The sequence below is a fragment of the Physella acuta genome, unplaced genomic scaffold (genome assembly GCF_028476545.2).
Source record: "Physella acuta isolate Inbredline_101_S28 unplaced genomic scaffold, ASM2847654v3 ptg001205l, whole genome shotgun sequence".
In the NCBI taxonomy this organism is placed as follows: domain Eukaryota; kingdom Metazoa; phylum Mollusca; class Gastropoda; family Physidae; genus Physella; species Physella acuta.
In genome coordinates, this window is record NW_026732722.1 from 79,704 (window position 1) to 151,792 (window position 72,089).

Below are 72,089 nucleotides of genomic sequence, written 5' to 3' on the forward strand. Positions count from 1 at the left end.
GTAGCTTGGTATTCTTCTCGGTATTAATATAATAGCTGTTTGATACTAGTGTTTACTAATTATAGCAGGGGTCTCCAAACTACGGCCCGCGGGCCGGATGCGGCCCGCGAAGTCCTCTCATCCGGCCCGCGGAGACCTTTTTGTCCAAGAAAAAATCGTTTGTTGGTGATGATGAGGAACTTTGCACAGAAAAATCAAAGACATGCCAGGAAGAAACTGGCCCCCAAACTGAAATTTGATAGTTAATGCGGCCCTCGGACTGAAAAGTTTGGAGACCCCTGCTTTAGAGTCGTCCTTTTGTGCAGGGTAACGTGCTTGTTTTACTGGACCTCCAATTCTCCTAACTTGCTAGTGATTTCCGTGAACTTACCACTCCACAAATGTTTGGTTGTCAAATCCAGGAACCTCTTCATAACGTTTGAGATCGTAGGGGCTCCGGAAGACCTTCAGAACTGACCGGTCCGAATTTTCCCTACATCACATCAATCTCTCTTAAAACGGGCTATAAACAACAAACAACAACAACAACAATTTCTCTAAAATTAGCGTTTCTGTTTAAACGTAAGCACTACACATATCAGCCAATCACTAATCAATTAAGAATTAAGATTCTCAATGTTTTTGAAAACCTAAGCGAAGCTAGGCAGCAGTTCTAATAGAATAGCGAGTGTTTATTGTTTCTATTTATTATTATATCGTTCATTACCGAGTGTTGCAGAAAAGCATTTTAATGAGTTCTGAAAACAAGATAATTAATAGTATGTGTGCATGGAGCCAATGGTTGTCGATCCTGATCCATTACATTTTGCTAACAAAAAAAACAAACAAATACGCTGAAGTGAGTTTACTAGCACAAGACCCGGTCTCCAAAGAATGTGTAATTAAGCTTCTTGGTATAAATATTACAGCTGGTTGAAACTAGTTACATTTGATTATTGGATTATTATTAAAAATTACTGGTAGTTGTAATTAATATTGTGTTATAAATGACCAAATGTTTTAAAGAACTGTTTAAAATTTATTTTTCTATAATTAATACTAAAGTCAGTTTACTTGTTTTTTGTTTCAAATATTATTACTACTTTTTTTACTTCTTTTTATCTTTTAATTTTATAATTACCTCCCTTGAAAAAAAAAACGTTGTTTGTTTTCTCCCCTGACAAAAAAAGTCCCACGAGCGAGTTACTTTCCAACAAACAAAAGACGACAGCTAACCGCTGTGAACTGTGTTACACCTTGGTGCACTCTCGGGACTAACACTAATAATCTGTGGGCATTTCACCCCCACTTCACCCCACCCCCGTCTCTCCCTAATTCTTCAGCAGGTCTTAACACCACAAAAAAAACCACCAATCGCTCTCTAGAGGGCATTCGCATGGGCAAACGGATCAGCGCGGCGTGAGTACACCCCAGTAGCACGTGCATCAATCATTGACCAGCCGGGTGAGAAACACAATCAGCGCGGCGGTAACAAGGTCGGTAACCGGATCTGTTTGACTCGTGGTAAGATAGCCGGACCCGGTAGACGGAATACTTAGTCGGACCTGTTAACCGGAACACTTAGTTAGCCTGAACACTTAGTAAACCAGATCATGGAGCTAGCCGGAACGCTGAGTTAGCCGCACCACTGGTTTAGCCGGACCAATAATTTAGCCGGAACACTTAGTAAACCAGATCACTTAGTTATCTGGACCACTGAGTTAGCGGGAATACAAAAGTTAGCCGGAATACTGAATTAGCCGGACCCGTAAGCCAGATCACTGATTTTTGCCGGACCACTGATTTTTCCGGAGCACTGCGTTAGCCGGAATACAGACTTTGCCGGACCGCTAAGCTGACCGCGCCACTGATTTAACCGGACCCTTGAAAACTAGACCATAATTAGCCCACTAGTAAACCGGACCACGGAACGAAATAACTTTTCTCTTAGCAGCCGTCACGTGATACCCGTCTCGCAGCATCAATCATGCATGTGTTCATAAGCCGTGGGCGCCATGTTTCTTGTCGTGACGTCACACGTCATGGAGGTAACCTTTGATCAAAATCCTCCCCCCCCCCTCTCCCTACCCAAACAAGAGAGTAGAGATGGCTTACAGTAATGTTATATAGGGATTATGGCCGAGCCTGAGGGAATGATCTGTTTCAGCTGTCTCTTATAGCTTCTTATTGTAACATTCAATAGTTGAACTCACTAGACGAACTGCATTCGTGTATAATTGAGCAAGATTGTATTACTGTAGTAAGTAAGAAACTAATAGATACTTAGCAGAGTTTAAGATTTCAATAAAATTCAATTCCCATTCAGGAAGTATTTTTATCAACTAACCAAAGTTTCACGGCGACTAGATGAAAGGTGTAGCCATACACAAAGGGCACACACACACAGACACACACACACATAGGCAAACACACAGACACACACAAAAATCAACATACTTTCATTTTATTGTATTTAGCCGACGCGACCTGAAACCCTATTTTGCTAATTAAGTCGAGATGTCTAACCAAGTCAAATTTACCTAATTGACTAGTTACTCGACATTAGACAATTCTCGTCCCGAACCATACACTTCACTTCCGTTCGCGCATGCGCCAAGATGGTCGTCAGTCGTAGGTAGAGCTCTTGATCCAAAGTCAACAAGTTTTTGACCAGATTTTTGTCGCGCGGTGTCCTAGGTCACCTCAGTGATGACGTGTCACACAATCTGATGACGTGTCACGCAATATGATGACGTTTCTTACACGAAGCTCGTGTGCACGGAATCACGTGAGAATCTCGCGTTTGATTTGTCTGACGTCACGTAACGGAACTTATAAGGTACCGAAAGAAATTTCGCTCGTACACACACACACACAATTATTTAATCTTCATGACCGGCGAGTGTGTTTTCGATATACCTGCATATTATAGCATTTCTATTTATGCCTTGCTTGTTCAAACCTCAAATCATTGTTTTGTGTCGTATGGGTGGCATTTCCGTTTTTAAAAAAAAATCAAATGGTTTGTTTTATTTATCAGGATAAATGGACTTGTACAGCATAGTTTAAGAAGAGAAACTTGAGAAGTTTTTTTTCAATTGTTTTAAACTTTAAACATTTAAATCAGTAATAGTAATTTGATGGTTTTACACAGCATCAAAGACACGAACATCAATTGCATATATAGTAATCAAATGGAGAAAATTAAATGGAATTAGTTTTTTTTTTCTTTTTTTTTTCTTTATTTTTTTGCCTCAGACATGTAATTTACAGCGTCAGTTGTGTGTGTTCGCTTTCGTATTACAGTTTTCATCATCGGCTTGTGAGGACTGATACAGATTTACAATAGTAATATTTCATTCTTACTTGTAGCCTGCTTTCATTCATTTAAAATGGTTTACTTATACATAGATCTAATACAAAACGGGATTTTTTTCCCCTCGGCCAGAGTTTCTTCCAGGCATCTCTTCGGGGGGGGGGGGGGGGGGGGGTCGAAGTCCTTCGAAAAAAATTTACCGCCCCCCCCCCAAACGAAATTAAATTTATATAATTTATATAGAAAATATATACTTTTAATAGTGTCTACCCCCCCACCCCGAAGAAAGTCTACCGCCCCCCCCCCCCCCGAAAATTTCAAGTGCCCCCCCCCCGGAGAAAAAAGTCTGGAAGAAACACTTCCCTCGGCGTGGTGGGTGAGGGGGGGGGACGGGGTGGAATTTGGGTTTTTAAGTAGAGCTGAAATTTATTTGTGATTACAGTGAATTAAAATGAAACGAATTTTAAGCAACCGGAAAAGTTATGTTATTACAACATGACACATCAAAGCAAACATTCTTCCCTTTCAAACATCTATGAGACTTCAGTAATTTTTTCTTTTTTTTTTCTCTACAAGATATTTATTTACATTTTACATTAATTTAAAGTTACATCAAATATGGATTGCTATTATTTACATAGACAGCCAATGTTAAGTTTGATTCAATAAACTTACTTCCATTAGCTGAATTTCACAACAATAAACCAATTAAGTGAATGAAATCAAATGTTGAATAAAATATTTATGCTACAATATACAATTGGAAAGTTTGTCAAATGTGATATTTTCAAATATTACCGCTGTGGAAATTTTCATTTTAAACATTATTAGCATCTTTAGACAGTTAAATTTAGTACAGATTTTTAAAATTGTATTTTTTTTATCTTAATTAAAAAAGATTACTTCTGTCAATTACATACAATTGTTTTAATAATGTGGCAAAATGTTAAGATGCCGATATTGTTGTTTTTTGTGTTACAAAGCCTTAATTTTTATAATGGACAGGTAATTTAAAAATCTTGAGGTTTCTATTCTGTATTAAAAAATAAGTCTTCTTTCTGTTTGCCAAATATGTATTTACATTAGCATTACTTTCAATTTTCTTAACTAACCCATCCACTAACGGATGTTTGGAAGTACTGAGGACTCCTCTGTCTATCATCACAGAGATTATATCATAGATGCAGAAGTCTGCAAGAGTTAACGTTGTACCAACACAATGTCCTGTTCCAGATTCTTTCAAAAGTTTTTCAAAAAAGTCTAAGTACTTGGGCACTTCTACTTCCTTGAGCTCTTTCTCAAGCTCACTCTTTTTAGCTTCATCTTTGTGAAACACAGCTGTTATTGCTACGGTTTGAAAGTCAACTCCCAGCTGAACTACTTGATCCACTTTTAACCCATCAAGATTACTTTTAGGATAAAATCCTGCTTCCTTGGCAATGTAAGCTGCTATTGCAAGGCTCTGGCCAAACATTTTGCCATCTATATTTAGTACTGGTAGTTGCCCAAAAGGCATTTTTGATTTCTCGGCGGGCCATCTCTGAAAAATGTATCTGATGTCCTCGTACTTGACGTCTGCTGCTGCCAGGATTAACCGTGTCACCTCAGCACTACCACTACATCGAAGTAGATAAGCTTGATGTTTTCTAGAGTCATTTTGATTTATATCAACCCTATTCATTCGAGATAGTCAATTTGCTATTAAAGACACCAGCCATCTTAAAGATAAAAAAATCACTCAGAAATAAAAACACGCAGTTGCGAAGGCAATTAGAAAGATAGCTTTTAAAAATTTCTTGGTATTAATAATATAGCTGGTTTATACTAGTGTTTGCTAATTATAGGATTAACATCTAACAATTACTAGGAGTTGTAATTAACATTTTGTTATTAATCACCTAGTTTTTAAATATTGTTCTTTTAATTTAATTTTTTATAATTAATTTTAACATTTGTTTACTTGTTTCTGTTTCAATATTTATTAATACTTTTTTTTTTCTTTTTATCGTTTAATTTTATAGTTACCCCCCCCCCCCCCCATTCAAAAAAAAATTATTGTTTGTTATTTCCCCTGACAAAAAAGTTCTACGTGCGAGATATTTTGACACAGCCAAAGACGAGATCAAACCGCTGTGAACTGTGTTACACCTTGGTGCACTCTCGGGAGTACCACCAACATTCTGTGTCACTTTTTCATTCCTTGTTGGGTGGGGTGGGGGGGGGGAGTGTGTGATGGAAACTAGTAAGGGGGAGTTGAATGTTTGGGTTATTTTGGTGGAGACTATTTTTGTATCGAGTTTAGATTTGGGAGATTTTAAGTGTCGAAGAGTTTAGTGTGGGAGAATTTAGTGTGGGAGAATTTAGTGTGGGAGAATTTAGTGTGGGAGAATTTAGTGTGGGAGAATTTATTGTGCGATAATTTAGTGTGAGAGAATTTAGTGTGGCAGAATTTAGTCTGAGAGTTTAGTGTGCGAGAATTTGTGTGGGTGAATTTAGTGTGCGAGAATTTATGTGGGTGAATTTAGTGTGCGAGAATTTATGTTGGTGAATTTAGTGGGGCAGAATTTAGTGTGTTTTTCCGGACCTCCAAATCTTCTAATTGGTCTTGATTTACGTGAACTTACCACTCCACAAATGTTTGGTTTTCAAATCCAGCAATTTCATTTTAAGCGAACCAGCATCAATTCTAAATGGCTCAATGTTGATCTCTTTTGTTTTTGTGTTGAGAGAGAATCTACTATGAACACCATAGAACTTGCATTTGTTTTGAATTGCTCAAATCTCTCAATTCTATCTAGATCTATCCTTTATTTTTTTTAATCTAATGCTGAAGTTATTCATGTTAATAGTAGCATAGGTTTCATCATAAAATTGTCTTCATATTATGTATCGAAATTAAGTAATTTATCTTCAACAACAACAAAAATAAATTAAAAATAAAATAAAAATAAAAAATACTTTCGAAACAATCGAATTCTTCAAGAAAAGGCGTATGCTGTGGTAGGCTGTGTTTTCCTTTCCTTGTAGTTTTGCATTTCGCTCGTTTAGTTTCTTTGAAATATTCACAAGGAACTTGCATGTTTCAATTCGGGATGGACAAGGTTATAAGAAGTAGGCCTTCATTAAAATAGGGAGTAACTACATATCCTAATATATAAAAGCCCATGTGCGCACTTCTCTCTCTCTCTCTCTCTCTCTCTGTCTCTCTGTCTCTATCTCTCTCTCTCTCTCTGTCCGCAAAATATTTTCGCAGAATTTTCAGCGATATATGGAGATCTTGATATGGGATTTGGTTGAAAATAATATGTTAGATGTTTTTAACGTACAAACACAATTTTATTTGAAGAAGAAAAAAAAGGGCGTATTCGAATGTAGTAAAACAGTTTTAATTATGCAACCGGAAAGTGTTTATAGTTGTGAAAAAGAACGCATGAAACAATGACGTTACCAATGTTTACACTAAGGAATGAGCACAGAATTAATGACGCCATCTTCCGAGTTTAGAATATAAAGAATCGAACTATTTCATTCAATTATTATTTTGATCTAAGGACGCTAAAAAATGTATACAATACAATTTTCTCGGCCTATACTTAAAAAAAAATATCTATTAGGATTCTAGATCTAGATCTAGATATTCTAGATCTTCTAGATCTAAATATTCTAGAACTTCTAGATCTAGAGATTCTAGATCTAGATGATCTAGATCTACGGAAAACTAGACTTAGACAGATCTAGACCCTACCTAGATCTAGAATGTATTCCAATAATAAATTTCTATACTAAACTATTTCAGGCCTTAATTACTTTATTGAAATCTTCGTGTTTATCTATGCAATTTGCTAATCGCTATAATATAAAAAGCAAAGTTATCGGGTGCCCGAGAGGGCACTTCCCGGCGCCGCAGGAGCTTCAAATTTGGCAGGATCCTGTCAAGGGGCGACAGAACACGGGGGGGGGGGGGGGCGGTGCTGGTTGGACGAAGGGTCGACGATGAGGGGGTCGAAACTGACCTCGACTGACCGGCGCCTTATATGAGTTATACATATATGAGCTATAAAAATGTCCCACGTTGAAACCTCTTCATAACTTTGTAGATCGTAGAAAACTCCGGAAGTCCTTTAGAAATGACCGGTCTGAATTTTCCCTACATCACATCAATCTCTCTGAAAACGGGCTATAAACAACAAACAACAACAACAACAATTTCTCTAAAATTAGCGTTACTGTTTAAACGTAAGACTACACATATCAGCCAATCAGTAATTAATTAAGCATTAAAATTCTCAATGTTTTGAAAACCTAAGCGAAGCTAGGCAGCATGCCTAGTTCTGATAGAATAGTGAGTGTTTATTGTTTATATTTATTATTATATCGTTCATTACCGAGTGATGCAGAAAAACATTTTCATGAGTTTTGGAAATAAGATAATTATTAATTTGCGTGCATGGAGCCGTAGGTTGCCGACCCGGATCCATTACATTTTTTTATTTTTTTTTAAATCTAATATATAAAGTTAAATTATTTTTTTTTTTTTTTGCAATTTAAAACAAATACATTAACATCAGCAAATTTTACATAGTTGAATTTATACATAATATATAAAATAAAAAGATAGTTACACAGACCATTTTTGACAGGTCTTTTTTTTAGGAGGGTACATTTGCGGGTGGGGGGAGAGGGGTGGGGTAGTCCATAACATTTACCTGCTAACAAAATATATATATATTTTAATATAATTCCTTACACGCAGTTCACTCCTAGGAGCTAGCTGTGTGGAAAGGTTGCATGTTTAAAATATACATAGTATACATAGTATTGCATACAATTATAGTTAAGCATGTCATACAATTTTGAGTTTCTATTATAACAAAACGTTTAAATTTTTAATTGACTACTTCTTTCCCTTCTGAACTGTGAAACTGTACTCTTTTACCTTATGGCTTTCTCTCTCCCTTTCTTTCTGAGACAAGAGATTTGAATGGTGAGCTAATACGTGATGATGAATGCTTTTTTTCTGGGAGGTTTTTATCACAAAAACAGCAGCTGAAGTTGGTTTCGCTGTTGTGTTTTTCCGTGTAGTGTCGATGTAAGTCATTGTGGGTTTTTGCATTATTACAGAAGTTGCATTGTTTGAGATAAGTGTGTTCTGTTCTTTCGTGATTTAGTACTTCCTTAACTGTTTGATACGAGCTGGGGCAGAAGCTGCATGTTAGGTGATCGTGGATTAGTTTCTCGATTTTTTTGGATTTAGTTATTTTTCCTTGTTCTGTGGGACTCGTTTGATATTTCCTTTTTGTTGACGAGGCGGTTTCTATTTCTGAATCCGGCTCTGTTGCTTCTGTCTCTGGGTCTTTTGCTGCGTCCTTGGTTGGAGAGTTTTGGATTTTGCTTGATGATGGAAGCTTGTGGTGCAGGTGGCGCAGTATTTTGTGCTGAAGGTTGGTCCTTGGGCGTTGACTCTGGGTTGAAAGCTTGGCATTGGTTGGACCAGTGTAGAGTTGAGGAGCAGAATTGGCACGCCTGCTTTCTTCCAGCAATTTCTATAAGAATGTTCAGTGATTTATTTCAACAATAGTTGAGTAGATTTTTTTTTAAAATGCTTTTATTTTCAATAAAACAATTGTCAAAATATTTAACCATCACTGGGGTTAAATTAATAATAATAAATTACATTTTAGATGATTAATATATGAGAAAAAAGGATGTATGACATAAAAATAAAAGGAACGTGTCGTATTTGACAATCTCAAGGTTTGTACAATGACATATGTGAATACAAGAGCAAATAAACCAAGAAAAAAACAAACTAAAAACACACACATATACTGTTTCGTTCAGACGGAACGTCTCAGTGAATCGGTGGGGTGGTTGATGCGTGACATTGCTGCTAAAAGGGGAGGTAACTTTCCCAATCTCATATGGAGAGAATAATATGGAAAAATGAACAAACAAAAAAAAAACTGTCTAATATCTTATTTAACATACACAGGAGATCAGTTAGTGGTAATATATTACATGAATGAAAGACATATGTTTGAAATATAAAGCTTGTAGTATTTGACAGTCTCAGAGTTGGTGTATTAATACAAATAAAAAAGGAAATGTTTTACATCTTTATGGTGATGTATCTTGCTGCTAGCAGTGAGCTGAAGGTCCTGTATGGAAACGCCAATAGATAGTACACTTTCACTGCTTTCAAAAGAAATGATTTAACAACATGCTATATTCTGTCTCAAAATTACATGGATGAACAACTTTACCATTAAATAAAAAAAAAAAAACAGTGCAGTAAAGGGGCGGGGCGAGATGTGTGTGAGTTGGTTGGGTAAGGCAGGCCAGGCAGCGCAATCATTGTTGCGTGACATGACTGCTAGAAGGGGAGATAAGTCTTCAAATTTTACGTAATGCAGTATTAGGGGTATCCAGCATTGGTGACAAGGAAGGGGGGGAGGGGGGGGACGAATCTCGTATGCATTGCTTTTTTTTTGGGGGGGGGTGATACACGCTTGAACAACAGATATTTAAAACTGTATGACAGTGTAAAAAAAAGGCAATTACAAAAGTTTTCAAATAAAATTCCTTAACAGCCACAATATGCTTAGAGTTACATGAATAAACTAGATTTAAGGGAAGAACGTTGATGAGGCGGGGAGGTGGAGGTGAAGGTAAAGGTTGGTTGGGTAAAATGACCAGGCAGCGAGATCATTGTTGCGTGACATGAATGCTGAGGGTGAGGGGCGGGTCGCGATGGTTGACGGGACACTGAGTGTGTGAGTTTAAGGCGAGCCAGGCGTAAGAGACTGTGTTGTGTGTGAACTGACTACTGAGGTGTTACTATTTATAGTGTGTGTTGGTATACTGTACTTGTCCAGTCGTCTGCTAAAATTTAAATCTAAAATCTGTCCCGTAAACTTACGGGGCTACCTGGTAACAGATATAAATTCAAGACTTTACTCAACTGATAGAAGCATTACTTAATCTTTAGTTTTCTTGGTATTAATATTACAGCTGGTTGATACTATTGGCAACATATTATTGGATTAGCAACTAACAATTACTGGGATTTGTGATTAACAATTTGTTATTAATCACCAAAAGTTTTAAATACTTTCCTTGTAATTTAATTTTTTATAATTAATCCTAACGTTTGTTTACTTGTTTTTTTTTTCAATATGTATTAATTCTTTTTCTTTTCTCTTTATGGTTTAATTATATAATTATCTCCTTTTAGAGAAAACATTGTTATTTCCCCTGACAAAAAAGTTCTACGCGCGTGATACTTTGACAGAAACAGGAGATGACAGCAAACCGCTGAGAATTGTGTTACACCTTGGTGCACTCTCGGGACTAACACTATTAATATGTGGGCATTTCACCCCCACTCCCACCCCCGCCTCTCCCTAATTCTTCAGCAGGTCTTGAGTACACCCCAGTAGCACGTGCATCAATCATTGACCAGCCGGGTGAGAAACACAATCAGCGCTGTGGTAACAAGGTCGGTAACCGGATCTGTTTGACACGTGGTAAGATAGCCGGACCCGGTAGTCGGAACACTTAGCCGGACCTGTTAGCCGGAACACTTAGTTAGCCGGAACATTTAGTGAACCGGATCACGGGGCTAGACGGACCACTGAGTTAGCCGGACCAACGATTTAACCGGACCAAATAGTAAGTTGGAATACTGGATTAGCCGGACCCATAAGCCGGACCACTGGGATAGCCAGAATACTAAATTAGCCGGACCACTAAGGTAGCCGGAACACCAAGTAAACAGAAGCATTGAGATAGTCGGTTCACTTATTTTGCCGGACCACTGAGTTAGCCGGACCACTGAGTTAGCCGGAACACCAAGTAAACCGAATCATGGAGAAAGCCGGTTCACTGTTATTTTTCCGGATCACTAAGTTAACCGGACCACTGAGTTTGCCTGACCACTAATGTAGCCGGACAACTGGGATAGCCGGAGGACTAAGTTAGCCGGACGACTGAGTGAGCCGGATTAATAAGTTAACTAGAACACTGAGTATCGGACCACTGATTTAACCGGACCCGTAAGCCAGATCACTGATTTTTGCCGGACCACTGATTTTGCCAGACCACTGCGTTAGCCGGAATACTGACTTAGCCGGATCGCTAAGCTAACGGCGCCACTGATTTAACCGGAACCTTGAAAACTAGACCATAATTAGCCCACTAGTAATCCGGACCACGGATTGAAATATCTGTTCTCTTAGCATGCGGAGTCGTTGTCGTCTGAAGTTTCGGTTCTTGTAGTCTCGATGCCTAGATGATGGTTGCCACCCTCGTCTATTTGAATGTTGTCTCGTTCGCGTACAAATTGGCTTTTGCAAGCCGAGGGTCCGTAAAGAGTGGTATTACACAGTCTGCAGACAGTTTTCCTTCCGTTTAGTTGAAGTAGTAGTAGTTGGTGGATTTCTCCACCGATTTCCACATCCAGATAGTGGGGGAGATCTTACAGAGGAGCGTTGGGGTGGAAATCGATGGCCCACTTGTCACCTTTCCCCATTCGGAGAGTTGTGACGTTCATGTCAGCTACGGCCAGTGTTCTCACGATCTGGTTGATTGTGTTTTCGGTGATTGTAGGGGGCACCCATTTTAAATGGCCCCTTTGTCCGTTCTTTTCTGCGTAGAGTAGAAGCAGGCTCTTGCAATAATCGGAATGTTCGAGGAGCTCGTACATATATAAATATATTTTTTTTTAAAAGTTTAATAGTCTTCCTTCCACACAGTTCACTCCTGTAGAGCCAGGAGCCAGCTTTGTGGAGAGGTTGCATGAACATGATAAAATAGATACAATACATAGCATTGCATAAAGAGAAAAATGTACAATGTAATTTTCTTGATTTTCCTTCTGTTTTCTTGGTTCCATTTTTCCATGTTCCTTGATTTCATTTTCCCATGTTCTTCTGATTTCTTGTTTTTCATTTCCGGATTCTTAACATATAACATAAAGTACAGGAAAATGCATGATCGCTTCTCGTAGTTCTTGGCCTTTGTTCTTGCGCGTATAAACTATCTTGATTAGGTTGTGGTTGACTCTTGGTTGGTAGATGTAGTTCGAGAGTATCAGTGAGGGATGTTCCGTTGATAAAGGGATGAGTTTGATGTCATGGCGTTGATGGTAGAGTTGAATCGATGAGGTATGATGAGTTGGTGAAGCGGCGAGTCTCGTGTATTGTCTTTGATAGTAGTATTGTTCGATGGAATGGAGCTTGGAGAGAGTGGCGGAGTTGTGTCGTAGTCTAGTAATTGAGGTGGGTGATGTTTCGATGAAGGGCGATGTGTCGATGAAGAGTGATGTTTTCCTGATATGCTGGGTCGAGGATTGTAGATATGAAGACTTTGAGCTTGGTCAGGTAGTTGAGATGAGTAGAGTGGAGTTATTGACGAGTGTTTATTTTGGGTAAGTTGAGTTGGTATTGAGAAATGGTTAGTTCATTTGCTGGTAATTGACGGAAGCCTCCCACCTAAATCATCTCTAGTCTAGTTTAATTTTTTTTTTTTCTTTCGTCTGGCGTTTAATAGACTTCCTCACTTGCTGTCTACCCCAGCTCTAAAGGGGAGACAGCAAGAGTAGGTTACATGAGCATATACATACATGAAATATTATACACATTTAAACAATTTAATCCTTGCTTGTCGTATTTTCCATATTTTCCTGTTTCATTGATTCACTTATTTTCACTTCCGGTTTCTTGGTTTCTTTTAAAATAACATAACGTACATGACAAAACATGATCGCTTATCGTCCTTTGGCCTTGCTTCTTGCGAGTGATACAATCTTGGTTGGGTAGTGGTTGATTCTTAGTTGGTAGTTGTACTTTGAGAGAGCGAGTTTGGTGTCTTGTCGTTGATGGTGGAGTTGATCGAATGGTGTAGAACTTGGAGAGGGTGGTTGAGGTAGTGTCCTTGCGTTGAAGTATGGTTTTTCCTAGGTTGGTTGAGAGATCGTTCGAAGTGAGTTGCTTTGAAATATTGTTCATTGTGGTTTTGAAGAGGAGTGAAGTTGTGACGTAGTCGAGTAATTGAGTTGGGCGAAATGACGTTTAAGAATGAAGTTTTGCTGATGTTGCTGAGTCGAGGATTTTGAGCTTGGTGAAGTAGTTCAAGTGGTCGAAGTGAAGCTGTTGACGATTATTTATTTAAGGTAAGTTGAGTAGTTGGTCTTTGAGAGACGGTTAATTGATTTGCTAGTGTTTGATGGAAGCCTCCCACCTAAGATTTCTCCTAGGTGGGTGTCGTCAGAGTGGTAGTGAGTTTGTTGTGAGCGAGGTAGTTGTGTTTGCTAGCGATTGTGACGGACCTCCCATCTAAGATTTCTCCTAGGTGGGTGTCGTCAGGCTGAAAAAAATAGAAGATTGAAAGTTAGCCACTCGTACATTTGAAGCCACCCAATACAAGTACTGGGTGACTCATCTCGAGGGCATGTGCACGTCGAGGGATGTGTGGGAGCAACCCCACAGCGGTCGTTGGCGAGATTTGCGTGAATTAGAGTAGTAGATTTGACCGCCTCTCGACCCCGGCAGCCAGCCCTAAGGGGGGCTGACCAACCAAATGACTAAGATCCATGTAGATCAGGGGTCGGCAACCTTTTGAGACGGAAGAGCCAAAAGTTACAATTTACAAAATCTCAGTTTATAAAGAGCCACTTACATTTTTGTCAATATTATAGTATTTGATTAGGATTAGGTAAATGAATTGAAAATAAATGGGTTTAAGTATGAAATAATATTTATTCTATGCATGTTTCGCACAAAACATATTAAATTATGTTAGCTAGCTCTGCTAGGATAGAAAACCAAATTATATAACTATAGCACTATCCCTACCCAATTTAGAAGCTAATATTAATAACTAAAACCTATGTCACTCAAATCAAATTAATTCACTCTGACTCATAAAAAAATGCCTTCTGAATAAAAAAACAATTAGGCTACTATTGAAAATGTTCGGAAAAAAAGTGTGCACTTCGGTAGTGGAAATCATGGAACCATTGCCAAGGGGCTGGAACAGTTGTGGAACTGGTAAGCAGCTGCCAGCTGTCTGTATGCGCTCTGCTCCACCTGATGTAGATCCATAACAGATACTGCACTTTGATCTTAGCCTAAAGCCCGAGAGGCGTGGACTTAAATAGCAAATACAAAATTGTAACATTAACGACCCCTATTCGACCGATATTAAAAATGTTTCTTGGTATTAATATTAAAGCTGGTTGATATATGGGATTTCTATATATCCGATTAACAACTAACGATTGCTAAGAGATGTAATTAACATTTTGTTATTAATCTCCAAAGGTTTTAAATACTTTTTTTTTAAATATAATTTTCTATAATTTATACTAACGTTTGTTTACTTATTTTTGCTTAAAAATATATTTTTATTTTTTCCAATATCTTTTTATAGTTTAAATTTATAACTACCTCCCTTGGAAAGAACTCAATATTTGTTTTTTCCCTTAACAAAAAAGTTCCACGCGCGTGATATTTTGACAGATACAGAAGACAAGTATTTTATATATTTTTTAAAAATTACCAGAAAATATTTATATAATATTTCACATTAAAAATGTCTGTTATAAATATGAACACCATTATAGAATAAATAGGTTTTCAATAATAGAACTTTGTAAACAATGTCACGCGGTCATACTAAAGTCGCGTGCTGGACTCTCCGTTAGGTTGTCTGTCTGACGTGGCCCCAGTGTCTGTCTTCTCGGTAGAGTCTGTCTGGAACCGCTTGCAGAAGAAGACTTTCTGCATGGCGCGATCATAGGGTTCTAAAGACCGTAGCGGCTGGGGTAGGAACATCCAGTCTTGGAGCTTTCTGGGCAGGCTCTGGGGACGTTTAGCCTGCAGGCATTTGATGACGCCGATGATGATGAAGAGAAGGCAGACGGGCCCGAGGACGCCGAGGAGGACGTACCAGCCCGGGATGGAGAGAGCGAAGACTAGGGCGGGGAAGAGGAAGAACATAAGGAGGATGTAGACGATGGCGAACCAGCGGTACTCGGCCGTGCAGTTGCCTAGAAATTTGGCAAGCGGAATGGGGAAGCGGAGGTAGGGGATGGGGTAGAACAGGAGGATGCCGGTGATGTTGAAGAAGAGGTGGCAGAAGGCTGCTTGTAACGCGTTTCTGAGGCCGTCCGTGTTGGCTAAGGCTGAGAGAATCGCCGTGGTCGTGGTGCCGATGTTTGACCCCAGGGTCAAAGGGTACATCCGGTCGAGTTCGATGACCCCGATGCCGACGAGCGGGGTGAGGGTGGAGGTGAAGATGGAGGAGCTATGGACGATGATGGTCAACCCGGCGCCGATGATGATGGCGAGGTATCGAGTGAGGTAGCCCAGCGGTCCGGGAAAGTCCGCGTAGATGAATTTTTTTATGATGAGAGCGATGGGGCCTTGGAGAAGGGAGTGCAGCAGTTTGACAATGGCGACCAGACACAGGCAGAGAATGGTAAGGGAGATAACCAGCATGATTGCTCCAATAGAAAAACGGCTGTGGAGTTTCTACGGAAGGTGTGCCATCTATGTTTGGGTCAAGATCGGGGTTTCAGAAAACAGCAAACGATTTAGGTCCCTAACCAAGGGGAATCCATTGCATGATTCACTTGTACGCCCTCGCCAACAAGACTCTTCCGACTCCATTGCTAACGCTAATGAAAGTCGTAACTTATATTAAAATCTGGAGCCCTAAACATCGTCTTTTTAAAGAACTGTGCAAAGATATGAATAAAGATCACGAGGCTATTCTTTTCTACAATACAGTACGCTGGCTACGCTATTATCTCTTTTCATGATTATCAAAGCTGCAAAGTTGGCGAAGAAAAATAAATCTTGAAAACATTGCCATGTTTGGTGATTATGATTGTGAGGTAAATATAAATTTGAAAGAGCAGATTTCTGGGCATCTTGAATCTCTTGGCATCGAACTGCGGCGTTACCCCTGAGCTGAAAGAAGAAGAATCTGCATTGACACGTTACCCATCCTCTGTTTCCCCTGATGTTGCGAGCATTCCCAATGAATTACAAGATGGATTCTTAAATGTGCGGAATGATTCCCAGTCAGATGAAAAACTGCTCACACAATTTGGTGTAGTATGCACCATTCATATCCAAACGTGAAATTGATTGCCTTTTGAGTTTTAGTTCCTTTTGTGTCCATATATCTTTGCGAGAATAAATTTTCATCACTTCTACAATTAAAAACAAACAAAGAAATAAATTAAATGTTAAGAATGATGTTAACAAAACCTCAACCGCGAATGTCTAGGCTATTTAATAGCATGCAGTTTTACTCATCGTATAAAAACAGTTATCAATAATAATTCACATTGAAAGTCTACTAGAAAATCAATTTTAGTACTGATTAATTTCCTTACTAATTTCGACTTTTTAATTCTATGGGTGTCGCAGGTCACTTAATTTTTATAAAAGGGGTTCGCCACTAGAAAAAGGTTGGGAATCACTGCTGTAGATAGTACGGACACCACGCAAACCATCAGCTGGCCTGTGTCAACACCCGTAACAGATACTTATTCAAATGAAACTGTAAATGTTCTTCAAAGTGGGAGAAAAACCGGTGATGTGTCACAAAAGGAGAGCCATGTACCTGTAAGTACACTCTTCAAAAAAATCACGCTTTCGGGGACCGCACCTGGGCGGCATCCCAAAAACACGCTATGTGTGTTGATTAAAGGAAAAAAAGAACGTTGAATCCACGAATTCATATTAGAGGACCTATTTACGTGTAAACTGAACGTAAATCGTTCTCAAATTCTTAATGTCTACAACTTGGGGAAACCAAGTGAATGGTTTATCTCTCTCAAATCAGATGAAATCTACAACTCTCTACATTTGGCAGTGATATGTCAACATTCGGATTATTGTAGCAGCATTTTGCTGCTGCATGTGTACAAAAACGGTCAGAGGGGTCACCCAAAATGGGTACCCCCTACCATTACCCCGAATATGATCAACAAAATTATGATTGAAATATCAGAACCAGACACAATAGTTTCAACTCTTAAAATCGGGAAGAGTGATATGTGGGCAGTCGATTTATGCCCAAACGTTCCTTTAAAGGATTTACCCCATTACATTGATCTTGAGATCGGTGGGGAAACTTACACCTTGTTACTACAACTGAAGGTAGGAAATCTATATGCCCCCTGTGTAGCACGACCAAACACGGGCCGGCCACTTGCCGAAGCTTGTATGTAAGGGAAAGAGACAATATATCATAGACGACGATGGCAACTATTTTGACAATGATCAACTTTTAGATGACAGAGAATATGCATCAGTCGTCGCCACAGAAATCGAGCCAGCCCAAGAACCAGCCACAGCCATAGCTCCAACCACAGAAGGAGAATAGACATAAGACAACAGTTCAGGGAAGAAGAAACAAGCCTTTAAGAAAAAATAAAAAAGATAGTGCACGAAGCAAAGAAAATGAACACATTATTGAAACTGATACTATCCAGAGCCCTACACGGCCAACCCCAACACGCCCAGCCCCAAAGGACTTTAATTTCGTGGAAGACAACCTAGACATTGTAGAACCAAAAAAATCAATCGATACCGCTTAACCGCAGACAAACCACACGCCTACTAAATCAACAACATTAAAACATCCTTCAAACTAGTCTACACATGCATAGCACGATATCCACACACCTTACAAACCACTCACTGATGTAATACATTTGGGAATAGATTCCGATAAGACAGAATTTACGCCACACTGAGCATGAAAATCAACAAAGTAAAACACCTATTCTCAACACTACAGTTTAGCGACCATACAGTAGTTCTGACAACTTTAAACAACGAACAAACACAAAACAAACCAAAACACAACACCTACTTGAAACTCAATAATTCACTATTTTTAGACGAGCGCTATACAAAAGCATAAAAGACGTAATACAATTTTACACAAAGTCATCACCAAAATCGAACAAAATCCAACATTGGGACGATTTTAAATAAGACATTAAGCGAATATCAATTCAATATGCTTGTAGCATTAGTAGCGTTAGGGACCACATAGAAACTAAACTAGATAAAAAAAAAATTAAGTATGCTTTAGGGAAAAAAACATTAACAAAGAACAAATAGACTCAATAGAAACAGAACTTTCGAAAATACAAGAATATAAATATAGGGGGAGACAAATCAGAAGCAAAACAGAGCAGATAGGCTCGGAAAACCAAACACACCACACTCTCATACTAGAACAAAGCATACAAAGATCAAAACAAATCAAACAAATAATGGATGAAAACAACCAAGAAACGGCTGACCCAAGAACGATTTTAAAATCGACCCGTGCTTTTTATTTAACTTATCTTCATAATCTTTTCCGCTTCGTGCCCAATACACAAATGGCAGATGAAGTAAAGATCGTGTTTCAATCACCTCGACATACAGGGAGATAATGTGGTCAGTACTAAGCCGATCCACCTTAGTTACCTAAGATGCGCCAGGTACCCATCAGAGCTGGGTGAACTCACGGAGCCCAACAGAACTGAGCCCGGAACTCGAGACATTCGGACTAGCAGAAGAAAGCTTTGTGTTTAGTATTATAGCTTTAAAAGTGTACTCTTACTTTTGTAATTTAGCGCTTGTGAAAGCTCGTTAATATATAGGGTATAAGACATGTTTTTTCCCTACTATTTAGTCTTAGATGAAGAAATAAATAAAGCACCGTTATACAAATGACACAATCCGTCAAATTGTCACATGATCCGGAGGTCGATTAATCCTTATCTAGAAGGACAACTTCCCCACCCTCCCCCCACTAATCCAAACACCCCCACCCAACTTACCCACAGTAAACCCAATCACACCCACTGTAGATTTATTTATATACACACAAACACTCAAATAGTTTCCCTTGCCTACACTACAAAACCACACAATCATTTCTCCCACACTCAATTCCCACACACAAAATTCACCCGCACTAAATTTCTCCACACTAAATTCCCACACACTAAATTCTCCCGCACTAAATTCTCCAACACTAAATTCCCCACACGAAATTCCCCCACACTAAATTCCCCAAATCTAAATTCCCACACACAAAATTTTCTCGCACTAAAATCTCCCACACTAGATTCCCCCACACTTAATGCTCTCACACTAAATTATCCCGCACTAAATTCTCCTACAATAAATCCTCCAAAACTAAAAATCTCCCAAATCTAAACTCGATACAAAAATAATCTCCACCAAAATCGCACAAACATTCAATTCCCCCATACTAGACTACATCACACCCTCACCCCCCCCCACCACCCCACCCTACATGGAACTAAAAACTGACACAGAATATTAGTGTTAGTCCCGAGAGTGCACCAAGGTGTAACACAGTTCACAGCGGTTTGCTGTCGTCTTTTGTTTGTGTGAAAGTATCTCGCGCGTGGAGCTTTTTTGTCAGGGGAGAAAATAAAACAATGTTGTTTTGAACGGAAGATAATTATAAAATTAAACGATAAAAATAAGAGAATAAAGTATTAATACATTTTTAAACACAAACACATAAACAGACATCAGTATTAATTGTATACAAATACATTTATAAAAGCTTGTTCAAAACATTTGGTGATTAATCACACAATGTTAATTACAACTCCGAGAAATTGTCAAAGATAATCCAACAATGAAATGTAACGAGTGTCAACCAGACGTAATATCAATACCAAGAAGATTAATTTAAGCAACTCTAGATACATGACCAAGGGACACCGGTGTCCCACATTTTCAAATCATCTGGTTTCTCTTCACATCGAGTAAATCTTTCGCCTTTTACTAAAGATTTACCTCGAGTAAATCTCCATGTCATCCCCTAGCCTGATGACCTATGCAAAAATTGTCGAAACCAGCAGAGGGGTTGCGCCCTCGAATGTTCCCCCTGGGTCGAGAGACTTGGGGAGGAGCCACCCGGACTACGGTTCGGGTGGCTTAATGAAATCCAGGGCCCAACCCTTTTCAGCTACAAGTTCAACCAGACTTGTTTCCCAGCCAACCGAACACAGTCATGCAAGTTGAAATTCAGACAAATGGACACCCAAACCTTAGAGGGCATATCATCAGGAAACTGATTAGCCCTCACCAAATTCTACTAATGAATTACGGCCGCAGCGATACTTGGTACTTCTCGTCTGACAAATTCAACGTAGCAACAATGGACAAAACGAGTAAACAACATGGGCCCTACACTCTGCACTTTACGATTTATCACAAAGACAAAGTCAATGGTACCCTCAGGTGGGTCCCGCCAACTTTAGGAAACGACGCCCTACTAAAAGCGCTAAGAATCATCAGCAAAAAAGAGCCAACAGTGAACAACATTCCTTTCACAAACAACCGCAGCTTCACCATATTCTCAGACACACCGAGCATCATACCACACTACATCAAATTCAATTACAAAAACAGACCGGTCAACATACTCGTGGCCATACCAGGCAGACGTCAAGCTTGTCAATCATGCGACTCAACTCAACACTGGACAAGCCAATGCCTCCTATCCCCACAAATAGCTGAACCAGAGCCAATTAGAATCACACCCCCTCCGCAGCAGCCAACAGCATCCCAAAATCAAACGAACCAACAAGTTGAACCAACCGCAAAACCCAATGATCAACTCACAACACAGGATACAGCAAAAACTGCACCAACACAACTCGTGCTCCCAATAGCACCTTCAAACTCATCAGGGAAAGCAACAACCCCAAGCACAACTGCAGCTCAAACCCCAACCAAGAACTCACCAATATCTCAAAACAAAGAAATAAAAAACCCAACTGCTGGAATAGACCACGGCCCGTCATCGAAGAGGAAGAGTGAAAATAGCCCTACGGAACAAGGAAAAAAAAACTAAAGAACAAAAATGCGAGGAGGAATCTTATTACGACTGTGACTACTGTACTGAATATTTCCCAACAGGGAAGGAAGCGATACAACACGAGAACGCAATACATACGGAGCTTAAACGTTGCACCATCTGCAAAGACCAAAAAATACACAATAACATAGGAACCCACTATCGGACTTTTCACAAAAATGCAACCGTCAAACAGTGCATCCCATGCGAAATATACCTCACCGAAGAAGGCATGAAGTCGCACATGGCGCACCATCACCCGATGTCTTAATTAGAAACAATTTTAGACGTTTTGTTTAGTATAAAATTTGACATGCTTAATCTAAGAATTTTGAATATAACATATATTAGACGTTTTGTAAAACTTGTCAAATATAATACTACATTTATAAAAAAAAAAATTCAGCGTATTTACTGCGAACTTTGCCAAAAATTACTCTCTTTAAAGAAAACGGTCCTACTTCTCGGTTGCACAAATTATTTAATATCTGATGACGCTTCTCGGCCTTTTGGCTAAGATCAAAGTGAAGTATCTGTTATGAGTCTACATAAATCTTAGCCATTGGTTGGTCAGCCCTTCCTAGGGCTGGCTGTCGGGGTCGAGAGGCGGTCAATCTACTACTCAACTCACCAAGCAATCAATTGCAAATCTTGCCAACGATCGCCGTGGGGTTGCGCCCACACATCCCTCGAAGTGCACATGCCCTCGAGATGAGTCACCCAGTACTTGTATTGGGTGTCTTCAATATACGAGTGGCTAATCTTCAATTTTCTATTTTTTCAGACTGACGACACCCACCTAGGAGAAATCTTAGGTGGGAGGCTTCAGTCAAACACTAGCAAATCAACTAACCATCTCTCAAAGATCAACTACTAAACTTACCTAAAATAAACACTCGTCAACATCCCTCAAAGATCAACTACTAAACTTACCTAAAATAAACACTCGTCAACATCCCTCAAAGATCAACTACTAAACTTACCTAAAATAAACACTCGTCAACATCCCTCAAAGATCAACTACTAAACTTACCTAAAATAAACACTCGTCAACATCCCTCAAAGATCAACTACTAAACTTACCTAAAATAAACACTCGTCAACATCCCTCAAAGATCAACTACTAAACTTACCTAAAATAAACACTCGTCAACATCCCTCAAAGATCAACTACTAAACTTACCTAAAATAAACACTCGTCAACATCTCTCAAAGATCAACTACTAAACTTACCTAAAATAAACACTCGTCAACATCCCTCAAAGATCAACTACTAAACTTACCTAAAATAAACACTCGTCAACATCCCTCAAAGATCAACTACTAAACTTACCTAAAATAAACACTCGTCAACATCCCTCAAAGCTCAACTACTCAAATAACTTCACGATTAACTGTCAAATCTAGACTTTGGGCACATGTTACTGTCTAATCTAGACTTTGGGCACATGTAACTGTCAAATCTAGACTTTGGGCACATGTAACTGTCTAATCTAGACGTTGGGCACATGTTACTGTCTAATCTAGACTTTGGGCACATGTAAATGTCTAATCTAAACTTTGGGCACATGTAACTGTCTAATCTAGACTTTGGGCACATGCAACTGTCAAATCTAGACTTTGGGCACATGTTACTGTCAAATCTAGACTTTGGGCACATGTAACTGTCTAATCTAGACTTTGGGCACATGTTACTGTCAAATCTAGACTTTGAGCACATATAGCTGTCTAATCTAGACTTTGGGCACATGTTACTGTCTAATCTAGACTTTGAGCACATATAGCTGTCAAATCTAGACTTTTGCCACACATACCAGCTAATCAACTCAACATCTCTCAAAGATCAACTACGCAAAACTCTCTCATCTACGATCCACAATTAGTTCGATATCAACAACTTCACGATTAGTCTGACGACACCCACCTATGAGAAATCTTAAGTGGGAGGTTCCGTCACAACCACCATCAAGTCAACTCGACATCCCTCACAGATCAACTACTCAAACAACTTCACGAGTACTCACCTCTCATAAAATAAACACTCGTCAACCGCCTCACTTCGCCCATTTCAACTACTCGACCAAGCTTTCGACTACTTCACCACTCTCAAATTCTTCTCATCCACAATCCTCGTCACAGCAATATTACGAAAAATAAACATTCCTCAAAAACATTATTTCGCCCACTTCACCTACTTGAGGCTGATTAAACCACACCCAGAAGGACAACTCCACCCCACCCCTCCCCACTAATCCAAACACCCCCACTCAACTTACCCACAGTAAACTTTGATTTATTTATATATACACACCCTATTGATTTCCTTAGTCTACACTACAACACCACATAATCATTTCTCCCACACTAAATTCTCCCACACTAAATTCTCGCACACTAAATTCTCTCACACTAAATTCTCCCACACTAAATTCTCGCACACTAAATTCTCGCACACTAAATTCTCCCACACTAAATTCTCCCACACTAAATTCTCCCTCGCTAAATGCTCTCACACTAAATTATCCCCCACTAAATTCTCCCACAATAAATTCTCCAAAACTAAAAATCTCACAAATCTAAAGTTGATACAAAAATAGTCTCCACCATAATCACCCAAACATTCAATTCCCCCACACTAGATTCCATCACACCCCCCCCCCCCCTCACCCCACGTGAAACTAAACATTGACACAGAATATCAGTGTTAGTCCCGAGAGTGCACCAAGGTATCAGAGGTCATCCATATATGACGTCACGCTTTTTTTTGACGATTTTCACCTCCTCCCCTCCGTCACACGTCGTCACAAAAAGCCAGACCTCCCCCCCCTCCCCGCTAAAATGACGTCACACCTCGACCTACATCCCCCCTCAAAATTGCAGTTGAATTTTTTTAAAACAATATTTTTCCAAAATCTTGTCTAGACTATTACAATTTATTAAAACAGTTATCTGAAACGCGTAATAACGTCTAAAATTCGTTTTCTAACATTGCTTTTTTAGAATGCAAAAATGTGACGTCGCAACATCTGAACCCCCCCCCCCTTCCCCCTCATCACACATCGTCACAAAATTACGGACCCCCCCCCCCTCCACCCTACGAGTGTGACGTCATTTATTGATGACCCCTAACACAGTTCACAGCGGTTTGCTGTCTTCTTCTGTTTCTGTAAAAATATCTCGCGCCTAGAACTTTTTATGTCAGGGGAAGTAACAAACAATATTTGTTTTCATAGGGCGGTAATTATAAAATTAAACGATAAAAAGAAATAAAAAAGAAATAATATAAATTGAAACAAAAACAAGTAAACAAACGTTGAAATTAATTATAAAAAATTAAACTAAAAGAAAATAATCTAAAATCTTTGGTGATTAATAAAAAATGGTTAATTAAAACTCCTAGTAATTGTTAGATGTTAATCCTATAATTAATAAACACTAGTATCAATTTTCTATAATATTTATACCAAGAAGATTTTTAACTTACGTTTAATTTCCAGCAAAACTTTGTGTTCTTATATCTGCTTTACAGCGTTTCTTGCTGCGTGCTTTTTTTTTATTCGCGTACCGTCCCAGAGTGACGCTTCTCGGCCTTTTGGCTAAGATCAAAGTGTAGTATCTGTTATGGATCTACACGGATCTTAGCCATTTGGTTGGTCAGCCCTTTTTAGGGCTGGCTACCGGGGTCGAGAGGCGGTCAAATCTACTACTCTAACTCACGCAAATCTCGCCAACGACCGCTGTGGGGTTGCTCCCACACATCCCTCGAACGCACACGCTCTCGAGATGAGTCACCCAGTACTTGTATTGGGTGGCTTCAAATGTACGAGTGGCTAACTTTTCAATCTTCTATTTTTCAGCCTGACGACACCCATCTAGGAGAAATCTTAGGTGGGAGGTCTGTCTATCGCCAACAAATCGAACTCATCTACTACGTCAAACGCAACTACCTCGCTCAAGAAATCGAACTCATCTACTACGTCAAACGTATCTACCTCGCTCCCAACAAACTCACTAACACTCTGACGACACCCACCTAGGAGAAATCTTAGGTGGGAAGCTTCCGTCAAAACACTAGCAAATCAACTAACCATCTCTCAAGATCACGGGTTCCCAACCTGGGGGTCGCGACCCCCCTGGGGGTCGCGAAGGTCTTTCTGGGGGGTCGCCAACTGGTATACTAAACCTTAGTAATTTGAAACAAAACATAAATATTTAGAAGAACTTTAGAAATTCTGCTCCATTAACATCACTGGAAATGTAATAGAGAAGAAACAAAGCGCACTGTACAAAGTTGTTCTCAGTCACGAATCTATGAAATCTTCAAAACTAAAACGTCATTTGAGACGAGTCATTCGGAACACACCAAAAAATATATGGAGTTCTTTCGTCGGTAAGAAGCTAGTTGCAAACGCCAGAGACTTGATCGAACAGGAAGTTTTCACCAGCATTAGTGCAAGCATCAAATGAATTCGCGATAGAAAATGCCAAGCTAAATAAAAAAAAAAAAAAACAATAGGAGAAAATCTTATCAACGCTGCATGTACGTAAATGTTAAATAACAAATTTTTATTAAAATTAAGCTTTCACCATTGTTTGCTTTTCAAGTTGATAAATCAACAGACGTGAGTTCGTGTTCGCAGTTGCTGATCTGTGTCTATATTCATGCGGATGATAGCAAAGAAGAGTTGCTCTTTTGTGAAGATAGCATGGAGAAAATAAATACCTTTTTTGAAACTGGATGATTAAAATGGGTTAGAACGGCTGTGGGGGTTTGTACGGATGGTGCGCCATCTATGTTTAGCTCAAAATCGGGCTTTCAGAAAACAGAAAAGATTTAGCTCCCTAACAACTGCCCTAACCAATCGACATCAAGAGTCCATTGCTAGTATAAGTCATAAATTATATAAAATCTGGAGTCTTCAAAGAACTGAGCAAAAACATTAATATTATTAGTAATATTAGATCACGAGGTTCTGCTCTTCTATACTAAAGTACACTGGCTGTCAAACGAAATGTTGTGAATTGTGTTTTTTAATTGAAATCTGAAATCAAATTGTTCTTGGAAGTGCAAAGGAAACAAGACTTTTTGTTATACTTAAAACGACATAGAGTGGTCGGAGAGAGTATCAGACCTAGAAGATGTGTTCGAACATCAAGATAAGCTTAACCTGAAGCTTCAGGGAAAATGAACGAATATTATAACTTTCCATGATAATCTCGGGGCATTTTTATCAAAGCTGCAAAATCGGTAAAGAAAATAAATCTTGGAAATGTTGTAAATTTGAGAAACTCTGCGGTGTGGTAGATGAATCTGACTGTGAGATAATAAAAATTTTGAAAGAAGCGATTTCTGGGCATCTTGAATCTCTTGAAAACGAACTGCATCGCTATTTCTCTTAGCTGAAAAAAAAGAATCTGCATTGACGCATTACCCATTCTCTTCTTCCCTTGATGTTGCCAGCATCCCCGATGAATTACAAGATGAATTCTTTGATTTGCAGAATGATTCCAAGTAAGAAGAAAAACTGCAGACACAATTTTGGTGTAGTATTCACCATTCATACCCAAACGTAAAATTGATTGACTTATCGAGAATATATTTTCAACTCTATTCTTCGATTAAAAACAAAATTAAGATAATTATAATGACATAGGTTGGCGTTAACAAAAAATTTTAAAAATTAAAAACTTAACCACGAAGGTTTAGTGAATAGTATACAATTTTACTCATGCTATTAAAACAGTTATCAAGAGTAGTTCATATTGAAAGTCTACAAGAAAATCTTATTTTAGTGCTTATTAATTTCCATACTAATTTCGGCTTTTTAATTCTATGGGGGTCGCGGGTCACTTACTTTTCATAAAAGGGGGGTCGCCACTCAAAAAAGGTTGGGAACCACTGCTCAAGATCATCTACTCAAAATAAACAATCGCCAACAGCTCTACCTCGCCCACCTCATCACTTCACCAAGCTCAAAACCATCGACTCAGCAACATCAGCAAACTTCACTCTTCAACGTCACCTCGCCCAACTCAATTACTCGACTACGTCACAACGTTACTCCTCCTCAAACCACAATGAACAATACTTCAAAGCAACTCACCTCGAAAGATCTCTCAACACAAGAACCCACCCAACTCATCTACCCAAGCTTCAATTCATCGAACAACTCTACCACCATGCGCGTCATGCCTCACCTCAACGCAAGTTCTACACCATTCGACCAACTTCACCATCAACGACAAGACACCAAACTCACTCTCACCAAGTACAACTACCAACAAAGAATAAACCACTATCAAACCAAGAGCGTATCAAGCAAAAGAAGAAAGGCCAAAAAACAGAGAAGCGATCATGTTTGTACTGTCCTGTACTTTATGTCATAGCAAACCGGAAACAAATGGAACCAAGAAATCGGAACAAAGAAACATGGAACAAAGAAATCAGAAGGAATATTAAGACATTGTAAATCTTTTTAATGTTATACTATGTATCACATTGTAATTTTTTAACATGCAACCTATCCACTTGTGGAAGGAACAATATTAAACGCCAAACGGCACAAAAAAAAAAAAAAAAAAAAAAGCTTTACTGAAGTCTCACTTAAAATGTTAACGCAGGGTCGGCAACCTGCGGCTCTACGGTTTCATACACAAAGATTAATAATTGTATAGTTTTATTTGCAAAACTCATAAAAATATTATAATGTAAAGAAAAGCAACTTTAAATAGGATTAGAAAACTCATCAGATAACAGAATAGTTGAGATAGAAAGTATACGGGCAGCCGTTTGGGCACCAGGCCCAGCCCCACAGCCGCTGTAAGCAGCACCATGGCGACTATTCCATGTTTGCCACTGCCCAAGGGCCGCCTTTTTCGATTGTCGTTACATGGGGAATGTTATTTTATTCAGAATGCATTCCTCTACCTGTCAGTATGCAATAATTTTACCTGAGTGACGAAGTATGTTAGTTATTAGTTTCCTACGGTTGAGCTATAAGGTACTGGACTCTGGGTTCGCGTGGGGTGAAAGATAAGCCTTTTGAGAACTGAAAGACAGAAGCGACCGATACAGTAATCAAACCGATATCCAAGCCAGTTAGTCGGAGCTTGCCGTGCTGATGCCTGCCTGCCTATGAAAGATACCTACTGAACCAGTGGTGTCCGTAAAGAAAGAAAGTGGATTGGGATAGTCCTATAGTTATATTATGTGATTTCTAATTTTATCATAGCAGATCTAGCTAAACAGTTTTTGTGCGAAACAGTTGTTTGTTTTTATATGAAATAATAAGTTCATATTTAGCGCTATTTATTTCAAATCAAAGTCAAATGTATTTACCTAATCGTTATCAAATACCAAAATATTGAAAAAAAATAATGTTAGTGGCTCTTTAAAAACTGGGATAATTTGTAAATTGTAACTTTTGGCTCTTCCGTCTCTAAAGGTTGTCGACTCCAGTGCTACGGTTATCGGAAGGTTGGCAATTTATCTATATGAAATTATCATTTTAAAAAACCCCTTTTTTTTTTTTTTTTTAATACTTTTATTTGCAATTAAAACAAGTACATCAACATCAAATTCTTACATAATTTCGAACATCAAATAAAAACGAAATAGTAATACAATATATTATAATATATTACAATAGCAATATTTCTTTCTTACTTGTAGCCTGCTTTCATTCATTTAAGATGGTTTACATATACATAGATGTAATACAAAACGTCTAAATATATATATTAAAAAACCCATTAGAAAAGTGGTTAGGTAAGAAACAATAAGCTTTAAACCTAGTGGTGATGTTTTTAGTTATTTATAATTTTTTTAAATTTCACAAAATTCCTGGTTTTCTTTATACAAATATAAAATATACAATTAACTTTTTTTGACACAATTAACTAGTATTAATTTTTAAATGTAATTATGATGTTTGTAATTTAATACTTATTATATTTTAACCTGTAGGTGAGTTTTTATTCAAGGGAACGTACTCCAAATTAAAAGACAAAGCTATTGGAGCAATCATGCTGGTTATCTCCCTTACCATTCTCTGCCTGTGTTTAGTCGCCATTGTCAAACTGCTGCACTCCCTTCTCCAAGGCCCCATCGCTCTCATCATCAAAAAATTTATCAACGCGGACTTTCCCGGACCGTTGTGCTACCTCACCGGATACCTCGCCATCAGCATCGGCGCCGGGTTGACCATCATCGTCCAGAGCTCCTCCATCTTCACCCCCTAACTCACCCCGCTCGTCAACATCGGGGTCATCGAACTCGACCGGATGTAGGCCTACCCTTTGACCCTGGGGTCAAACATCGGCACCACGACCACGGCGATTCTCTCAGCCTTAGCCAACACGGACGGCCTCAGAAACGCGTTACAAGCAGCCTTCTGCCACCTCTTCTTCAACATCACCGGCATCCTCCTGTTCTACCCCATCCCCTACCTCCGCTTCCCCATCCCGCTTGCCAAATTTCTAGGCAACTGCACGTCCGAGTACCGCTGGTTCGCAATCGTCTACATCCTCCTCATGTTCTTCCTCTTCCCCGCCCTAGTCTTCGCTCTCTCCATCCCGGGCTGGTACGTCCTCCTCGGCGTCCTCGGGCCCGTCTGCCTTCTCTTCATCATCATCGGCGTCATCAAATGCCTGCAGGCTAAACGTCCACAGAGCCTGCCCAGAAAGCTCCAATACTTGATGTTCCTACCCCAGCCGCTACGGTCTTTAGAACCCTATGATCGCGCCATGCAGAAAGTCTTCTTCTGCAAGCGGTTCCAGACAGACTCTACCGAGAAGACAGACACTGGTGCCACGTCAGACAGACACGCTAACGGAGAGTCCAGCACGCGACTTTAGTATGACCATGTGACATTGTTTACAAAGTTCAATGACTGAAAACCTATTTATTCTATAATGTTATTTATATTTATAACTTGTATATGATTAGATAAATTACATCCGTTTTAGTTCATTATGTATATATAGCATGTATAAAGCTTACTATATTTTCTATGTGATATATTATTTAAAAGATTTTCTCTTGTAATTTAAAAAAAAAATAAAATACTTTTTTAGGAATTTTGAGCTCTGTGATCTTGTCATATGAGTTTTGTGAAATTTTTATACATTTTTAATTACACGAAAAAGTTGATTTAATTTTGATATTGCAGTCATAGCGTTGTCATTTAAATCTTCTAAAATAACTTTACTGGTCCAATTTTGAGGCAGTTGGTACGATAACTGCACGTCGTACTAGGTATTTGAACACTCTGCCTTTGTACAACTTTGTATTGAGTTGTCTTTTGACGTGTTCGTGATTTCAACCAGAAGCGATGTTACGTGCATAGAGGCCAACTTAAGCCAACTTGGCCACTTTTATGGAAAACCCAAAATTGGTCATTTGTATGGAAGGCCAATCTCGGCCACTTTTATGGTAAGGTCAACCTCGGCCAATTGTATGAAAAGGCCACTTTAATATTTGCACCTAATGCATAGCCCATCTATGACAAATCAAGCATAGGCATTCGTTGCCACAAAATAAACCAACAGATCTAGAAACAGAAAAAAAACGATTTCGGTTGAGTAAGATATCAAATAGGGCTTCCCCCCCCCCCTCTTCATCCCTGAATATTTTGAATAAAGTTACTAGGCTGTTACCAACCCTTTAAATGGAGCGGCGTGGTCGAACAGTAGAGCACACAACTGCTAACACGAAAGTCTCGAGTTCAGATACCGGGTTGGAGTCCCAAGGACATTCCTATATTCACTCATCTCTGATTGGTGCATGACTCAACTTAGGGAAATAAAGGAGACAAGATATACTAATGAACACACTTTTTTCAGCATAGGCCGAGGTCACAGAAACAGGTGAACTCTACTTTATCTACCTCATTGACCGCCTGGTTTGAAAGAGTAACTTTAAGTGTGCGAGGCACTAGACTGCTAACCCGAAAGTCTTGAGTTCGAATCCGGGTTAAACTGAGTAAAATTTCCACGAGTTCACCCAGCTCTAATGTGTAACAGAACAAACTAAGGCAGCTTGACATAGTGCTGACCACACTATGCCGAAGGTCACTGAAACAGATGAACTCTACTTCTTCTGCCCGGTGTGTCTTGGGCACGAACGGGAAAACATGACGAGCCAACTTTGTATAAAAATTGATGACTTTATGTAAAACGTGACGAGCCAACTTTGAATAAAAATAGATGACTTTATGTAAATAATAACGCTTTTATATTTTTAATGATGATTGGACATAATTCTTACTTATAAAAACATTTTAATTTTTTGCAATTTTTTTTCATTATTATAATCTTTATAAAAGGGTATACAAACGTCTTTTAAAAAATTGTTATTTAGCAACCTAAAAAACAGCATCACTATTTAAAAAGAAAGATACATTTTAAAAAAAAATTAATAAATTAAAGCTTTTTAAAGATTTATTATTAAGTTGTAAATGGAAAAGCATAATCACTATTTAAAAAGAAAGGACAGACACATTTAAAAAAAAATTAAATTACTAAATTAAAACTTTAAAAAAATCATTATTAAGTTGTAACCGGAAAAACAAACACTTTTTAAAGAAAGACACTGATACATTATTTTAAGTATATATTTTATTAATCAATAAAATCCCATTCCCCAGCGAGCCAGATTTATAACATCCTTTCTTGAAAAGTTCACCAAGGGAAACAACTCCCACAGCCCCTGGTTCACCCTTGAAAAGCGACACAAAGGGACACAACTACAACATCCCCTGGTTCACCCAATACGCTTGAGCCAGCTGCAGCAGATGTAGTCTCGTGAACATCGGGACGGCCCGTCGTCGATAATCTCCGCGTTGGTCAGCCGGCAGTCCCGGCAACATGCGGCCATGTCGTAGAGCTCCACACCGAAGGCCTCGAAGCAGCCGAAACAGCCCATCAGACAGCTCATCTTGGCTCTGCGGGGGTTGCACTCCAGGCTGGTGGAGGCGCGCGCGGTGGCCAGGTGCAAGGTCAAGGTGAGGACGACGAGGGTGATCAGAGCGTGACGAATCTGAAAGTGGGAGAAATAAGTTGATGTAGTAAGTTTGACACGTACTACTTAAAGCTAAAGGTTTTGGAGAAAATCCAACATTACATGGGAGAAATAAGTAGATGTAGTATTGGTCAAGAATTCGTGTTGGAAATTAAATAATTAGTGTGTGCTACTGCTCAGAGTATATATAAATAAATAAATAAATAAATAAATAAATAAATAAATAAATAAATAAATAAATAAATAAATAAATATATATATATATATATATATATATATATATATATATATATATATATATATATATATATATATATATATATATATATATATATATATATATATACTAGGCATACTGCCTAGCTTCGCTTAGGTTTTCAAAAACATTTGATAATTTGAATACTAATTATTTGGTGATGGATGAGGTATGGAGTGCTTTAATTTAAACAGTAATGCTAATTTTAGAGAAGATGTTGTATGTTGTTTAACAATCGCCTTCAGAGCAAAAATTAGAAAGTACGCAATTTATAACTAAAATGGAATTAGAAATACAGAGGTTCCATTAACAGTATATCTCATAATTTATACTACATTGACTTTAAAAATTAATTTTTTATTTAATTATGATGCGTAGCTTAATTAACAACTTATTAAGTTTAAAACAAATGTTATACTTTGTCGTTTTCTGTTTCTGTTTAAAATAGTATACAATTATTTGAAAAATAATTATTAAAAAGGTTATCTCCCTTGAAAATGGACCAAATGACGTATTTTTTTGTTTACTTTTTTTAAAAACAGTTACTATGCTTATATTAAAAAAATTGATATATGAACATATTTAACGACTACAATGGATTTTTCCTACGTGAATAACGTTTTTTTTTTTTGTTACCCTCCAGGGTCGGTCTACGACCTCAAATAATATGAAGGAGATCGTTCGTCAATTTATTTATATATATATCTCATATAAGGAGAATTTCACTCGCGGTCATCTTTTAGCCCTGCTCGAGGGCTTTGAGTCTGACCAACAGTTTTTCCATAAGGCCTAGTCAGCTATAGAAGTGTATGCAAAACATTAGCTTGATGTACAGAGGTTAAGTAACCTAAAACTTGTGTTGGAAATTCCCTGTTTTTCCCATAAAATACAAAGATTATATAGGGAAATACGACTGGTCAGTTTTGACACATTTAACGAATTTTTCCGGACATGGCGAGTTGTTTGTGACACCCCCAGGCATTCTCCTACCACCTCACAAAATTTCAAAAGGGGTCGTCGGAGGAAATTTTTTTCGTAATAGAGCTCATATAAAGAGAATTTGACTCGCGGTCACTTGTTAGCCCTCGTCGAGGGCTTTGAGTGACAACGACAGTTTTCCCTAAAGGTCAAGCCATTTACCTAAGAGCATGCAAAAAATTAGCCAGATGTAAAGAAGGTAAGTGCCCTAAAATCCGTTTTGAAATCACCCTCTGTTTTCCCCATAAAATACAAAGATTATATAGGGAAATACGACTGGTCAGTTTTGACCCATTTCCCGATTTTTCCCAGACATGGCGAGTTTTTTTTGACACCCCCAGGCATTCTGCTACCACCTCACAAAATTTCAAGGGGGGTCGTCGGAGGAATTTTTTTTTTCGTAATACAGCTCATATAATGAGAATTTCACTCGCGGTCACTTTTTAGCCCTCGTCGAGGGCTTTGAGTCAAACTGACAGTTTTCCTAAAGGTCAAGCCATTGACCTAAACGTATGCAAAAAATTAGCCAGATATACCGAGTTTAAGTACCCTAAAGTCTGCGTTGAAATGACCCTTTGTTTTCCCCATAAAATACAAAGATTATATAGAGAAATACAACTGGTCAGTTTTGACCCCTTTACGAAGTTTTCCCAGATAATCCGAGTTTTTTGTGACACCCCCGTGCATTCTCCTACCACCTCACAAAATTTCAATGGGGGTCGTCGGAGGAAATTTGTTTTCGTAATATAGCTCATATAATGAGAATTTCACTCGCAGTCACTTTTAAGCCCTCGTCGAGGGCTTTGAGTCAAACTGACAGTTTTCCCTAAAGGTCAAGCCATTGTCCTAAACGTATGCAAAAAATTAGCCAGATATATATATATATATATATATATATATATATTTATATATATATATATATATATATATATATATATATATATATATATATATATATATATATATATATATATATATATACATACATATCTTCTGTTACACACGGTTCCTTCCACCCCTGCCCTCTAAAGAAACAGTAACTGACTTAGAACCTCGGCAATGAAACTCACTAATCCCACACACACACACACCACACACACACACACACACCACAAAATGTGCTAGCGATATCCATTTGATAAGAGGTCATTGACTTCGACGATTCTTTCAAGCTTAACAAGGGGAGTGAAGTGGACCAATTATGCTGACCCGTGTATAGATTTGATTATCTTCCATCGATTTGGAAAATAATTGCTTCGTATGTCGGTATATTCCATTAGTTCCAGAGATTTTCTTCTTACAACGTCATTTTGGTGCCTATATATATATATATATATATATATATATATATATATATATATATATATATATATAATATTCTATTGTAAGGAGGTGCGTGTATGGAGTTGTTTGTTTTTGGGATATAAGTAAAATGTGTCGACTTGTGAATGTGCGTGTGTGTGCGTGTGTGTGTGTGGGGGGGGGGGGGGGGGGGGTCATGGTGTATGTCTGTATATTCCATTAATTCCAGAGATTTGTTTTTTTCACAACGTCGTTTTTTTTAAAAGCCGAGAGTTGGTGCCTATATATATATATATATATATATATATATATATATATATATATATATATATATATATATATAAAATAGGCTATTGTAGTGCGTGTGTGGGGTTGTGAGTGCGTTTTCTAATATAAATAAAATGTGTGTGGACTTGTGAATGTGCGTGTGTGTAGGGGCCGGGGGGGGGAGAGAGTCATGGTGTCGGACAACGCTTTGAATGCGTATCAAAGAACAATATTTCCTCTCCCAGTTAATGTTAATGTTGACCCTTATAATTAGGTCAAACACATCCCAGGTAACAAAGTTGTTGACCTCGACAGGTGGAAAGGGTGGGGGTGAGGGGGTGGTTGGTCACGTGACATGAACTTGTTCTTATATTTATCAACGTTCTTGTTGCAATTATTTTTTTCACGGTTTTCTTCGTCAGATATGTGAAAGTCATTGACCTATCCACGATAAATACAATCGATCTTGGTCAGTTCATCAGACATGTGAAGGTCATTGACCTATCCACGATAAATACAATCGATCTTGGTCAGTTCGTCAGACACGTAAAGGTCATTGACCAATTCACGATGAATACAATTGATCTTGGTCAGTTCGTCAGACACGTAAAGGCCATGTTCCCATCCACGATAAATACAATCCATCTTGGTCCGTTCGTCAGATATGCGAAGGTCATTGACCTATCCACGATAACACAATAGATCTTGGTCAGTGTTCCAGGCGTATCCGGATGGAAATTTTCACGTTCATTCGGTCATTCAGTCCTATAACTTAAAATGGAGATGTTTATGAAAGGTTATATAAATTTAACAGTTAGACCTTTGTAAGAAAATTAAAAATCGAAGATAAATAACAAAATTATTATCATTTTATAACCATATATTTATGTGGAATGGCGTGGTCTAGCGGCAGAACGCACGCTTGACGCCCTGAAAGTCCCGGTATCGAAACCCGACCTTTACAGCGAAATATTCGTCATGTCCATTCAGCTCTAAAAAAGCGACAGCTTTCACCGATGGTAAACCGTTGACAAAAAAAACATAAAGTATTTTTTCCAGGAATCCGTTTTATCTTTCGCTAGGATCTATTTCATATAGATATATTTCCTACTGAAACTAGAGTAACTTTTTTTTTCTTTCTTGAAATTTTTCTATTTTTCTCTTTTTTTTGTTTGAGAATTAAAAGTTAAAAGGTTTCAGGGAATTCACAATTTTATCTTGAATTAATATAAAAAAGAAACTTCTCTTGATAAAAGCCATAGATAGATACAAAAATAGATTGTAGTGTAACTGAATCACATTTTATTAAATCTGGGCTAAAAATGTAACGTGGGAAATGGGCACTCAGACACTACATTCTCTCCCTAAGTTTATGTCATACGTTTCTAGAATTTATTACACATCTAAATACTTGTCTTTAAATATAATAAACACTAGCAATTAAGAACACGGTGGGGCCAGTCTTTGTACTCAGACTGGTTTCTAGAGTATTCCATTTCCGTTTACTGGTACTTCACAGGTTTGTCGGTATGTAGGTTACAGCATGGAGTCTAGGAGTTGTCGTTTTACTTTGTCCGATTCTGGGTTAGCTATGCTACTATTTGTCCATTTCTGAGCAAGTGATATTTTAATGTGTCCTTTTCTCAGCCGGCGATATTTATATTTGTCCTTTTCTAAGCCGGCGATACTTATATTTGTCCTTTTCTCAGCCGGCGATACTTATATTTGTCCTTTTATCAGCCGGCGATACTTATATTTGTCCTTTTATCAGCCGGCGATACTTATATTTATCCCTTCCTCGGTTGATGATATTTTTTAGTATACTTCTCAGCAAGTGATATTTATTTTGTCCAATTCTCAGCAAGTGATTTTTTATTTGTCATCTTTTCAGCAGGCGAAACTTCAAATTGTCCATTTCTCAGGCAGTGTAGATTTTGTCCATTCTTCGACCTCTTGACGTCCATTTACGACCTGATCTAATCAAACGACTTGTCTAAAAATAACAACCAATCAGCAACAATTCCAGACACTAATGACGCTTAACTTTTGTTGTTAGCTCAGGAACTGGTCATTAGCTCAGGGTAGACACAAGTCGTGAGAGGAGGGGGAGGTGGGTGGGGGGGGGGTGCTACCTACCGTTATACCAAATATCTTAGGGTCAGCCGAACCTAGTTTGTTGTAAATGGATAAGATTGATCGATCTATACATGATGTAGATCAGTTGTGATTTTATACACTTACCTAGGTAAACAGTATCAGTAAGAATATATGCTCTTGATATGCCGCACTCACGCACACATTTAGATGGCTCTAGTTAGTCTAGTTGTTTCTTTCGTGTATCTAACGGTAAGGGTTGAGGTGGGCGGGAGGAAATGGCCTCCTTAGAACGCCCACCGCCCACCGCCCCAGGCCACCCCCTCCTCCCTAATGAAATAGATATCAAATTGTATGCAGAAAATATATACGTTAATGATTGTACACAGAACGGAAAATTTCAGTGCACCCCTCCTGGAGAAAAAAAAATGTCTGAAAGAAACCCTCTCTGCTCCCAATCGGGATGAATGTTTACCGTAATATTTTTTTATTTTTTTTTGCAAACAGGCAAAATTAAAAATGTCAAAAAAAAAATTTACTCAAGTTTCTCTACTAAAACTGCGCTATACAAGTCCATTTATCCTGCTTAAATAAAACAAACCAATTGAATTTTTTAAAACGGAAATGCCACCAATGCGATATGAAACAATGATTTGAGATTTGAACAAGCAAGACATAAATAGAAATGCTATGATATGCAGGTATATTATTTGGTGTGGTCGAAAACTCACTCGCCGGTCATGAAGATTAAATATTAGTGAACATTGATTGGCCTCAGGAAAAAAAGGTTTTTTTGTACGAGCGAAATTTCTTTCGGTACCTTATAAGTTCCGTTACGTGATGTTAGACAAGTCAACCGCGAGGTTATCACGTGATTCCGTGCACTCGAGACTCGTGTGAAAAACGTCATCATATTGTGTGACACGTCATCATATTGTGTGACACGTCATCACTCAGGTGACCTAGGACACTACGCGACAAAAATCTGGTCAAAAACTTGTTGACTCTGGATCAAGAGCTCTACCAACGACTGACGAACATCTTTGCACATGCGCGAACGGGAGTGAAGTGTGTGGTTCGCGACGAGAATTGTCTAATGTCGAGTAACTAGTCAATTAGATAAATTAGACTTCGTCAGACATCTCGACTTAATTAGCAAAATAGGGTTTCAAGTCGCGTCGTCTATATACATAAACATATATGTATGGGCGTGTGTGTGTGTGTGCTTAGTGTGTTTGTACACCTTCTATCTAGTCGACGTGAAACTTATGTTAGTTGAAGAAAATACTTCCTGTATGGAAAATTGTATTTTATTGAAAACTTAAACTCAGCTAAGTATCTACTAGTTCCTTACTTACTACAGTAATACAATCTTGCTCAGTTATACACGAATGAAGTTCGTCTTCCGTGTTCAATATGCAATGTAACATTTATGAACAAATATTAAGATTAAGAAGAGATAACGACAAATCTAAATCTTCAAATGCCTCAGCCCTAATATTTAAAAAACAACCAAACAGCATTAAAGTATGTCGTTTCTTTCCCTGTACACGATCTAGATCTGGCTATTAAAGATCCCATGTTGCTGTTTTATTGACAGAACCACAATATCATGAATTATAGAAAGCTACAAGAGACAGCTGAAACAGATCATTCCCTTAGGCTCGGCCATAATCCCTATATAACATTACTGTAAGCCAGGGGTTCCCAACCTTTTTTTACTCTAGAGCACATTCTAAAATATCGTTAGGGTGGCGGGCACCGTTTTCTATCTTTGATGGATATTAGAATGTTGAGTGACTTGTTTTTGTAGTTTATTTGAATGTAGTGGGGGATGGTTGCTGGGTTGTCAGTGTATATTGAGAAGCTGCGGTTGGTGGTGTGAGGGATTGTGTTTATGGAAGGTTCTTTGTTGCTGTAGGGTTGTAGTGCTTGTATGAGAGTGCGCTCGTTGAGTGTGGGTGGGACCCATCTAAGGGTTCCGTTTATTTTGTCCTTTTCGTGTAGTGTGAAGTGTAGCGTATATGGGCCGTATATTTTGTGTGTATTATGTAGAGTGGTGACGTCGAAGGCAGTTGATGAAAAGAACCAAGTGTCTGCACGACCGTAGTTAAGGAGGAAGATCTGCTGGTTGCTTATTAGTTGACGAAGGATATGACCTCTCAGATTGGGTTGACCTCTTGAGTTGATTGTGACTTGAATGGTGGGTGAATCAGCAGGGAGGAGTTCCGGACAGTCTTCTTCAAGTAGATCCAATATGGCGGTAGTAGCTGAAAAGGGTTGGGCCCAGGATTTCATTAAACCCCCCGGACCGTAGTCCGTGTGGCTCCTCCCAAGTCTCTCGACGCAGGGGGAACATCCGAGGGCGCAACCCCTTTGCTGGCGTAGACTATATTTGCATATGTCGTCGAGCTAGGCTGTGACATTGTTGGATGAGTAAAATGAGTAATCTTTAGTAAAAGGCGAAAGATTTTAAAAAATCGAGGTACTTGTTAGAATACATGCAACAATAGTTGAGTAGATTTGATAAGTTTAAACGATTGGAGTGATAGTACAGCATTTTTAATAATTTTCTTGCTATAAATATTATAGCTGGTTGGTACTAGTGGCTATTGATTATTGGATTAACAACTAACAATTTTTAGGAGTTGAAATTCACATTTGGTTATTAATTATCAAAAGTTTTAAATTCTTTTTTTGTAATTTAATTTTTTATAATTAATACTAACGTATGTTTACTTGTTTTAGTTTCAATATTAATTAATATCTTTTCTTTTGGTTTTATCGTTTAATTTTATAATTAACTCCCATTAAAAAAAAATATTGTTTGTTTTCTCCCCTGACAAAAAGGTTCCATGTGCGAGATACTTTGAAACAAACAAAACACAGAAGCTTCACGCAAATAGAAATATTTTGACAAAGTTCAATGACCATCAAAAAATGTTCGAAGAATTTTCTCGGTATTAATATTAAATTTGGTTGATATAAGTAATTTCTAATAATTTGATTCACAACTAACAATTACTAGGAGTTGTAATTAACATTTTTATATTAATCACCATAAGTTTTAAAACATTTTTTTTGTATTTTAATTTTCCATAATTTATATTAACGTTTGTTTACTTGTTTTTGCTTAAAAATATATTTTTATTTTTTCCATTCCTGTTTATCGTTTAATTTTATAATTATTTCCCTTGAAAAGAACTCAATATTTGTTTTCTCCCTTAACAAAAAAGTTTCACGCGTGAGAAATTTTGACTCAAACGAAAGACGAGAGCAAACCGCTGTGAACTGTGTTACACTCTCGAGACTAACACTAATATTCTGGGGGGGGGGGGGGGGGAGAGGAGTGTGCGATGGAATCTAGTAAGGGGGAATTGAATGTTTCGGTGATTTTGGTAGAGACTATTTTTTTATCGAGTTTAGCTTTGGGAGATTTTTAGTGTGGGAGAGTTTAGTGATGCAAAATTTAGTGTGGGAGAATTTAGTGTGGTAAAATTTAGTGCGGGAGAATTTTGTGTGTGGGAATTTAGTGTGGGGAATTTTTGTGTGGGAGAATTTAGTGTGGGAAATTTTTTTGTGGGGGAGTTTAGAGTGGGAGAATTTAGTGCGGGACAATTTTGTGTTGGAGAATTAGGTGTGGGGGAAATGAGCATATTGTGTTGTAGTGTAGACAAAGGAAATTATTTGAGTGTGTGTGTATATAAATAAATCTACGTGTGATTTGGGTTACTGTGAATAAGTTGAGTGGGGGTGTTTGGATTAGTTGGTGGGGGAGTTGTTCTTCTGGGTGTGGTTTAATAGACCTCCGGATTATATGACAATGTGACGGATTGCATCATTTGTATAACGGTGCTTTATTTATTTCTTTATCTAAGGCTAAATAGTAGAGAAAAAAATGTCTAATACCCCATATAGTAACGAGCTCCCAATCGCTAAATTACAAAAGTAACAGTACTCTTTTTAAGCTATAATACTAAACACAAAGCTTTCTACTGCTAGTCCAGGGGTCGGCAACCTGCGGCTCGCGAGCCGCATGCGGCTCTTTTGATGCCAAGATGCGGCTCTTCAGTTCCATGCACAAATATTAATAAATATTTTATATTATTTTCAAAACTCATTAAAATAGTATAAAGAAAAATAACTTTAAACAGGATAAAAACATCCATCAGAGAACAATGTAGAGAAGGTGAGGTAGCAGTATACAGACAGCTGACAGCCGCTTGGGCATCATGGCTACGATTCCATGCTTGTCATAGCCCAAGTGCAGACTTTTTCGAATATCGTTAAATGTGGACTATTTTTTTTTATCGAGAATGCATTTCTCTATCGGTCAGTATGTATTTATTATGACCTAAGTGAAGTGGTTTTTTAGTTATTAGCATCCTAGAGTTGAGCCTGGTACTGGACGGTGGGGTACGAGTTTACCCTGCGTTCATTGGGGTGGAAGATAAGCCCGGTGAGAACCAAAGACAGAAGCGACCGATACCCAAGCCAGTTAGTCGGAGTTGGTCGAGCTGAGATCTGCCTGGCTTTGGGAGACACGTCCTGAGCCAGTGGTGTCCGTAAAGAAAAAAAAAACAAAAAACAGTCATTGACCTCTAAAGGGGTTTAGGAAAGTCGTATAGTTATATTATTTGATTACTAAAGTTATCATAGCAGAGCTAGCTAAAATGCTTTAATATGTTTTGTGCGAAATATTAGTATGTTTTTAGAGTAAAAATATTCTTTCATATCTAAAGCTATTTATTTCAAATAAAAAATCAAATGCATATGTCTAATCCTAATCAAATTCCAAAACATTGAAAGAAAAATGTTAGTGGCTCTTTAAAAACTTGGAACTTATGTAAAGTGTAGCTTTTGGCTCTTCCGGCTCAAAAGGTTGCCGACCCCTGTGCTAGTCCGAATATCTCGAGTTCCGGGCTCAGTTCTGTTGGGCTCCGTGAGTTCACCCAGCTCTGATGGGTACCTGGCGCACCTTAGATAACTAAGGCGGATAGGCTTAGTACTGACCACATTATCTCCCTGTATGTCGAGGTGATTGAAACACGGTCTTTACTTTATCTGCCATTTGTGTATTGGGCACGAAGGGGAAAAGATTATGAAGAGAAGTTAAATAAAAAGCGCGGGTCGATTTTAAAATCGTTCTTGGTTCAATCTTCTCTTGGTTGTTTTCGTCCATTATTTGTTTGATTTGTTTTGGTCTTTGTATGCTTTGTTCTAGTATGAGAGTGTGGTGTGTTTGGATTTCCGAGACTATCTGCTCTATTTTGCTTCTGATTTGTGTCCCTCTATATTTATATTCTTGTATTTTCGAAAGTTCCGTTTCTATTGAGTCTATTTGTTCTTTGTTATTGTTTTTTTCCCTTAAGCATGCTTAGTTGTTTTTTTTTCTAGTTTAGTTTCTATGTGGGCCCTAACGCTATTAATGCTACATGCATATTGAATTATAGGTACCCGCTTATTGTCTTGTTTTAAATCTTCCCAATGTTGGATTTTGTTAAATTTTGATGATGACTGCGTGTAAAATTGTATTATGTCTTTTATAGTGTTGATGTAGCGCTCGTCTAGTAATAGTGTATTATTGAATGTCCAGTATGTGTTATGTTGTTGTTTGCTTTGTGTTTGTTCGTTGTTTAAAGTTTGTCAGAACTGCTGTATGGTCGCTAAACTGTAGTGTTGAGAATAGGTGTTCTACTTTGTTGATTTTCATGTTCACTGGGGCGTAAATTCTGTCTAGACGGAATCTATTCCCAAAAGTGATACTACCGTGGGTGGTTTGTATGGTGTGTGGAATTGCGCTCTCTACGTGTCGACTAGTTTGAAGCATGTTTTAATGTTGTTGATTGAGTCGGCGTATTCAGTATAGATTATTTCTATTTTTTTTTTGTGTTTAATTAATAGTGGTCCTCTCTTGCTGCTTCCCAAATCGAGCAAGGGTAGGCAGCAAGAGCAGTTTTACATGAGCATTGTATACATATAGTTTCATCGTTATGAGCTTTGTAGTAGGGCCAACATATGTCAGTATTCACTTTTTTATCTTTGCAGATGGTGCATTGTTTGAATTGTGTGTGTACTGTGTCCTCATGTTTTCCCGCTTCTTTAGGTGATCGGAATTGGGGGGTGCAGAAATTACATGGCGTGTGATCGTAGGTTAAATCAGCGCGTTTTTGTGCTTTGGGTATTTTTACTTGTTCTGTGGGGCTGAGCTCACTTTTTGTTGATAAGGTGGTATCTATCTCTGAGTTTGAAGTTCTGGTTGAAGTTGGGTGGACTCTGGGACGGTTTTTTTTTTTTTTTTAATAATTTTATTTTCCATAAAACAAAATACAACATATTTACAACAACATTTGTTTACATAAATTTTGGATAAATAAGTACATATGTTAATTATATACAGGAAGAAGGTGGAAATACAACATTTTTACAGTACTCTGATTTGCGTTATTTTTAGGGAAAAAAATAAATTAGTTATATATAAGAGACGAAAAAAAAAAAAAAAAAAAAAAAAAACTTTCATTTCATTAAGGTAGTACATATATAAAGCTCTGGGGTATGTAGTTAGATGGACTCGGGGTCGTTAATCTTATTTGATCTAGATTAAACTTGGGACTTACGGGTTAGCAGACCAGTTCTCTGCCACTGGACCACTTTTTCTCCATACTACGGAGGTGAGAAAAGAATAATTGTCGTAGGGACAGTTGTCTAGCGGGGTAGAGATTTGAAGAGGGGTAGGTGCGTTAGGCATGATTTTCCACATGGGATGGGTGGATAGAAGGGGGGGGGGGGTCATGAGCTATTGCCTGTGTAAGTAAACAAAACGTTTAATGTCAGTGGCTGAGCAGGTGCACCTAGGGTGGTGTGTTCTCATCGAGTGCTGTGGTGTGGAGTTACAGTAAAAATTATTTTAAAGGTCAACAATTTATTACCAATGTTCTCGTAAGTGAGTTGAAAAAATTTCATACCTTTTGTTGTAAATAAAACAACCAGTTCAGAAAAAAAGAAGTGAGGAAAATGGTGGTTGGGGGGGGGGGAGGAGGTTATGAACTTTAGTCTGCGTCAGTAAACAAAACTTTTTATGTCAGCATCTGAGCTGGGGCGGGTGGGTTTGGTGTGTTCGAGTCACGTGCTTGGGGAGGGGGGGGGGGGTTGCTGTGGTGATTTCGTATAGGGGTAAACAGATTCCTTACAAGTGTTCACATATGGTAATGAAAAAAATTGGTTCATACATGCAATTCTTTTCTCTTTGTAATGCACATCTCAGATGTTTGCATTTTAATACGGTAAAACATACATGGACAAAACATTATTTAGTACCATAACATAGATGGGTACTAAGGAGACTAGGGCAGAAAAATGTTGGTAAAAATAATTGGGTATAGAAAGATTTTGGAAGGGGGTCAGTGCTGGGGTGTGGAGTTACAAAGGAAGTTACTTTTTAGAGGTCAAAAAATCATTACAAAGGTTCTCATAAAATAGTTTGGATATGCTTATACCTGCTGCTGAAGGTGAAAATCCGGCAGAAGGGGGAGAAAGTGGGGGGGGGGGGGGGGGTGTTATGAACTGTAATTTACGTCAGTAAACAAAAAGCTTTAAATTTCAACAGCTAAACTGGGGTGGGTGGGTTTGGTGTGTTCGAGTCACATGCCTGGGGGGGGGGGGGGGGTTGCTGTGAAGTTTTCGTATGGAGGTAAACAAATTCCTTACAAGTGTTCACATTCCTCAATGTTATTCTTTTTAGCAGCAATTTTTGTTACAAGTGTTCACATTCCTCAATGTTATTCTTTTTAGCAGCAATTTTTGTTGATTTAAAAATATAAAAACTTTTTTTTTTTTTTTTTTTAATATAATTCCTTCCATTGTATGGATAGGTTGCATGTTTTAAAACATAATGTAATACATAGTATAACATTAATGCATAAAATATCAGTTCAATTGTGACTAATACAAAACGTTTAACAATGATATACAAGACGTCTAATATTTGTTGTATTTCAAAAATTCTTAGATTAAGCATGTTCAAATTTAATACTGAACAAAACGTCTAAAATTGTTTCTAGTTAAGACATAGGGTGATGATGTGTCATGTGCGCCTTCATGCCTTCTTCGGTGAGGTATATTTCGCATGGGATGCACTGTATAATGGTTGCATTTTTGTGAGAAGTCCGATAGTGGGTTCCTATGTTGTTGTGTATTTTTCGGTCTTTACAGATGGTGCATCGTTTCAGCTTCGTATGTGTTGTGTTCTCGTGTTGTATCGCTTCCTTCCCTGTTGGGAAGTGTTCAGTACAGTAGTCACAGTCGTAATAAGATTCCTCCTCGCATTTTTGTTCTTTGGTTTTATTTTCTTGCTCCGTGGGGCTATTTTCACTCTTCCTTTTCGATGACGGGCCTTGGTCTGTTCCAGTAGTTGGGTTTTTTATTTCTTTGTTTTGAGATATTGGTGAGTTCTTGGTTGGGGTTTGAGCTGCAGTTGTGCTTGGGGTTGTTGCTTTCCCTGATGAGTTTGAAGGTGCTATTGGGAGCACGAGTTGTGTTGGTGCAGTTTTTGCTGTATCCTGTGTTGTGAGTTGATCATTGGGTTTTGCGGTTGGTTCAACTTGTTGGTTCGTTTGATTTTGGGATGCTGTTGGCTGCTGCGGAGGGGGTGTGATTCTAATTGGCTCTGGTTCAGCTATTTGTGGGGATAGGAGGCATTGGCTTGTCCAGTGTTGAGTTGAGTCGCATGATTGACAAGCTTGACGTCTGCCTGGTATGGCCACGAGTATGTTGACCGGTCTGTTTTTGTAATTGAATTTGATGTAGTGTGGTATGATGCTCGGTGTGTCTGAGAATATGGTGAAGCTGCGGTTGTTTGTGAAAGGAATGTTGTTCACTGTTGGCTCTTTTTTGCTGATGATTCTTAGCGCTTTTAGTAGGGCGTCGTTTCCTAAAGTTGGCGGGACCCACCTGAGGGTACCATTGACTTTGTCTTTGCGATAAATCGTAAAGTGCAGAGTGTAGGGCCCATGTTGTTTACTCGTTTTGTCCATTGTTGCTACGTTGAATTTGTCAGACGAGAAGTACCAAGTATCGCTGCGGCCGTAATTCATTAGTAGAATTTGGTGAGGGCTAATCAGTTTCCTGATGATATGCCCTCTAAGGTTTGGGTGTCCATTTGTCTGAATTTCAACTTGCATGACTGTGTTCGGTTGGCTGGGAAACAAGTCTGGACTGTCTTCCTCGGGTAACTCGATCGTTAGAGTGGTTGAACTTGTAGCTGAAAAGGGTTGGGCCCTGGATTTCATTAAGCCACCCGAACCGTAGTCCGGGTGGCTCCTCCCCAAGTCTCTCGACCCAGGGGGAACATCCGAGGGCGCAACCCCTCTGCTGGTTTCGACAATTTTTGCATAGGTCATCAGGCTAGGGGATGACATGGAGATTTACTCGAGGTAAATCTTTAGTAAAAGGCGAAAGATTTACTCGATATAAAAACTCGCCGACATACGATTACCGTTACCGTTTCAGAAATAACCATATATAAACTTCTTGGTATTAATAATACAGCTGGTTGAAACTAGTTACAATTAATTATTGGATTAACATAAAAAATTACTGGTAGTTGTAATTAATGTTGTGTAATAAATCACTGATTGTTTTAAAGACGTTTTTTATATTTATTTTTTTATAATTAATACTAGAGTCAGTTTACTTAATTTTGTTTCAAAATTTATTACTTTCTCTTTTACTTCTTTAAATCTTTTAATTTTATAATTATCTCCCATGATAATAAAACATTGTTTGTTTTCTCCCCTGATAAAAAAGTCTGACACGCGAGCTACTTTCCAACAAACAAAAGACGACAGCAAACCGCTGTGAACTGTGTTACACATTGGTGCACTCTCGGGACTAACACTAATATTATGTGGGGGGGGGGGGATTGTTTGATGGAATCTAGTATGGGGGAGTTGAATGTTTGGGTGATTTTGGTGGAGACTATTTTTGTATCGAGTTTAGCTTTGGGAGATTGTTGGTGTGTGAGAGTTTAGTTTGCGAGAACATAGTGTGGGAGAATTTAGTGTAGGAGAATTTAGTGTAGGAGAATTTAGTGTGGGAGAATATAGTGCGGGAGAATTTAGTGTGCGAGAATTTAGTGTGTGAGAATTTAGTATGAGAAAATCTAATGTGGGAGAATTTAGTGTGCGAAAATTTAGTTTGGGAGAATTTAGTGTGGGAGAATTTAGTGTAGTGCTAATTCAACGTGTATAACTAATTCAAAGTATAATAACGTGAAATTTGCGTTTAATTTTTGTAAAAAAAATAATAAAATAAAAGGCTAAAATCCCTTTAATTTATCAGTTTGTCTCCCTTTCTTTTTCACGTCATTATTCGTAGGAACGACGCCCATCACTTGACCTAATTTCTAGGAAAAACTCTTTAATTAGAAAAAACAAGTTTTGTTTTTTGGGTGTCTGTTCTCTTTATATTTAATTGGCTTTTAGAATGCTCACGCTTCGTGTGATGTTCGACTTACTACATCACTTTAACGTGATCTTGCCTAAACAGTTTTTCCACGTGAACCTACTTTAGGTTAAGTTTATCTTATTTTAGGTCGTAACGTGACACTGACATTATTTTAACGTGATCCGATGTTAAATACTACTACGTCACTTTAAAGTAAATGTGGCGTATATACAAGGTACGGCGTGAGACTACATTTAACCTGATATAACTGACGTCATCCTTTTCGCGGTGATTATGTGATAAATAATTTGAGGCACAAAAATTAAATATAATTCTCAAATAGAATACAAGTTAGTCATACACTCGATAGGGGTCTGCGTGGTCGAAAAGCCTCCAGTTCGAGCCCTCGGGCAGATGCGGCTCGTTAGCGAGGGTCAGTCACTCTTCAAGGAGAGACAACTCTAAAATCAAACAACGGCTGCCTTGTAGTGTGTTCTTGGTTGGATAAAGGCTTTGAAAGCAAATCCAACAAAGAAAAACAGGCTGAAATCGGAATCAACGGCCTCAATGGCGCATAACAACACCCTATAGCCTATACTTAATAGTGTTGGAGGGGATCCTTTCCTACACTAAAATTAAGAACGAAGAAGAAAAGACGGTACACACGATAAACTGATTACCACAATGACCTTTCTTCATCTATCTATATATATATATATATAAAGCAATGTATGTCTGTGTGTCTGTGTGTGTGTCTGTCTGTCTGTCTTTTATGCATTACCACACCTCTTAACACATCGCCGTGAAACTTTGGGAAGTTGTTGAGAATATTCCTGGGGAGGTTTCTGCGAAAAAAAAAATCAAACTCGCAGGGGTGGCGCCCCGGCAGGGCGCGATTTGTTTTTCTCGATATACGGTATATAAAAATAAAAGTCTATTTTGATTTCACACTGTTCATCCGATAGCCATGAGACTTTGGGGAGTTCATTATAAAACTCTAGGGAAGGGTTCTGTAAAAAAAATCATTTTTAATTTCGCAAGGGCGGCGCCACGGGAGGGTGCGATTTTTTTCTATATACGGTTTATAAAAATAAGTCGATTTTGGTGTGACACCGTTATCCGATAGCCATGAGACTTTGGGGGAGTTGATTAGAACAATTCAGGGAAGGGTTCTGTAAAAAAAAAAAACTGTATTAATTTCGCAAAGGCGGCGCCACGGGCGGCTACGATTTTTCTCTATATACGGTTTATAAAATTTCGTTTTCACACCGTTCATCCGTGTACCATAAAACTTTGGGGAGATGATTAGATCACTCAATGGTAGGGTTCTGCAAAAAATATTGTTTAATATTGCAAGGGCGGCGCACCACCGGGGGGGGGGGGCGATTTTTTTCTCTATACACAGTATATAAAAAAAAATGCGGTTCATCCGAGTGCCATGAAACTTCAGGGAGTAGATGAGAATACTCCCGAGAATATTTCTGCGAAAAAGAAAACTAAAGTTTCTTACGGGCGGCGCCAAATAGGGTACAACTTTCGTCAATACACGGTTTGGCGCCCAGAGTTTTAGAGCGACTAAGTTGGCACTTGGCATCCGTTAATCGAGCGTTCTGCATAGCGAGTAAGGGGTACTACTATATTCAGCGGTAAAACAGGCTTCTAAAAATAACTTTGTAACGCGAGGAAATCCTTCTGTGCAGTTTCGTCACCTTGCGAAAGATGAAAAAATAACTTTTTGAATATGAGGAGCCTACTGTAGAGTTTCGTCACTTTGCGAATGATGCATTAAGCATCTAATATTAGACAATCCAGTCAGAAATTGAGATCGAGCATCTAATAATAGACCATTAGTAACGCTAGCATATTGCATCAGTCACACTGATGTTTAAAACACTTCAGCTAATTTTTTACTTTCTCGTATATACGAAGTATAGAGAAAGTCTTGTAATCGTGCAAAAAAAAAATCGAGATTTTTGCAAATCTTGACGTTTTACATCTCACTGATACGGAAAAACATAATTTTGCAATCTTGTCCGTATGTCTGTGTGTCTGTGTGTGTGTGTGTGTGTGTGTGTCCGTGTGTAAACACGATAACTTGAGTACCGTTACAGCTAGGTTGATGAAATTTCATATACAAGTATTTTATCAAAATCGTAGATCCGTATCAACTTTTGAGCGATTTCGGATAACCGGAAGTGGTACTTTTTCTACTTTGAATTTTTCAAAAGCCTATAACTTGAGTACTATTTCAGATAGATAAATGAAATTTGAAATGTAAGTAAAAGATCTAATTCTCTACCTTCTGTCATATTTTGAGAATTTTTCGTTGACCGGAAGTACTTATTTACGCTACTTCCGATTTCTCAAAAAACTAATGTAAATTTTAAAAGTACTAATAATATTACGCACTATTATGCGCTTCTTTATTCGCGTTCACTTGGTGTGCAATTAATTTGTCTACGAGATTTTATTCTATTTTTAAAACTTTAAGTATTTAAAATGGATTAAAAATCATGTAGAAAATAAATTATATACTACTATTTAAATTACTATAAAGAAAAGCGTGGGTCACTTTAGTACCTATTGGATACCTTTAGTAATATTTGAGAAGAAACCCACGCTTTTCTTTATAGTAATTTAAATAGTAGTATATAATTTTTTTTCTACTTTTTAGTGCAGTATTACATAAAAGCTTGTTATTAAAACATTTTTTTATGAATTTTTTTTTCAGTACTTTACATGTTTTATTTACAATAGAGTTACATGACTAAAAACCATTGCGCGCCTACTGAACGTGATGGCGCGCCTACTGAAGGTGATGGCGCAGCTCTTGAACGTGATGACGCGTGTGGTGTGGTTGGATAGACATGCCTATTGATTCGGTCCAAATTTTAATTAATTCTTAAAAAATTAATTAGGCATCCAATTAAGTCAAATTTAGTTTCAGATTGCATTGTCTTCATGTCTTGACCCACGTGCCAAATGTAAATCGTATCGGTCAAGTAGAAGGGTCCGAATTTTCACTCCTGCGTTTTGGTCTAGACTGACGACAGACAGAGGAAGTGAGTTAAATAAAAGCTTGTAAGAAAAGCGTGGGTCTCTTCGTAAACATTAGTAAAGGTATCCAATAGATACTAAAGTGACACATGTTTTTCTTTATAATTATTTAAATAGTAGTCAATAATTTATTTTCTACTTTTTAGTGCATTATTTCATAAAAGTTTGTTATTAAAACGTTTTTCATGAATTTTTATGACTTTGGTGATAGCTGCATGGTCCATAGTGATAGGGACTCAGGGGTAAGGGGTTGAAATCTTTAGTAAAGGGCGTAGGATGTGAAGAGAAACCAGAGCTTTGTTTAAATCCGGCAAGAACAACGTTAGAAACTTTACGCAAAGTTTTTTTTTTAATACTTTTATTTTCTAATTTAAAACAAGTACAGTAACATTTCACCCCGTTTGTGCGGATATTTACAAGGTAGTTACATTGATGTACAGAGTATATTAAATAAATAGCGAAGTGTTTCTTCCAGACTTTTTTCTCAAGGGGGTGCACTTGAAACTTTCGGGGGGGGGGGGGGGGGGCGGTAGACTTTCTTCGGGGGGGGGGGGGGGCGGACAGTGTTAAAAGTATATATTTTCTATATAAGTTATATAAATTTCATTTCGTTGGGAGGGGGGCGGTAAAAAAATTTCGGGGGGGGGGGGGCTGACCCCCCCCCCCCCCCCGAAAAGATGCCTGAAGAAACTCTGGTACAGAGTATAGTAAATAAATAGCGAAATAAGTAAATGAATGCAAAAGATACATTGAATTTAAAGCTTGTTGGTTCACAAATTGGACAGAGGCTGGTTTGTAACATGTTTGCCAACAAAAGTGGTGGAAGAGTATAACATACGGGAGAATAGTCAAAAACAAAGCTGGTTTGCATGGATTTCATCCCATTCTGTACAATAAACATAATGAATACATAAGAAAAATTAATAACCAATAGTTTAGTCACACACTCACACACACAAATGTGTTGTTTTACACAGATTTCATGTAAATACATACAATCTGCTGGATTTAAATGATTTTTTAAAAAAATACTTTTATTTGCAATTTAAAAAAAAGTACATTAACATCAAATTCTTTACATAATTTCGAACACCAAATGAAAACGAAGGGTTTTGCAAATGTACATAATGAATTTTTTTTTTTAAAGTTTAATAGATTTCCTTCCACCCAGTTCACTCCATTCAAGCCAGGAGCTAGCTGGGTGGATAGGTTGCATGTTAAAAAATTACAATGTAATACATAGTATTTCATTAAAAAATTTTACAATGTCATTTTCTTGATTTTCCTTCTATTTTCTTGGTTCCATTTTTCCATGTTTCTTTTGATTTCTTGTTTTCATTTCCGGTTTCTTGGTTCCTTTGATAAAACATAAAGTACAGGACAATACATGATCGCTTCCCGTAGTTCTTGGCCGTTGTTCTTGCGCGTATAACTATCTTGATTAGGTTGTGGTTGAATCTTGGTTGGTAGATGTAGTTCGAGAGTATCAATGAGGGATGTTCCGTTGATGAAGGGATGTGTGTATGGGCCGTGTATTTTGTGTGTATTATGAAACGTGGTAACATTGAATGCTGTTGATGAAAAAAACCAAGTGTCTGCTCTGCCGTAGATTAGAAGCAAGATTTGTTCGTTGCTTATGATTTGCCTTAGGATGTGACCCCGTATGTTGGGATGGCTTCTTGAGGAGATTCGTACTTGGATGGTAGGTGTGTCGACTGGGTATAGCTCTGGGCAATCTTCATCTGGTAGATCCAAAGTGGCAGTTGTGGCTGAAAGGGGTTGGACCTTGGATTTCATTAAGCCACCCGAAGCCGTAGTCCGGGTGGCTCCTCCCAAAGTCTCTCGACCCAGGGGGAACATCCAAGGGCACAACCCCTTTGTTGATGCTGACAATATCTGCGTATGACATCATGCGAGGAGATGACATTTGTAGGATGTTGTGTATAGGGTATCGCTTCAATTTTTAGTAAAAGGTTAAGGATTTACTCGATATTAACAAATATAAATACTCGACTCGGCATGCCAAGAAATCTTGTATACATTTTTGGGAAACGAACTCTTATTAATGCTTTATGAATAGCGACTGAAACAGCGATTTTTTTTTTTTTTTTTTTTTTTTAGGTTTAATAAAATTCCTTACTTACTGTCTACCCTGCTCGCACAGGGAGGCAGCAAGAGTAGGTTACATGGTTATGTACATGCATGAAATATTAAAATAGTTCAATACCTAGCATTGCATTCAATTATACGTTAGCATTACAAAACGTCTAAGATATCTATTTTCATTGTTTCTTTCTAATCGGTGACAGGTACTTGGAATGAGCACTCACATGGTGTAATCTTGTATGTTCCCTCATGCCCAGAGGCGTAGCGACCCTTCCCGGCGCCCGGGGACATACTTCCAATTTGGCGCCCCATCGAGAGCAAATTTTCGATTTGCACCCCCCCCCCCCTCGAACTTTTCATTTGCACCCCCCCCCCCCCCTCAAACTTTCGATTTGCACCCCCACCTCGAACTTTTCATTTGCACCCCCCTCAAACTTTCAATTTGGCGCCCCCCCTAAGGTCGGCGCCCGGGGACATATGTCCCCCCCGCCCCCCCCCCCTCGCTACGCTACTGCTCATGCCCGTTATTGGGAGGGATACGGTGCAATCTCGACAGTCATACAACGTTATTTCTTGATGATTTTCTGCATAGTGCGTGTATATGTCTGTGTGGTACCCATAGTCTTCGCACATATCACAATGTAAGAATCTGTAGTGCATATTTCGTTCGTGTGTTTCCCTTTCCCTGGCTGTTCTATAGTGTTCTAAGCAGAACCTACAGAGTTTGTTGTCATGAGTTAATTTTTTACTTCTTATTATTTTCTTTTCTTCTGTAGGACTACCCTCCTTCTTCCACTAATCCCACCAATCACACCACACACAAAATGCGTCCACTAATCCCACCACACTAAATTCTCCCACACTAAATTCTCCCAAACTAAATTCTCCTACACTATATTACCCCACACTATATTCTCCTACACTACATTCTCCCACACTATATTCTCCCACACTAAATTCTCCCACACTATATTCTCCCACACTATATTCTCCCACACTAAATCCTCCCACACTATGTTCTCGCAAACTAAACTCTCCCACACCAACAATCTCCCAAATCTAAACTCGATACAAAAATTGTCTTCACCAAAATCACCCGAACATTCAACTCCCCCATACTAGATTCCATCACACAATCCCTCCCCCCCCCACATAATATTAGTATTAGTCCCGAGAGTGCACCAATGTGTAACACAGTTCACAGCGGTTTGCTGTCGTCTTTTGTTTGTTGGAAAGTATCTCGCGTGTCAGGGGAGAAAACAAACAATGTTTTTTTTTCAAGGGATGTAATTATAAAATTAAAATATAAAAAGAAGTGAAAAAAGTAGTAATACACTTTTAAACAAAAACAAGTAAATTGACTTTAGTATTAATTATAAAAAAACTAAATTCAAAAAATTTTTTAAAACATTTGGTAATTTATCACACAATGTTAATTACAACTACCAGTAATTTTTAATGTTAATCCAATAATCAAATGTAACTAGTTTCAACCAGCTGTAATATTAATACCAAGAAGTTTAATATAACATTGTTTGCAGGTTTTGACTTGTGCTAGTGATCTCATTTCGGCGTATTTGTTTTATTTTGTTAGCAAAATGTACTGGATCTGGGTCGACAACCAATGGCTCTATCTATGCACACATACCATAAATTATCTTGTTTTCAGAATACTTGGTAATGAACTATATGATAATAAATATAAACAATAAACACTCGCTTTTCTATTAGAACTAGGCATGCTGCCTAGCTTCGCTTCGGTTCTCAAAAACATTGAGAATTTTAATGCTTAATTAATTAGTGATTGGCTGATATGTGTAGTGCTTACGCTTAAATAGTAACGCTAATTTTAGAGAATTTGTTGTTATTCTCGGGCAGATGAGGCTCGTTAGCTGGGGACAGCCACTCTTCTAGGAGAGACAACTCCAAAATTAAACAACTGCTGCCTTGTAGTTTGTTCTTGGTTGGACAAAGGCTATGGAAGCAAATCCAAAAAGAAAAGCAGGCTGAAATCGGAGTCAATGGCCTCAATGGTGCATAACCAGTTGACACGTAACGCTTAATTGTGTTGGAGGCGTGGTCGAGTCGGCAAAAAGCTCATGGTAGATAAATTCGAACAAAGTCTCGAGTTCAAACCCACTGGCAGATAAATCTCGATCCCCTTCAACACTAATAATTAAGAACGAAGAAGAAGTAGAAGAGAAGAAAAAACACATTATTTTTCGGGGTGTCTGTTCTCTTTACAGAAGAAGAAAAGAAGTTGTTGTTGTTTGTTGTTTATAGCCCGTTTACAGAGAGATTGATGTGATGTAGGGAAAATTCGGACCGGTCTGTTCTAAAGGTCTTCCGGAGTTTTCTACAATGTTTCTTCGAGACTTTTTTCTCCGGGGAAGCGGTTGAAATTTTCCGGGGGGCGGTAGACTTTTTTCGGGGGGGCGGAGACCGTTAAAAGTATATATTTTCTATATAAATTATATAAATTTCATTTCGTTCGGGGGGGAGGGGCGGTAAAAAAATTTCGGGGGGGCCGAGCCCCCCCCCCCCCCGAAAAGATGCCTGGAAGAGGTTCCTACGTGGGAAATCTTTTCGATGCATAGCTCATGTAACCCTCACTCAGTGGGGATGCTTTTACCCACTGAGGTGTTGTGGTTAAGACGGGCTGACCCTGAGATTAAGTACACACTAACACCAACAGTTGTTGTCAAGTACTCGCTTTATTTACAGCATCGAGCTATGACGGCGATGCAACACAGTGGTACAAAACAAACTAGCCAAGAAGAAAAAAAACTGTAGCCCTAAAACAAATTTAAATAAAAAGTTACATTCATGACAACACCACGTGTAGGCTACAATATACAGGGGTACAATAAAATATGTTTCGGCCAGTACACAGTACTGCCAACAAGTACCAATAAGTAGTACTTCAAATAAATACTTATATTAATACTCACCCTAACTAGTGTGCACATGCAACACTAGCAGGAAAACACAAATAAGTATTTTAACAAACATAATTTATGTAACTACACTACCTTCATTAGGTCTACACTTGGTCACCGTGTCCACAGACAGCAGACTTGTGTGTGACTGACACGGCTAGGCATGAAACTACCCACAGTCCCATGTCACATGACATGGGACACATGTAACATCGCTCACAAAAGCACGGAAAAAACAACTACGTCCACAGGGCCACAGCCCCACAGGGGCCGCAACTCAATGAATTAAAACTTCATATTTTTATCCCCCTTGGCTGGTAACCATATGTGTTACACAGCCCCCCTCAAAAATAAATGTACAATGGAATTCACATTTACATTTACATTTACAACTCATACATAATAGTACTTAAAAAAAGTTCAGTACACTAGTACACAGACATTAAGTCCTTTCAACTGAAATACATTCTTCCCGGCAAACCGGTAGAGGCTCCAGTGCAGGTACTGGTCACCACTTGATGCGCCAGGTTGAGTCGCTCGACGGGTCGTCGTTGACGGGTTGACCTCCGCAGCTCCACTGGTGGTTCTGGGTTGATCCAAGAGTCATCCTCGTCCGATGCCTCGTCCCTCGCATTCACCTCATCCAGATGTGGGGCTGGCCTGACCATCATCTTGTCTTGTCCGTCCCGGGCGACCACCTCTGGCACAAAAGGCGTTGCCTCCGGCCGAAGTCTGGTCGGGACCACTACCTTGATTGTCAGTTCCTCACCTTCATCTGCCTCACTGGACATTGTATAGTCGGGTCGCTGCCAACCACGGCGGCGTCCACCACGTCGTCGGCCTCTCCTCCGGCGGCGTCTCCGACCTCTGCTTGTGTCATGTCTGTCTCCCAAGCGACGATCTTGCTCGCGCTGAGACTGACATTCATGGTGTGGCTGTCTACCCTCATCACGCGCACCCTCCGGCTGCAACCCTCCTCCACGGCGGAACACCCGACAGCCGTACCTCCTGCCGCTAGGCGAGGTAACCTGAGCTGTGGTTGCTCGACACTGTGATGATCTCGGTGGCGTAAACTTGGACTGGGAGCTTGGCAGAACACGCATCAGCATCCGCTCCCCGACGCTGCTGACTCCGTTGCCTAGCTGCTTTCATCGGACAGTCGCGGACGAAGTGCTTCCTGGACCAGCACCCGTAACAAGCTCCTCTGGAAGGCCGTTGTTTCCGGGCTAGGATAGCTGCTGCCACCTTCTCCGCCAGACGGTCAAGTTGTTCCTCCATGAGTATCAGCGGCGTCGTCTCTTGGCGAACAGCTGCCGTTACTGCGTCGACCTGGACAGTCATGTTAGCTGCTGCCGTGGCTACGACAGTTGTCCCGTCCAGCCTTTTAACAGCTTTCAGGACGGACTCCATCTTCGGGCTAGCTTCCCCTGCAACCCCGCCCGTGGGTAGAAAGTCGGTGAACTCGTCTTCATCGCTGTGTACCGGAGCACACACCTTCACCGTCACGGGCCGCTGCACACTTGCCTGTATCGCCGCCATCTTAGCCGTCAATTCGGCCAACTCCTGCGACAACCTCTCGAACGTCGGCTTGGTGCTTGCCATCCTACCTCCCAAGGTCAAGCCCCAGGTTGGGCTCCAAATGTAACCCTCACTCAGTGGGGATGCTTTTACCCACTGAGGTGTTGTGGTTAAGACGGGCTGACCCTGAGATTAAGAACACAACGACACCGACAGTTGTTGTCAAGTACTCGCTTTATTTATAGCATCGAGCCGTGACGGCGATGCAACACAGTAGTGCAAAACAAACTAGCCAAGAAGAAAAATAAAACTGTAGCCTTTCATTAGGGCTTCATTAAACTCACCCACAAAAAATTTCCCACACTAAATTCTCCCACACTAAATTCCCCCACGCTAAATACCCACACACAAAATTCTCGCACACTAAATTCTCCCACAATAAATTTTACCACACTAAACATTCCCACACTAAAAATCTCCATACAAAAATAGTCTCTACCAAAATCACCCCAACGTTCAATTCCCCCTTACTAGATTCCATCACACACTCCTCCCCCCACCCCCCCCCCCCCCCCCAGAATATTAGTGTTAGTCACGAGAGTGAAACCAAGGTGTAACACAGTTCACAGCGGTTTGAGTCAAAATATCTCGCGCGTGGAACTATTTTGTTAGGGGAAAGAACAAACATTGTCTTTTTCTAGAGGGAGGTAATTATGAAATTAAACTATAAACGGAAATGGAAAAAAATAATAATACATTTTAATGCAAAAACAATTAAAAAAACGTTTGTATAAATTATAGAAAATTAAATTACAAAAAAGTATTTAATACTTTTGGTGATTAATAACAAAGTGTTAATTACAACTTCTAGTAATTGTTACTTGTTAATCGAATAATTAGAAGTCACTTATATCAACCAGCTTTAATATTTATACCGAGAAAATTGATAAAGCTACGATGATTCACTGCTTGTACGTGGACGTGTTCTTACATCTAAAAAAAAATTTCTATTACTCCTGGCCCGCCCAAACTTTCATTCTCACTATGTCCCGTCAACCAGCGCGACCCGCCCCACACCCTCAGCTTTCATGTCACGCAACAACGATTCGCTGCCTAGCCCGCCTTACCGAACCAACCCCAACTCACACCTCCTCGCCCACCCAACCAACCGCTACCCACACCCCCCTGCCCACCCAGCCAGCCCCCACCTACACCTCCCCGCCCCACCACTGTTCTTTTCCTTCAATTTTGTTTATCCATGTAACTTTTAGGAACAGTTTGGCAGTTTGGAATTTTTTATTTGAATATTTTGTAATTGCATTATTTATCTAAATTCCCATACACGGCAAGCTCTATATTGTGAGCAGCAGCTGACAATAGACATCATTATAAGAATGTAAACTTTGTTTTGTAATTGGATTGTTATATCATTTGTGAGGCTGTCTTAGATGAAGAAATAAATAAAGCAACGTTATACAAATGACGTAATCCGTCACATTGTCACATGATCCGCAGGTCGATTAAACCACACCCAGAAGGACAACTCACCCAACCCCGCTAATCCAAACACCCCCACTCAACTTATTCACAGTAAACCCAATAACACCCACCGTAGATTTATTTATATACATAAAAACACTAAAATAATTCCCTTTGTCTACACTACAACACAATATACTCATTTCTCCCACACCTAATTCTCTCACACAAAATTGTCCCGCACTAAATTCTCCCACTCTAAACTCCCTCACAAAAAAAATTTCCCACACTCAATTCTCCCACACTCAATTCTCCCACACTAAATTCTCCCACACTAAATTTTACCACACTAAACTCTCCCACACTAAAAATCTCCCAAAGCTAAATTCGATAAAAAAATAGTCTCTACCAAAATCACCCAAACATTCAATTCCCCCTCACTAGATTCCATCACACACGCACCCCCCCCCCCCCACATGGAAAGAGTGCTAGAAAGAGTTCTCTTACATGAATATTATAAAAAGTTAAGTAAAAAGGCAACTAACTAATAACATCTAGGACGTGCTTAAAACTTAAAACAAGAAGTTATGAGCCAGATTTAAACAAACTTTCACACGGCATGAAATGGCAATGCTCCCATTGATGTAACTAATGTAAATATTATTTGATTACTAATTCTATAATTTTTTTAGCAGAGCCACTTATGTACTATAATATGTATTGTATATTCTTAAAAAAATATGAATAAATATTATTTCATATTTAAAGCTATATATTTAAATTATATATATATATATATATATCGATGGTCTCGGTCGCAAACCGTCTAACTCCGAAAATGTAAATTTTACAGGAGAGACAAAAAACAGATTATTTCCTTCTCGATCGCTCTAATACTAATTTTTTTTAAAGATATCTCCGAAGAAACTCTCTACCGACTATACTGTAGCGTTTTAAAATGGGTTTTGTTGATATTTACAAAATTATAGCAGGTTTAAAAAGATAGACGGTTTGCTCGGTCTAAAATTCTCGGTGCAAAACGTCTATCTGTGCGCGCGCAGACTTAGCTGTTTTGAGCCGAGAATTTCGGTCTCAGTCGCGTTCGTTCGTTTTGTCCAATGAACGTGATTTAATTAATTACGTTTATGTTTTTAAGTTATAATTAACATTTCATAATATTTAGATTATAGTTTTGGGCTCATATTTTAATTATTTCAGTTTATTCTACATTATGGGGTCAGTTTAATTTTTAGTAGAGATGTTTTAGTATGGCTTTATCGCTTTCGACTGTATTCATTATGTCTGTATTTAGCACTAGACTTGTTAACTGTTGAAGGTTATGCTTTATTTATTACATCTTTCTATTCTAACAGTTTATTTTACTAAATCTGGTGGGTGCTGGGTTTATAGAATGATAATAGTAAAAACAGAAACCTAATTGTCAGATATATTATGAGTGAGACATAACACATTAATCACATTAATAATGACTTAATGTTTACTTATTTTTCAAAAATTTAACACATAAAAATGTGTTTATTTTTAAAATTTATTCTTTGAATAAACGTCACATACAGAGGCTGGTCTGTTGAGAGAAGCTGATCTGTTGAGAGAGGCTGATCTGTTGAGAGAAGCTGATCTGTTGAGAGAGGCTGATCTGTTGAGAGAGGCTGGTCTGTTGAGAGAGGCTGGTCTGTTGAGAGAAGCTGATCTGTTGAGAGAGGCTGGTCTGTTGAGAGAAGCTGATCTGTTGAGAGAGGCTGATCTGTTGAGAGAGGCTGGTCTGTTGAGAGAAGCTGATCTGTTGAGAGAGGCTGATCTGTTGAGAGAGGCTGGTCTGTTGAGAGAGGCTGGTCTGTTGAGAGAAGCTGATCTGTTGAGAGAGGCTGGTCTGTTGAGAGAAGCTGATCTGTTGAGAGAGGCTGATCTGTTGAGAGAGGCTGGTCTGTTGAGAGAAGCTGATCTGTTGAGAGAGGCTGATCTGTTGAAATAGGCTGGTCTGTTGAGAGAGGCTGGTCTGTTGAGAGAGGCTGGTCTGTTGAGAGAGGCTAGACTTTTGAGAGAGGCTAATCTGTTGAGAGAGGCTGGTATGTCGAGAGGCTGGTCTGTTGAGAGAGGCTGATCTGTTAAGAGAGGCTGTTCTGTTCAGAGAGGCTGGTATGTCAAGAGGCTGGTCTGTTGAGAGAGGCTGATCTGTTAAGAGAGGCTGGTCTGTTGAGAGAGGCTGGTCTGTTGAGAGAGGCTTGTCTGTTGAGAGAAGCTGGTCTGTTAAGAGAGGCTGATCTGTTAAGAGAGGCTGGTCTGTTGAGAGAATCTGGTCTGACGAGAGCGGCTGATATATTGAGAGGCTGGTCTGTTGAGAGAGGCTGGTCTGTTGAGAGAGGCTGGTCTGTTAAGAGAGGCTGGTCTGTTGAGAGAGGCTGGTCTGTTGAGAGAGGCTGGTCTGTTGAGAGAAGCTGGTCTGTTAAGGGAGGCTGATCTGTTGAGAGAATCTGGTCTGACGAGAGAGGCTGATATATTGAGAGGCTGGACTGTTGAGAGAGGCTGGTCTGTTGAGAGAGGCTGGTCTGTTGAGAGAGGCTGATATGTTGAGAGAGGCTGGTCTGTTGAGAGAGGCTGATATGTTGAGAGGCTGGTCTTTTGAGAGAGGCTGGTCTGTTATATGGTAAGACTGGTGTGTTGAGAGATGCTGGTATGTTGAGAGAATCTGGTCTGTTGTGAGAGGCTGGTCTGTTGAGTGAGGCTGATATGTTGAGAGAGGCTGGTCTGTCGAGAGAGGCTGATCTGTTAAGAGAGGCTGGTCTGTTGAGAGAGGCTGGTATGTTGAGAGAGGCTTGTCTGTCGAGAGAGGCTGATATGTTGAGAGAGGCTGGTCTGTCGAGAGAGGCTATTCTGTTAAGAGAGGCTGGTCTGTTTGGAGAGGCTGGTCTGTTGAGAGAGGCTGGTCTGTTATGTGGTAAGACTTATGTGTTGAGAGAGGCTGGTCTGTTAAGAGAGGCTGGTCTGTTGGGAGAGGCTGGTCTGTTAAGAGATGCTGGTCTGTTGAGAGAGGCTGGTCTGTCGAGTGAGGCTGGTCTGTTAAGAGAGGCTGGTCTGTTGAGAGAATCTGGTGTGTTGAGATAGGCTTGTCTGTTGAAAAATTAATCATAAAAGCATTTACTAAAGACAACTAACCATGTCGTTGAACATGTACGCCAAACATTTTGTAACCTACTATATAAACATTTCTTAACACGTATCTAAACCCTTAATCTAAAGCTAGTTGTGAATTAACAATTATTAAATTTATTGCACATTCTTGTGGAAATATAATTCGAATTATAATGTTTTGATTGATATTTAGATTCTAGAATGAAGATCTAGTTTCAAAGCATTGTGTTAGTCTAAAAAATTGTAAACAAATCAGTTTGGTTATTGACAATCTGTAAATAGGCTATATTAAACAAATATTATTTGTTTATTATTATTTAAAATGATAAAATGTAATAGAATAGTTGAACATAATTAATCGAATATCCTTACCTATAAGTACTGTGACTGTTGTGCTGTAAAATTGTGTGATTGCGGCGTGCGACTGCGTTCCCGATCAAAAGTGTACTGACAAATATAGCGATATTCGTTTTGCGCCGAGAGTTTTAGCGCTAGAAATAATAGGCGGTTTGTTCAAATGATTATATCTCAATAATCATCCTACAGATTTCTCTAATATTTTCAGGCATTATGGGGAATCATATTGGCTTTTGATTTATGTAAAAAAAAGAAAATTGAATTTTTTTGAGTTAGACGGTTTGCGACCGAGACCATTGATATATATATATATATATATATATATATATATATATATATATATATATATATGCATATACACCTGATCCAAAATATTGAAAAAAAAACGTTTGTGGCTCTTTAAGAACTGGTAAATTTTGTTAATTGCATATTTTGGCTCTTCCGTCGGAAAAGGTTGCCGACCCCTGGTTTAGAAGACTATGCAAATTGTCTCACAAACTATGTACCCTATTAGCGGTATCAATACCGAATTTTTATGTTCCTTCATTTTATAGGAATTATGTCACCAATTTTTATACATTTTGTTCTTTAAAAATGTTAATAATTAAAATAGTAAATGAGTAGATTCAAAGATAATAAATTAACCATTTTAAAATAGTAAAAAATTGTATAAGTTGAGCTAATATGTTGCGGCCGATACTACGTGCTACTAATGATTGAATTAGGTATACTCAACACAAAGTTAAAATTATGTTATACATAGAATGATTTCCAACTAAAAATAATGACACCAAGGTTGATTTTAGTAAGACTGTATGATTTTTAGTTTATTTTTTTAAAAACGAAAATCTACTTTTTCGTAATTATAGTAGAGACTTAAATCTAAAAATCGAGAAAAGCGGCATCGCTAATGTTTTGTCGCTATATCCGTTGGTATTTAGATCAATAAAAAAAGAAAACATTCAGACTTAATTTGAATTTAGTGTCAGTCAGTACATTTTTTATGTGATTTTCACACATGTTTTTTACTTTCTTCTTCAGACGTTTACAAGCTGTAAAACCCGACTAACAAATAGATACCCTAGGCCTAAGTATTAGCGATATCGATACTACCTTTCTCCGCTTTTGTATTCCGATATATTTGTATTATTTATATTATTAGGCCATTATGTCTATTTAAAATATAAATAAAGATATATCTAAGCTGTTTAAACATTATAAGTCAAAGGTGGATATTATTAATCGAACAGTGGTTGATTAAATTTACCAAGTAGACTGTGCGGGATCCAAAATATTATTAATATAAGAAATATTAGTTAAAACACAACATTTTACGAGTGTGTTCATTCTATTGTAACAAGCTATGTGTACACTGATAGTCTTCATTTATTTCATATCCCATTAGTTCATCTTGCTAAAGAATAAAACATACCCTTGTAAACAAAGGCCTATATTTATTTGCTTGATACCCACACACACAAATAACGATTGCATAAGGGGGGGGGGACTTTCTGAGTTAAAGACCTTTAAGTCGGGTGCTAATTGAGTTGATTCTTTTGTTAAGTTAGTGAGATTGATTTTTTCGAATACGACATCTAAAAATGAAGTTGAAAGTATGTAAAGTATGGTGGATAATTTAGCTATAAAGTCGTAGGGTACCGGTTGCTTTTCTAAACGTAGTATGGAATTGAAGCTGCCCTTTATCGTCCACAAATAAAGTCACTCTTTTTGACACACATTCTCCTCCCCCATCCATAGCTTATCCTCATTGTTGCTATCACTAAGATTTGTTAAATGTTATCACAACTGGACAGTGTGGTCTAGTATGTAGTACGCCCGCTAAATAAACTGATGGATCCGTACCCTACCCGTTCTGGTGATCGTAGGTCATCCCACGATCAAACTGTCCCTCACGTTCAAAACCAGGTGGCAAGATGTAATTAAAACTAGAGGCAAAAGTCGGACAGAAACCCTCGTGTCTAGCGTCATTCTTGCTCGATTCTTGATAACGTTGCTGTTTATTTCGCGCCAGCTATGTTCAGTTATCTAACGACACCCAAAGATTACCTCTTAACTGACATGCTACCAATAAGTCAAAAACACTCATATATGTTGCACTGTACTGAGCTGTCTCTATGATACCGTCTACAAAGGAATTAAGGATGTTTATTTTTTTTTCTACTCAGCCAGTTTCTATTATTTTTACTGTTACTGTGACATTTGAGTTAAATGATTGAATCTATCCAGTGGTAAATAATTCTTAATAGACCACTTTTAAATTAAATAATTTATTACTATCTTGCTAGAGATACTCTATGCGGTTGTAAATGCGTAAAAAATACTGAAAAAATTTGAAAATTTTATAATTGTGCGCATGTGCAGAGTTATTTCCCATTCGCCTTTTTTCTCTAATCTCGACGTGACCAATTTTTGTTTTCATTTTCCATAGGCTTAGTTGTCCCCGCAATTTTTACACCGTTTATCCTATAAACGTAAATTTGGTATCATGTTGCAACATTTAGTCCCCTTAATACAACCCATTCGTTATTTTGTCATTTTAATTATTTAAAAAAGTGTGTGCATCTAGCTAATGTTAGCGAATAAATGTAATGGATTATTATTGGTTATTGCTAGTTAAAAACTATTCCCAACGTTGAGCAAAATCTAAATGCACCGAGTCCTCATCTCTATACTAGAAATGAACTATGCAACTATTACCAAACTCTACAATTGGGTTGCGTCCATTCCTGTTCCCTCTAAGTCGAGAGACTTGGAGAGGAGCCACCCGGACTACCGTTCAGGTTGCTTAATGAAATCATTGGCCCCATCCTTTGCAGCCAAGTCAACAACAATAACTCTTAATCTACCCGAAGAGGAATGTCCAGACCCTTATTCAACTGCAACTGACTCACCTACAATAAAAGTACATATTACTTCAAGAGCTCAACCAAGCTTACGAGGTCATATAATAAGACATCTCATTAGCAATCATCAAATTCTTCTACACAATTATGGCGGAGCTGACACCTGGTACTTCTCCTCAAAAGCCCCTGACGTCACCACAATGCACAACACATGCAGAACACACGGTCCAAATACATTTCATTTCTCACTTCATGAAAACGACAAAATTAACGGGACCATTAGATGGGCACTCCCTTCACTCAACCACACTACACTCATACAAGCACTACGCCCATATAGTAACAAAGAACCATCCATAAAAAACACAATCCCCCACACTAATAATCGCAAAATTCTCCCACAATAAATTCTCGGACACTAATTTCTCACACACTAAATTCTCGCATACTAAATTTCTCACACTAAATTCTCCCACACTGGATTCTCTCACACGATATTCCTACACTCTAAATTCTCCCACACTATATTCTCCCACACTAAATTCTCCCACACTAAACTCTCCCACACTTAAAATATCCCAAATCTAAACTCGATACAAAAATAGTCTCCACCAAAATCACCCAAACATTCAACTTCCCCATATTAGATTCCATCACACACCTCCACCCCCACCCCACGTGAAACTAAACATTGACACAGAATATTAGTGTTAGTCCCGAGAGTGCGCCAAGGTGTAAAACAGTTCACAGCGGTTTGCTGTCGTCTTTTGTTTGCTTGGAAGTATCTCGCACGTGGAGTTTTTTTTTCTCAGGGGAAGAAAGTAACAATGTTTTTTTTTCAAGGGAGGTAATTATAAAATTAAACGATACAAAAGAAGAGAAAAAAGTAATAATACTTTTTTAAACAAAATCAAGTAAACAGACATTAGTATTAATTATAGAAAAATAAATTTCAAAAACTCATTTAAAACATTTGGTGATTTATTACAAAATGTTAATTACAACCCCCAGTAATTGTTAATGTTATTCTAATAATAAAATGTAACTAGTATCAACCAGATGTAATATTAATACCAAGAAGATAAGTGTTACACTGTTTAGAGGTAACCATAAAGTACAAAGAAGGACATCTCAAACTAATCAACCTATACTGTCCAAAAGGGAAATTAAACGACACAGACCTCACACAAATAGAAAAAAGGTTGATCGATCAAACAATAATTGTCGGCGACTTCAATGCACACCACAATATGTGGGGGAGCAGGAAAAATACTTTAGCTGGGAAAAAACTGGTGGAATTCGCCGACAAAAATAGCCTCGCAATACTAAACGATGGTACATTAACCTGGGTCAGTCCAAAAATCGGCCAGGAAGACTCCGCCATAGACCTCTGTTTCACGACAGAGAATTGCCCTAACGCACAGTGGAGCGTAGAAGAGTCAAGCCCGACAGACCACCTACCCATTATAATTACCATCGAAGCCAGGCCCGTCAGAAGCTCAACCTGCTCCAAACCATCCTTCTCTTATAAAAAAGCAAACTGGCCGGCTTTCATCTCAGAGATCAAACATCTCCGCCTAGACAGTATCAAGGACAATGACGTCGAGAAGTATGCCGAATCCCTAACCCACAACATTCTCAACATAGCCATAAAACACATCCCAAACATAAATATGCCGGAATACCTAACCGGGTCACTGAGCCGCCACAGCAGCACACCCAAAAATAGAAACCCAGTCCCCTGGTGGAACGAAAAGTGCCAGCAGGCGGTGAATGCAACCAAAAAGTCCCTTAGAAAGTTCAGGAGAAAAAAGACTAGGGAAAATAAGGAAACGTACAGAGCCTGTAGAAACGCAGCCAATGCTACCATCAGGGCGGAAAAAGAAACCCATTGGAGAAAATTTTGCCAATCTATAGGCCCATCCAGCCACATCACAGACATCTGGAGGAAGATGAAGGCTATACAAGGGTCCTCAACAAAAAAAATAATGCCAGCCATAAAGCGGCCCGAGCTTGCTACAACAGATAAAGAGAAGGCCGAAGTTCTAGCCAAACACTTCCACCAGGTTAGCTCAGACGAAAGCCTCGGTAAAGCCGAGACAGACAGAAGAGAAAGAATGAAAAATAACCTGGAGGACCGGAACGCTCACACGGGCCACGCCGATTACCTCAACGCCCCAATTACAGTACAAGAAATTAAAAACGCTATAAACAAAAAAAAGAACACTGCTTCAGGCACAGACATACTTAGCTATGAATTAATTAAAAAGCTGCCATTAGAAACAATTCTTATCATAGCCGACCTTTTTAACCTTATCTGGAGCTCAGGAAAAATCCCAGTAAAATGGAAACTAGCCACAATAATTCCCATCCTTAAACCAGATAAATCCCCACACGAAGCAGAGTCGTATCGGCCCATATCCCTGACGTCTCATCTAGGAAAAGTTCTGGAAACAGTTGTCAACACAAGACTAAACTTCTTCCTAGAAAAAAATAATTTACTGAGTCTTAACCAGTCAGGCTTCAGAAAAAATCGAAGTACAGTGGACCAGATACTTCGACTGGAAAGCGACGTCAAGGCTGCCACCAAAAAAAGGGAACACACAGTTGCCATCTTCCTAGACGTGGCCAAAGCCTACGACACCTGCTGGACATGGGCGATAACCCACAAAATTAAAAAATTAGGAATAGGAGGCCCCCTACTTAGTTATATAACAGACTTTCTATCAGACAGAATGATGCAGGTCAGGGTATACGACCAATATTCCAACACATACAAGCTAGAAAATGGAATACCCCAGGGATCGGTCATTGCCCCCACACTATTCTCCATCATGGTGAACGACCTAGATAGGGAATTCAAGGACGTAAAGAACTCCCTGTCCCAATATGCTGACGACTCCTCCACATGGCGGTCAGGCAAGTCCATTACTAAAATTAACAGGGAGTTACAGGTTCAGTTGGATAAAATGATGGAGTGGATGAACCAATGGGGTTTCAAGATAAACGCAGCCAAAACAGTGGGAATGGTCTTCACTCACAAAAAATCACGCACCATCACCAAACAGGTCTCACTAAAAATTAACAATACAGTCATAAAAATAGCCCAGGCCACAAGGTTCCTAGGAGTCACTCTTGACCCCATGCTGACCTGGAACACACATATAGAAGGCCTAGCACAAAGCTGCAAGGGTATGCTCAATATGATGAGATACCTAAAAGGTCACAGCTGGGGTGCCAGGACTGTGTGCCTGTTAACTTTTTACAAATCTTTTGTAAGGGGCAAAATAGACTATGCCAGCATAGTCTATGATTCGGCCTCAAACTACACAAAAAAAACCCTCGACAAAATACAGAACCAGGCCCTTAACATAATTGCCGGTTGCAATAGTAGTACTTCCAAAGAAGCTCTAGAGGTCCTCCTGGGAGTAATCCCCCTCTCACTCCGCAGGAAGGAACTCAGGCTAAATTACTGGGCCAAAGTAAAACATCAAAACCACCCAACCTCAGCGGCCTTCCTACCAGTGCTACCCAGGGCATGGGGAATCCCCATTGGGAAATTCAGCCCCCCCGCCAGCTGGAAAACACCGGGGGAACTGGAATCCTGCAACCAAACCTCAATCGCGGATCAAAACTTAGTCATCCACAAACCTATAGTCCCCCCGTGGGAACTGACATCCCCATCATTACACACAGACCTGCACAATCAGATAAATAAAAAAGAGGACCCAGTAATGGCCCGTATTGAGGCTTCAAATGAAATAGAAAGGATAACAGCCAATAGCCTAACCATCTACACGGACGGCTAAAAAATAAACGAGAAAGTGGGAGCAGGGTTCCACATCCCCCACCTCAACCACTCCAAAAGCTTTAGGTTGACAGACGGCGCCTCCATTTTCACTGCCGAACTAACGGCCATCCTTATTTTTTTTTTTTTTTTTTGCTAATTAAGTCGAGATGTCTGTCGCGTCTAATTGACTAGTTACTCAACATTAGACAATTCTCGTCGCGAACCATCACACTTCACTCCCGTTCGCGCATGCGTCAAGATGGCCGTCAGTCGTTAGTAGAGCTCTTCATCTAAAGTCAACAAGTTTTTGACCAGATTTTCGTCGCGTGGTGTCCTAGGTCACCTGAGTGATAACGTGTCACACAATATGATGACGTGTCACACAATATGATGACGTTTCTCACACGAGTCTCGCTTGCACGGAATCACGTGATAACCTCGCGGTTGATTTGTCTGACGTCACGTAACGGAACTTATAAGGTACTTATAATATTTCCTGCGGCCAATCAATGTTCACTAATATTTAATCTTCATGACCGGCGAGTGTGTTTTCGGCAACACCAAATCAATATACCTGCATGTCATAGCATTTCTTTTTATGCCTTGCTGGTTCAAATCTCAAATCATTGTTTTATATCGTATTGGTGGCATGTACGTTTTTAAAAAGATAAATTGGTTTGTTTTATTTAAGCAGGACAATCAGAGTTATACAGAGATTTTTTAGAAAAGAAACTTGATTAGGTTTTATTTTTAAACTTTGACAATTTTAAAATTTTGCCTGCTTACAAAAAACAAATATGGTAAAATTAGTCCCGATTGAGAGCATGGAGGGTTTCTTTAAAAAAAAATTGTCTCAAGGAAGTGTACACTTAAAGTTTCCTTTTCTGTACAATTTTTACAGTATTAATTTTCTGTATAAATTGTGTTATCTGTTTTATCAGGGGTGAGTGGGTGGGGGTGGTGGGGGGGGGGGGAGGTTTACGTGCTAAGGAGGCCAGTCCACCCCAACCCTACACATTGAAAAAATGTGTGCGTGAGTGTATCATATCAGGAAAATATATTCTTACTGATATTGTTTACCCATGAAAGTGTATACAATCACAACTGATCTGCATTGTGTATAGATCGATAAATCGATATCCGTTCACAACAAACTAGGTTCGGCTGACCTTAAAATATTTGGTATAACGGTAGGTAGCAGCTCCCCCCCCCCACCCCACCCCCTCCTCTCACGACTTGTGTCTACCCTGAGCTAATGACCAGTTCCTGAGCTAACAACAGAATGTAAGTGTCATTAGTGTCTGGAATTGTTGCTGATTGGTTGGTATTTTTAGACAAGTCGTTTGATTATATCATTTCGTGAATGGATGCTCAAGAGGTCGAAGAATGGACAAAATCTAGACTGCCCGAGAAATGGACAATTTGAAGTTTCGCCTGCTAAAAAGTTGACAAGTAAAAAATCACCTGCTGAGAATTGGACAAAATAAATATCACTAGCTGAGAAGTATACTAAAAAATATCATCAACTGAGGAATGGATAAATATCGCCGGCTGAGAAAAAGACAAATATAAGTATCGCCGGCTTAGAAAAGGGCAAATATAAATATCGCCGGCTTAGAAAAAGACAAATATAAATATCGCTGGCTTAGAAAAAGACAAATATAAATATCGCCGGCTTAGAAAAGGACAAATATAAATATCGCCGGCTAATAAAAGGACAAATTAAATTATCACTTGCCCAGAAATGGACAAATAGCAGCTTCACTAACCCAGAATCAGACATAGTAAAACGACAACTCCTAGACTCCATGCTGTAACCTGCATACCGACAAACCTGTGAAGTACCAGTAACCGGAAATGTAATACTCTAGAAACCAGTCTGAGATCAAAGACTCGCCCCACCGTGTTCTTAATTGCTAGTGTTTATTATATTTAAAGACAGGCATTTAGACGTGTAATAAATTCTAGAAACGTATGACATAAACTTAGGGAGAGAATGTAGTGTCTGAGTGCCCATTTCCACGTTACATTTTGAGCCCAGATTTAATGTTATGTGATCTTATTTACACTCCAATCTATTTTTGTATCTATCTATTTCGTTTATCAAGAAAAGTTTGTTTTTTCTATTTTAATTCATGATAAAATTGGGAATTCCCTGAAACCTTTTAACTTTAAATTCTCAAAAACAAAACAAAAAAAATGAAAGAAAAAAATTTCAAGAAAAAACGTTATTCTGGTTTTAGTAGGAAATATATCTATGTGAAATAGACCCTAGCGAAAAAATGTGAATGGAGTTCTCGACAAAATACCGTGTGTGTTTTTTTTTTTTTGTCAATGGTTACCATCGGTGAAAACTTTCGATCAATAGACATAGCTATTTATAGAGCTGAATTGACATGACGAATATTTCGCTGTAAAGCCCGAGTTTTGATAGCGGGCCTTCCAGCGAGTCAAGCGTGCGTCCTATCGCTAGACCACGCCATTCCACGTAGATGTATGTTATAAAATGATAATAGTCTTGTTATTTATCTTCGATTATTTTATATTCTAACAAAGGTTTAACTGTTAAATTTGTATAAGTTTTCATTAAAATTTCCTGTTATATGTCTACTATTGGGGCTAACAATGATCACATTTATTTTGTCTCGTCTTTTTAGTCTTTTTTTTTCAAAATTATATTTTGTAAATTCGTTGAGGTTTTCATTTGTTGGTTTATTCGTGGGATCTACTACATTCGCAAGTGAGACACCTGCACGTCTGTAGGTCTTTCGTCTTTCGGTCATTTGTCTGTAGGTCTTTTGTCCGTAAGAGTTTTGTCAGTTTCTTTATAGGCCGTTTATCCGTTGTTTGTTTGTCCGCAGGTAGTTTTCACAAATGAGCGTTTCTTCGCTGGACCGAGTGGGACAAATGACCGAGTGGGACAAATGACCGGATGTGACAAATGAACGGATGGGACAAATGACCGGATAGGACAAATGACCGGATGAGACAAATGACCGGATGGGACAAATGAACGGATGTGACAAATGACCGGATGGGACAAATGAACGGATGTGACAAATGACCGCATGGGACAAATGACCGGATGGGACAAATGACCGGATGGGACAAATGACCGGATGGGACAAATGCTGAGTGGGACAAATGAACGGATGGGATAAATGACCGGATTGGACAAATGACCGGATGGGACAAATGACCGTATGGGACAAATGACCGGATGGGACAAATGACCGGATGAGACAAATGACCGGA

General features: G+C 38.8%; 1 protein-coding gene and 3 pseudogenes across 1 annotated transcript; 2 read left to right on the forward strand and 2 right to left on the reverse strand.

The window, feature by feature from the left end:
* Positions 1-4,037: 4,037 nt before the first annotated feature.
* LOC131957083 (glutathione S-transferase 1-like) lies at positions 4,038-4,951 on the reverse strand (annotated as a pseudogene).
* A 10,019-nt stretch (positions 4,952-14,970) lies between these two features.
* On the reverse strand, positions 14,971-15,795 carry LOC131957084 (sodium-dependent phosphate transport protein 2B-like). Its single transcript, XM_059321781.1, has one exon. The coding sequence runs from the start codon at positions 15,793-15,795 to the stop codon at positions 14,971-14,973; it is 825 nt and encodes a 274-aa protein (XP_059177764.1).
* A 5,912-nt stretch (positions 15,796-21,707) lies between these two features.
* Positions 21,708-21,853, forward strand: LOC131957094 (uncharacterized; annotated as a pseudogene).
* A 2,937-nt stretch (positions 21,854-24,790) lies between these two features.
* On the forward strand, positions 24,791-24,926 carry LOC131957087 (uncharacterized; annotated as a pseudogene).
* Positions 24,927-72,089: the final 47,163 nt, after the last annotated feature.

Excerpts from the sequence above, each read along its gene's own strand:
- LOC131957084 (XM_059321781.1), bottom strand. The coding sequence starts at position 15,795 with ATGCTGGTTATCTCCCTTACCATTCTCTGCCTGTGTCTGGTCGCCATT.